The sequence below is a fragment of the Physeter macrocephalus genome, chromosome 9, assembly GCF_002837175.3.
Source record: "Physeter macrocephalus isolate SW-GA chromosome 9, ASM283717v5, whole genome shotgun sequence".
Lineage (NCBI taxonomy): Eukaryota > Metazoa > Chordata > Mammalia > Artiodactyla > Physeteridae > Physeter > Physeter macrocephalus.
This window is the reverse complement of record NC_041222.1, coordinates 90,971,270-91,042,880: the sequence shown is the minus strand read 5'-3', so window position 1 is coordinate 91,042,880 and position 71,611 is coordinate 90,971,270. Positions and strand designations below refer to the sequence as shown.

General features: G+C 44.5%; 2 protein-coding genes and 1 long non-coding RNA gene across 3 annotated transcripts in view; 1 reads left to right on the top strand and 2 right to left on the bottom strand.

Moving 5' to 3' along the window:
- The window catches only part of LZTS1 (leucine zipper tumor suppressor 1), a 45,923-nt gene extending 37,837 nt beyond the window's left edge, over positions 1-8,086 (top strand). The window contains exons 2-4 of the mRNA XM_024130747.2: positions 3,474-3,941; positions 5,185-5,976; positions 7,433-8,086. Of these exons, the coding sequence (XP_023986515.1) occupies positions 3,597-3,941; positions 5,185-5,976; positions 7,433-8,086 (1,791 nt within the window). The 5' untranslated portion in view covers positions 3,474-3,596. The remainder of the gene's footprint in view (positions 1-3,473; positions 3,942-5,184; positions 5,977-7,432) is intronic.
- Positions 8,087-25,162: 17,076 nt separating this feature from the next.
- Positions 25,163-33,063, bottom strand: LOC114486905 (uncharacterized). The gene is made up of 3 exons (XR_003681325.2): positions 31,662-33,063; positions 28,396-28,512; positions 25,163-26,159 (listed from the first exon to the last, which is right to left on the bottom strand). It is a non-coding gene; the product is annotated as an uncharacterized lncRNA (long non-coding RNA).
- Positions 33,064-35,183: 2,120 nt separating this feature from the next.
- Positions 35,184-59,011, bottom strand: ATP6V1B2 (ATPase H+ transporting V1 subunit B2). The gene is made up of 14 exons (XM_007102922.3): positions 58,854-59,011; positions 52,229-52,284; positions 47,808-47,906; positions 46,705-46,798; positions 46,497-46,574; positions 45,897-46,036; positions 45,460-45,561; positions 44,989-45,086; positions 44,208-44,331; positions 42,472-42,622; positions 40,951-41,033; positions 39,573-39,677; positions 38,586-38,715; positions 35,184-36,636 (listed from the first exon to the last, which is right to left on the bottom strand). The coding sequence occupies exons 1-14, from the start codon at positions 58,987-58,989 to the stop codon at positions 36,497-36,499; spliced, it is 1,536 nt and encodes a 511-aa protein (XP_007102984.1). The 5' UTR covers positions 58,990-59,011; the 3' UTR covers positions 35,184-36,496.
- Positions 59,012-71,611: the final 12,600 nt, after the last annotated feature.

Sequence of the window (71,611 nt, the reverse complement as noted above, 5' to 3'; positions counted from 1 at the left end):
AATAGTGCTGCTATGAACATAGGGGTGCATGTATCTTTTGGAATTATAGTTTTATCTGGATATATTCCCAAGAGTGGGATTGCTGGATCATATGGCAACTCTATTTTTAGATTTTTGAGGAACCTCCATACTGTTCTCCCTAGTGGCTGCACCAGTTTACATTCCCACCAACAGTGCAAGAGGGTTCCCTTTTCTCCACACCCTCTCCAGCATTTGTTATTTGTAGACTTTTTAATCATGACCATTCTGACTGGTGTGAGGCGGTACCTCATTGTAGTTTTGATTTGAATTTCTCTGATAATTAGCAATGGTGATCATCTTTTCGTGTGCCTATTGGCCATCTGTAGGTCTTCTTTGGAGAAATGTCTATTTAGGTCTTCTGCCCATTTTTCAGCTGGGTTGTTTGTTTGTTATTGAGCTGCATGAGCTGCAAACAGATTCATTTTACATGTCTTCCCAGTGTTATAGTTCTGTTCCAACTGTTATGTGCTTCTAGATGGCACCCTAGTCCTGTCCTTGTGTTGATCACACACACCTCTGGACAGCACCTACCATGTGCCAAGCGTTGCACTTGACCTCTGTGAGTTTGCTTCTTCCTCATACTGATCCTGTGAAATAATGACTATTTCCATTTTGTAAGCAGAGAAACCTCAGAGAGGTTAATTTTCAACTCCAGATCTGTCTGATGCCATAGCCAGTGGCCTTATCTCTACAACACTGTCCATGTAGATGCTCACAAATGTGTAACTGGACGGACAAAAAGTAAGTCACCAGTTGCCCAGTTGGTAGAATGTGCAGAGTGCAGGAGAGTCCTTTGGCCAAAAATAGATTCCCTACATATGGACAGCAATAGAATATTTGCCTCATAGGACCTGGAGGCCTCAGCTAAGCAAGAGATGGATGACCTGGGGCATGAGAAGCACACTTTGTCTCTGTCAGCTGTTAAATTAGCAGAGTAACTTCACACTCCTAAATTGTGCTCTCAGGGAATGAGATGCAGGAAAGTTGCCTTTGGAAGGAAGAGAACTAGTTCTGGAAAGTGAGATATGCACATTGAAGACAACACAGGGATGACGAATGCTGGAGAGAACAATTATAGTTGTATAAGTCATAGATACCAATGAAAATACCTCCCATTTATGGAGCACCAACTATGTACTAGGCTTTCAATAAATGTACCAGACCTGTTAGCTTCTGATGGGATCCAATAAACTGCTCATAATGACCCCACGAGGCATCACCGTGGTTCCCTGATTCTAAGAGGCCATCGGTTTAATAAAAGCTTTTCACAGGAAAAAACACATTACGCTTACACAATGCTGTTTTGTTGTGTTGTACTTTTAGGATTGGAATATAGAATGTATTTATTCATAACATAACCACTTTATTCTTCAAGATGACAATGCACGTTTGAATCTGAGCCTTCACCTTCAGAGTCTGAAGAGTCTTCTGGCTCCCTCAGCTGTGCCCATACACCCTCATCACCCACCTGGGCTGTCTCTCGCCCCTTTCGGATTGACAGGGTAATTTAGGGCATAATAAAGAATGCAGGGTTCCGTCTGCATTTCCTATTTTATTAAACTTGTAGTCCCCCCGTTTAGTTGGATCATCTGTCTTTTGACTGACTGAGAAATACCCCTTCCCAATGCATGACGACCACACAGCCTTTCCCAGCTCTGAAAATCACGTGACCTACGCTTAGCGATTTGCCTGTGTCTGCGAGAGTGCCCACGTTGCCTTCCAGTGCATTCCTCTGTCTGGTGACTGGCAAGGTCGTTGTTACTGTTTTCAGCATTGACTATAAGATGCAGTCCTATTACTTTAAAAGAATTTTTTAAGTGTCTGTGGAACTGAAGGTTAAAGATGTGAAAGTGTTTACCTCCTGAGTCATAGCTGGCAGGGAGCATAACTGGAAATGCAAGGCAAGTCTATCACGTACTTTTCATCGTCAAGGATACAATTATTTCTCCCCTCTTTTGCTCCTGAACGCTCTCCAGTCAGTCCTTCCTTCCCGCCACTCCACCAAAACTGCTCTTGTCAAGGTCACTGGTGCCTCCACGTGGCCAAATCCATTGACCGATTCTCAGTCACCATCTTACTTCAGCAGCACTTGACACCATCCTCCCCATCCTTGCCTTTCCTGGCCTCCGTGAAAGGAGGCCTCATTCCCCCTCACCTTCTTGGCCTCCGTGAACCAGTCCTCACGTTTCTCTTGTCTTCCTGCCTTTGCTTTTTCATCTAGTCTCAAACCTGGCTTCTCTGCACAAACACCTTCTACATGGAAATCTGCAGCTTCCCCCGCTCCACAGCCGTCCTATTCCCTACTCCACATCACCCCTTGGATGTCTAATCGGCTTTGCAAACTTAATGTCTTAAACCAAACTCTTATTTTCCACCCCGACTTCATCCCAGACTGGCTCCTTTTGTGGTCTTTTGCATCTCAGTAAATGGCAACTTACTTTTTCTAGCTGCTTAGACAAAATTTTTGGAGCCATCCTAGACTCCACTCTTTCACTCCCTGCAGCCAATCTTTCAACTAATCCTATCAGCTCAACCTTAAAATTACGTCTAAAATTGAATCCATAACTACCGCCCTTGGCCCAGCCATGTGAGTCCCTCATCTGCCCTAACTGGCCCACCGCTTTCCACCCAGTCCCTTCAATGGCCTCTTCTCCACTCAGCAGCCAGGGTGACCCTCCACAGCCTAAGTCAGATCGGGTTGTCAGCTGCTTAAAGCCATCTGGGGGCTCCTCATCTCATCAGACTAAAAGCCAAAGCCCTTGTGGCCATCCAGGTTCCCTGTTGCCTGACACCTGCCAGCTCGCTGACGTCTACATCCCCTGCGCCCCCCTTGCTAACCACCCTCCAGCCAGACTGGTCTCCTTGCTGATCTCACAAATGCCCAGCATACTCCGCACAGGAACTCGGGGCTCTGCCCTTGGGGCTGCCCCTGAGCTGCTTCCTTCTCCCCACCAGACCTCCATGTGCCTTGCTCCCTCGTTTTCTTGAGGTGTCTCCAAATGCTACTCAACAGAGAGGCCTCCCCCGTAGTCTCTGCATAAAATAACCACCTCCCAGAATGCCATCCCATTCACTCCACTTTATTTTCCCTGTAGCACCTAGATCACTTGAGGTCGGACACATTGATCTGTTTGTGGCCAGTCCACACTATGCTACACACAAGCCCCATGAGTGCAGGGCCTGGGACTGTTCTAGTCACCCCTGCATCCCAGTGCTGAGAACAGGGCCATCCCGATGTGGACTCCCAACGGGTGTTTGCTGAAGTAGAGGACAAAGGAAGAATGAGAGGGGAGCCCGATAACAGAGACAGGGCTGAGCTTCTGTTAGGAGAAACATGCATTTCTCTGTTGCCCGGATCTCACGGTCAGATTGCCTCCTCTGTAAGTCACCGGCGGGGACTGTGCAGTGACCGGCCCCGTCCCAGGCTGATTCCCGCTTGTGTCTCCTTCCAGCTCTCAGCTCTCCCGGGCTCTGTGAGGCTTCTGCTATGACCGCAGCCTCTTCGCGGAGCCAGGACTGCCACAGCCACGCCAGGTCCCCCGCTCTGCCCTGCCTGTCCCCGGCCCCGCGTCACCATGGGCAGCGTCAGCAGCCTCATCTCCGGCCGTGGCTTCCACAGCAAGCACTGCCGGGCCTCCCAGTACAAGCTGCGCAAGTCCTCCCACCTCAAGAAGCTCAATCGGTATTCAGACGGGCTGCTGAGATTTGGCTTCTCCCAGGACTCGGGTCGTGGCAAGTCCAGCTCCAAAATGGGCAAGAGTGAAGACTTCTTCTATATCAAGGTCAGCCAGAAGGCCCGGGGCTCCCACCGCCCCGATTACACTGCACTGTCCAGTGGGGACCTAGGGGGCCAGGCTGGAGTGGACTTCGGCCCGTCCACCCCACCTAAGCTCATGCCCTTCTCCAACCAGCTAGAAATGGTAAGCGGGGTCTCCGGTGTGGGTGGCTGGCTTGGAAAGGCGGGAGAGAGGCCCGGGGCCGGGAGGGGTGGCGGTGGAGGTCTAAACGCATACATCTCCAAGAGGCTGAGCGATGCAGAGAGGGCAGGCGTGCTCAGCCACAGCAGAGAGCAAGATTGGACAGAGGAATGGGCACGTTGGTCAGTCCTCTGATGCAGAAGTCCCGGGTGAGCTTTCGGTAGAGAGCAAAGGGGAAATGAAAGGCTTCCTGAGCTCTGCCGGGCTGTAACTCAGGATTGCCAAGGTAGGGCAGACGGCAACGTTTTCAAGCGCGTGGGAAGGAGAGGGGGCTCGCTTACCGTTTGGAAGAACAGGTGGAGAGGGCACTTGGAGAGAGCTGGCAGCTTCTCTCCTTAGAGGATTCATGGGGGTGGGCTTTTCCCTCCTTTTCTGCTCTGGTTGGGCAGCAGCTCCTGTTCAAGCTGGCCCCAAAGCATCTTTGACTGGTTAAGGCCTGTGAGTTTGTTCTCATCGTCGGTCTAGCAGGGATGAGGGCAAAGAGTCCCACGTACTCAGAAGTCCGGCCCTCATGCTGGCTCCAGCTCTCACGGGTCCCGCCGGTGGACACTGAAAACATCGTTCCTATTCAGTGCCCTGGCCTCACCTGGGAAGATGAATCTGTGGTGTTGATGTGCTAGGAAATGGCCCCGTATGTTTGCACAGAGCTTTAAGCTTTTCAAAGTAAAGAGCCTGTGAACTGTGAAGTCCTCTAATAATGAAAATGACGCCTTTAGGGAGAGGATTATTATTTCAAGCGATTCCCCCAACCTCCGGGGCAGGCCACGGTCAGTGTTCCAGCTCCTGGCTGACTGCAAGGGGCAGTGGAGGTGAAGCAGGGATGGACTTCTTCAAGGACACACGTCCAGTGTCCTTACCTGCACCACACAGAGCCCCAGAGCCCTGGCACAGGGGTGTCAGCCAGTGAATCTCAGAGTCGTTTGGTACCTTGGGGTGGAAGTTGGGTCAAGATGGTGACAGGTTTGTAGTTCACAATACAGAGTGCCTCAGGATCCTTAAGGACGCCCCCAGGCACAGAGGAATTTCTCCTCCTTGGGAGAGATTCCCCACCTTTGGCTCCTTCAGAGCAACAGGTGAGGTCACCTATGGCTCCCGACCAGGAAGGTCCCACGTGGCCGGCACGCATACCCGGCTGGGGGTGCCTCCGGGGAAGACACGGGCTCCATGTGCCTGTTTTCCTCCCCAGGACTTGGAGAAGGGTGCTGTGAGACCCACGGCCTTCAAGCCGGTGCTGCCACGGTCGGGCGCCATCCTCCACTCGTCCCCCGAGAGCGCCAGCCACCAGCTGCACCCCGCGCCTCCAGACAAGCCCAAGGAACAGGAGCTGAAGCCCGGCCTGTGCTCCGGGGCGCTGTCTGACTCCGGCCGGAACTCCATGTCCAGCCTGCCGACTCACAGCACCGCCAGCAGCCGCCAGCTGGACCCGCTGGTCACGCCGGTGGGGCCCGCCAGCCGCCTGGGGGGCTCGGCCCACAACATCACTCAGGGCATCACCCTCCAGGACAGCAACATGATGAGCCTGAAGGCCCTGTCTTTCTCCGACGGGGGCAGCAAGCTGGCCCACCCGAGCAAGGCGGACAAGGGCTCCATCCGCTCCCCCATCTCCACGGACCAGCGCACCATCCAGGAGCTGGGGCAGAAACTGCTGGAGAGGGAGGGTGGGCTCCAGAAGCTGCACCGCAGCTTTGAGGAGAAGGAGCTGGCTGCCAGCCAGGCCTACGAGGAGCGATCGCGGCGCTGCAAGGACGAGCCAGAGGGGCTGGAGCCCCAGGGCCAGCTGAAGCCCGCGGCACAGAAGAGCCAGCGCGCCCAGCAGGTGCTGCACCTGCAGGTGCTGCACCTCCAGCAGGAGAAGCGGCAGCTACGGCAGGAGCTCGAGAGCCTCATGAAGGAGCAGGACGTGCTGGAGAGCAAGCTCAGGGCCTATGAGAAGGAGAAGACCAGCTTCGTCCCCGCGCTGGAGGAGACACAGTGGGAGGTGAGGATGCGGGCGGGGGCGGGGGGGGGCGGGCGGGAGTTCGGTGCCAGCGCCCCCCACCCCCCACCCCGCAGGCTTCTCCAGGTCTCCTCCAGGCTCTAGGCAATGGGGGGGAACACAATTGCCCGGAAAAGCTGGGCTGAAGGACCGGTTTCGTGACCCAAATAAGGGGCTCCATGGTAAACCAAGTTGGGGGTACCCTTAGTCCGGGCTTCCTCCTGTCCCCACCCCGGTGCCTCGTGGCCAGCATTGAACTTACTAATCGAGTGGTCGGCTGAGAAGCTGGAGTGAGAGAGCCGAGTCCCAGCTGGGCTGTCTGAGGGCCAGCTCACTGCACCTGCTCACAGAGGCTCAGGAGGACCGCAGACCATCCTGGATTCCTGCTGGCCCCAGAGCCACGAGAGAGCTGAGTTATCATGTGCGACCTTTGAGGGAAGGGACTCCCCCCGCTGGTAGCAGTGGCCGCATCTGTGCAGGTCTCAGGGACAGAATTCCTCACAGAAGCGCGAGTGGGGCTTCTATTCGGTGGGCTGAGATGGAAACGTAGAACAGGAAGAAAGGGGCTCACATACGCATGCACCCACTCAGGCACACCTGGAAGTGAAGCGCCTGGGCCTGGCCTCGCTGGAGAACAGCCTAACCCCTCATCCTGCTCTCTTTTCTCACCTGAGAGGTGGTGCAGGGGACCGGGAGGGGGTGTGCACGGCATTCACCCCAAAGACTCCTGCCCTGGGAAGGGGCTGAGGGCTCCTTGGGTCTGGTTAGACCAGCATCACCCCCCCAACCCCAGGTCGAAGTGACACACCCTCGGCCACACAGCCATCTGTTTGCACTGAGCTGCCTGTACTCATCCTGGAAATTAGAGCAACAGGTGTTATCGGGGGTAGAGGGAAAGGATCCTATCGGTGGAAGTGACGGATGGAGGCACCAGACAGGTGGGAAGGGAGGGTCACTTTCTGTTTGCCGGGTTTCCCGAAGAGGACAGGACCTTAGCCATGGAACCACTCCCTCTCCTCTTTCTCATCAGTGTTGGCACAGCAGACCCTTCCCGAGCCATGGTTTCTCAGCCAGGACTTGGGACACTTCAGGGCATGTCAGAGGCATAAGCCAGTGCCGGCATCACAACGCATCCATCCTTGTTTGTCTAATCCGGAACCAAGCTGGACATTGCTGTGACCTCATTCCCAGGTTATCCAGTCAGGCTGTATAGTAAAACAATAAATTAAATAAAATAAATTAGACATTCACAATAACACAGAAATATATTGCAAACATATTTATAATAATAATTCATAGAGTGGTTATTAATGCCAGGCCCTAGGTTCTTTCATTTCATCTTTACAACAACCCTAAGGAATAGGTACAATTACTAATCCTCAGTTTACAAGTAAGGACAGCACACCCAGGTGCCGCCTCTCACCCCTTGGCTCTGTCTCTTGTCCCCGCCCCGTGGCAGGTGTGCCAGAAGTCTGGCGAGATCTCTCTCCTGAAGCAGCAGCTGAAGGAGTCCCAGACGGAGATCAACGCTAAGGCCGGCGAGATCCTCAACCTGAAGGCACAGCTGAAGGATACGCGGGGCATGCTGGAGGGCCTGGAGCTGAAGACGCAGGACCTGGAGAGCGCGCTGCGCACCAAGGGCCTGGAGCTGGAGGTCTGCGAGAACGAGCTGCAGCGCAAGAAGAACGAGGCGGAGCTCCTGCGGGAGAAGGTGAACCTGCTGGAGCAGGAGCTGCTGCAGCTTCAGGCCCAGGCCGTCCTGCCGCGGGGCCGGGACGCGGCTGCCCTGGGGCCTGCCTCCGCCGAGGACGTGCCCGCCCTGCAGCGGGAGCTGGAACGGCTGCGGGCCGAGCTCAGGGAGGAGCGGCAGGGCCACGACCAGATGTCCTCGGGCTTCCAGCATGAGCGGCTGGTGTGGAAGGAGGAGAAGGAGAAGGTGATCCAGTACCAGAAGCAGCTGCAGCAGAGCTACCTGGCCATGTACCAGCGGAACCAGCGCCTGGAAAAGACGCTGCAGCAGCTGGCCCGCGGGGATGGTGCAGGGGAGCCCTTTGAGATTGACCTCGAAGGGGCTGACATCCCTTATGAGGACATTATCGCCACCGAGATCTGAGGGGCCTCCTGGGAGGGAGCCGGGGACCTGGCATTGGGAGGCAGGGGTGCTGAGCCCGTCAGTGGGGGCTCCCCTCCCCATCTCCCCTGCTCAGGCCTCTGAGAGAAGCACAGACCTCAAGGGGAGGGGAGGGGAAGGGAGGGGAGGGGAGGGGAGGGGCTGCTACACGGCCTCTCCCCGCCTTTCCCACGTTCCAGTGTTTAGCATCCCTGCAGCCTGCCAGACCTCTAGCTTTGCCAAGAGATGAGTCCCCGGATCTCCATCATTTGGTTAAGGGCTCCCTAAACCTTGGCCTTCAAAATACTTAGAGATACCCTCTCCCAGCGAGGGTGGTGACTACCATGAAGGCCAGTGGTCTCCCCAGGATGGAAGCTCCCTTCCACCTCTCTTCCCACAACTTCTTTTCTCGCTCCCCCTCCCCGAACCACCCCCCTGCCCCCCTGGCCCCCAGCACATTGGATGCCTTGGGAATAGAACACAAGCACTGGTGACCAGAAGCTTTGGAATCTGACCTGGTCATAACCTGAGCTATCTTCCTCCTACCACGGAGGGGTAGGGGTTGGAGTGAGGTGTGGAGAACATGACTTAGAAACATCAGAGCTTCCCGACCCTGGCAGGCCACAGAAAGGAGGGGAGAGCTGGGCCAGCCCAGGATTATCTAGACTCAGCAAGACCCAGAGCGGGTCAGAGAGAGAAGCTAGGTAGTAATGGCCAGATCCTGTTGGCCCTGCTGACCAGAAATGAGCAGCCTCTGGATGGCTGGTGGCCTTTGACCTCTGTGGCCACTCTTCTTACAGCCGTAGACCCGAGGCCCTGGGGTGGATGCTGGGAGGGAAAGGTTGAGGACGTCCCTGTCCCTCACACAGGGAGGGTGTGACTTCAAGCTGTTCCCGGGGGAGCCTCCAGATCTTTCATCATGGGACCAGAGGTAGGGATTCCCCCACTTGCTTCAAGCTGGCCAGCAGCTCCCTGAGCTGCTTTTCTTTCCCAAGAACCAAGCCTTTGCTTGGATCCAGAATAACCTGTGTCCCCTGAGATGGCGCAGGGCCGTCTGGGCTGGGCATTCCCCGCTTCACCTGCAGCTCCATCCCACTCAATGCCATTCCCCTTCACACCTCCAGGGCTAAGTGCAGACAGAGCAGAGTCTGTACAGGTCAGGGAGGGGCCCCAGAGTGGCAACACAGCCTCCGAACAGCCGCGGGGGGTACCAGCTGGCCCTCTCCACCTGCAGCCCCCCACCTGAGCCCAGTGGTCAAGGACCCAGGCCCTGCAGGAGGCTGGGCTTCTCTTCTGAAGATGTGCAGAGGAAAGGTGGTTCCTCAGTTGCTTGGTTCAGGGAATTTTATTTTCTTCTTCTTTTTCCTTTCTTGTCTTTTCGGAAGCGAGCCCGATCTCGCAGGCAGCCAGGCTGTTGCACGTTCTATTTTTGCCTCTAGCCGCAGCTGCTGTTCTTGGGACAGCCAGCCGTTGCTGTATTCCTGGGCCTCACTCCAGCGTGCTGAGAGGGGTTCACTGAGGTAGGAGGGACCAGAACGTCTGGGTAGTCGGCAGTCCCAGACCTGTGCCCCCAGTTCTGTCCCCGACTCCTGGCCCTTCCGGCCCCGGGGTGGGAGTGGGAAGCTGCTTCTCCTCCTGCGCCCCCACCCCCATCCTTCCAGGGCCACCATTCCTTCCCTGAGTCTGGGCTGAGGGCAGGGCCACCTTCCCTGCTGCCGGCTCTGCCTTCCAATCCCTGCGTTAAGCTGTGCCTGTCCGGCCTTCAGGTAACAGAGGAGGTTTTCTGGAATTTCAAGCCGTTACTCTTAGTCTTAGGCTAGATTTAAACCTGGAATCGACAGGCCAAGAGCCCTCTCCCTGCCTGGGGACCAGTGCCCTCCACTGGGCACATGCAAACCCCCAAGTCAAAGATGTCCCTCCCCCTGTGCCACGGCCCTTGGTCCCTCCATCTCCACCGGCCTGTGCCTTGTTTGAGTCCTTCTTCAAGGGCAGTGAGACTGCCCCACGGGATAGAGAAAGGGGCTGCTGCCCCTCCCCAGGCTGGAGGACCCCTCCCTCCACAAAGAGCAGCCAAAAGCCCGTCGCTGTGCCCTCAAGACCACGCTGTGAAGAGGTGGGTGCTAAGCCCGGGGAAGGGGGGCCAAGGGGCTCCACTGCGGTGTGACCGTGGCCTGCAGCCCGCATCCCCGCCCCAGGCCAACTCGCGGAGCCCTCCCTGGGCTGCCACCAGCCCAAGACCCCAGGATGGTCCACGGTGGCAGCAGTTGCACCAGAGTGCGAGTGTTGCGTAATATCGCGACCTCACTGCGGTGTGGTTTCCCTTCCCTTCCCTGTGCAAAAACGTCCCCGCTATTTCTGGACCTTGCCCCACCTAGCCTCCCTGGAAGGAGGCTCTGAGGGCTGAGCCGGGACTGGGAAAGCCAACCCTGTGGCCTGGCCCGGGGCCAGTGGGAGCTCACCACCCCTCTCTCTGAGCATGGCTGCTGACACACCTGCTCGCAGGGCCAGAGCCGCAGGGTCACCCCTGTTGCTCCCCACAGGGTGATGAAATGCTCCGCTGTCTGCAGCAAGACAGCGACACCGGCACCACCTCACCAAGAGGGGACTCTGCCTCTGGGCCTCGGAGTGACCAGACTCTCAATGCGGCGCCCACCCTGGGTTTCTCCTCTGGCCTCTGTATTCGGGTAACTCCTGCTGAGCACGCCCCACCCCCAGGGGCACTGAGCTCCGTGCGGACTGGGAGGGGGATGCCTCTCCCCTCAGAAGCACCTGCTGAGCCTCTGCCCCTGCTCTCGTCCCGGCCCAGGCTGGGCCATCTCTTGGGAGAGAGGGATCCCAGGGAGAAGGCAGGCTGGGCTGTTGGAACGGCAGCTGCTGTGGCAGGAGGCCGTGCACCTGTGCGCTTGGATGCGCTGCCCTCCTCACCTCTTCTGTGGAACCCCGGCCCGGGCTGGCTGTGGATGGACTGGCATTTGGAAGAATAGGTATAGAGTTATTTTTCACTTGGTCGGGTCTTGTTTGGTTTGCTCTGCTTTTCACAGCTTTGAGTTATTTTATTTTTGATGCCCCCTTTTGGCCATGTAAACTATTTCTGGTAATTTTATGTTTTTATTTATGAATAAAGAATGCCATTTCTCATGCCCTCCCCAACTGCCCTCCTTCCCCTGGCTGTGGTGCGGCAGCTCCCCGGGGCCTTTGCACTTGGAATAAGAAAGGTGATGTCCCTTCCCATCAGTGAAGGAGCGGGGTGGAGGGGGGTCAGGGGGACAGCCTTGATGGGGGCTGTGTTGGCTGGTAGGAAAGCAGGGGCCTTGGTGTCAGATAGACCTCCAGCTTGTCCCTACCCCTCACCAACCCTGTGACCTTATCTGCGACCAGACCCTGGGCAGACCCTGGGGAGGGGGGGAAAGAAGACCAAGGGCCGTGGTCCCCTGCAAAGGCCGAGAGTTCTCCAACAAAGGCCCCCTAACCCCAGCCCCAAACTCAGGCCCCCCCTGCCTCTCTCGTCCAGCTGTTCACCTTACCAGCCAACTCCTTGGCCTATTGCGTATGGCCTCTTTGGCAGGAGACCAGGCTGGCTATTGTTACCACCACCCCAGGGCCTCCCAGCTGGGAAGGTGCAGTCACCACAGTGGCCATCTGTCCAGGCTTCTCGGTGCCAGCCTGCCTTGTTCACCCCGACAAGCACTCCCTACTGCTCTGGGCCCAGATCCGAGGCTCAGAGGGCTTTTCTACTCAGGTGGCAGGAGACAGAAGGGATGTGTAAAGAGGGAGTTAAAAACATGGGGTAGGGCTTCCCTGGTGGCGCAGTGGTTGAGAGTCCGCCTGCCGATGCAGGGGATGCGGGTTCGTGCCCCGGTCCGGGAAGATCCCCCATGCCGCGGAGTGGCTGGGCCCGTGCCCCACGGCCGCTGGGCCTGCACGTCCGGAGCCTGTGCTCCGCAACGGGAGAGGCCACAGCAGTGAGAGGCCCGCGTACCGCAAAAACAAACAAACAAACAAACAAAAAAACACGGGGTAGCCTGTGGAGCACACAAAGAGTACATGACACAGTGCCTCTGGGTGGGAAATATCAGGGTCTCCAGGAAGGTGGTGTGCAGGCGGGGGCCTTGGCAGCAAGGGTGGGACATAAAAGGGGTGGGGAGGAGAGGAAAGACAAGAAGTGTATTCCAGAGCAGGCGTTCACACAGCCTTGGTCTCCCCGCCTGTCTGTGCAGGTGACAGGGCAGCACAGGAGGCCAGCGACATGGGGGATCAGGGTACGGTGAGCCGTCAAAGCCAAGGAAGGTCAGGCAGCTAGCTGACCAAGGCTGGACAGGAGCACACATCTGTCTTAATTCCAAGGCCTTAGCATGGGGGCAAAGGGGTCATGTCAGGCCCGGGGTGACACTTCCCCTTCTCCTGGCCCTGGCCCGAGGCTGGCAGGCCGCTTCATTGGTGACGCTCACTGGAATATGCCTCCCACGGATCACGCGGCGCAGCCCCCTCCCCTTTAGACCAGGCAGGCCCTGGGACTCACCCGAACCAATCAAAGTCAGCAGAAGTGATGCTCTGCCAGTTCTCGCCGAAGCTTAGAGGGCAGCCTAAGCTTGGCAGCTTCCCCTTTTATACTCTTGGGGGCCCCGAGCTGCCATGTAAGAAGCCCCGCCAGTCTGCTGGGGTGACCCCATGGCGCTGGAGGGGTCCTGTGTTCCCACCGAGGCTCCAGCTGAGTGACCAGGATCCAGCCAACTTCCGTGGAGCAGAGATTTGCTTCCCCCGGTTTGGCCCTTCCAGAATCTTGACCAGACCACATTAAATGGCAGTGTTTTTAAGCCACCTAATAAACCCAGGGTGATTTATTACGTGACATAGGAAAAGGTAACCCAAACGCCCTCTGGCAATCCCCTTACTTGCCACACCAACAAACCTCTCTCCGTCCGTAGGGCTTGGGGTAACAGAAAAGCGGGGTGCCTGGAAAGGGATGGGGTCATGGGAAGACTGCTCCAGCTGCAGGAAGGGCAGGAAAGTGGGGGGCAAAGGCTTTCCCCACCCCACTTGCTCTGGAGCGCTGTCAAGGCTGCAAGCCTTCCTTGGGTACCGCCAGCCCCCATAAACCTGATTATTTTAGAAAAAAAATAGAACAAAAGAGAAACTACATGTATATATATAGTTTCTCAGGGTTTCTTGCGGAGCCATAGACAAACTCTGTGCTGGGCCCATCAGGAGGGAGGCAAACCAGCGATGGTTCCCAAGCAGTCTCTGCAGCAGGTGTTCTGAGTTATGTGAGGAAGGTCATGCTGCCCCAAATTTCTCCCCAGCCCAGGCTTCTCAAGGCCTGAAATATCACCATTACATTTATTCATGTGTGTATGCACGCTCGTCCTACTCTATGACGAGCCCTGTTCTAGAGACCAGCAATTGTACAGAGGTGAACAAAACTGGTCGTTTCTTTCTCCTAATGGAGCTTACACTCTGGAACTAAACAAATAAATCAAGTGATTTTTGCATTCTGAGAAGTGATATGAAGGAAGTAAACAGGATTATATAGCTGGTAGGGCCTAGGCGGTGCTGTATCTAGAAGGGAGGGGGGAATTGGTTCAGGGAGCAAAGGTTGGAAAACCAAAATATCCCCTTATTTCTACATTTGGGGAGACTGTGCCATTGTCCTTTCCTAACTTGGACTCCTTTGCACCCCAAGTTCTCTCTCCTGGAAAACTTACATTCTCTGGGGGGACGGGGGGCGCTCTGAGCAGACTTTTTCTTGCCAGGTGGATCACGGCACTGCTTGCTGTAACCTCAGTATCTTTCATTATTGCCCCCAAACATCCCCTGCAGCCCTGAGCAGCTTTTTTGTTGCTGGTGGTCGTGGGATCTTTTTTTTTTTTTAATTTAATTTTTTTATACAGCAGGTTCTTTTTTTTTCTCACCTTGATCTTGGATTTTTTTTTGAATTTTATTTATTTTTTTAAACAGCAAGTTATTAGTTATCCATTTTATACATATTAGTGTATACATGTCAATCCCAATCTCCCAATTCATACCACCACCACACCCACGCCCCGCTGCTTTCCCCCCTTGGTGTCCATACGTTTGTTCTCTACATCTGTGTCTCAATTTCTGCCCTGCAAACTGGTTCATCTGTACCATTTTTCTAGGTTCCACATATATGCGTTAGTACACGATATTTGTTTTTCTCTCTCTGACTTACTTCACTCGGTATGACAGTCTCTAGATCCATCCACGTCTCTACAAATGACCCAATTTCGGGTACATGTGTCTTCTTGAATTATGGTTTTCTCTGGGTATATGCCCAGTAGTGGGATTGGTGGATCATATGGTAATTCTATTTTTAGTTTTTTAAGGAACTTCCATACTGTTCTCCATAGTGGCTGTATCAATTTACATTCCCACAAACAGTGCAAGAGGGTTCCTTTTCTCCACACCCTCTCCAGGATTTGTTGTTTGTAGATTTTCTGATGATGGCCATTCTGACTGGTGTGAGGTGATACCTCATTGTCGTTTTGATTTGCATTTCTTTAATAATTAGTGAGGCTGAGCAGCTTTTCATATGCCTCTTGGCCATCTGTACGTCTTCTTTGGAGAAATGTCTATTTAGGTCTTCTGCCCATTTTTTGATTGCGTGGCATGTGGGATCTTAGTTCTCTGGCCAGGGATCAAGCCCGTGCCCCCTGCAAACGGTGTCTTAACCACTGGATGTCCAGGGAATTCCCAGCCCTGAGCAGCCTTTAACCTCACCTTCCTCTCCCTCAAAAACAATTCTGCCCAGCAATTCCTATGAAAACCGTTGAGAAGTCTGAAGCATTAAACATTGTTCTTCCATGTGTAGAACCAAATTTTGCGAAATAGCACAATCCTTACATAGATGCTAAAGGTAAAATAGCATCTTTCCACATAACTTGGCAGAGAAATGTTCAGCTTTAATTAATTTATATATATGTTTGTTTCGGTGGGAGGGGTCTGCCTTGTTGGGTCCCCAAGCAGAAGTTTATCAGCCTACTGTATGATACAGACTGTTTTCCCATGATGTCCCATCAATCTGTCCTTGCACTGGGAGCCATCATTGACCCCACACTCCACCTTTCCATCATCCTATCCAATCAGATCCTAGATTCTCTAGATTCCACTCCTTAAAGCCTTCCCCCGGGACTTCCCTGGTGGTGCAGTGGTTAAGTATCCACCTGCCAATGCAGGGGACACAGGTTCTAGCCCTGGTCCGGGAAGATCCCACATGGCACGGAGCAACTAAGCCCATAAGCCACAACTACTGAGCCTGCGCTCTAGAGCCTATGAGCCCGCACACCTAGAGCCCGTGTTCCGCAGCAAGAGAAGCCACCACAATGAGAAGCCGCACACCACCACGAAGAGTAGCGCCTGCTTGCCACAACTAGAGAAAGCCTGCACGCAGCAAGGAAGACCCAACGCAGCCAAAAATTAATTAATTAATTGGGGGAAAAAAGCACCTTCTTTTCTTCCAGCATCTATTGGCCCAGCCAAGGTCATCCAGAGAATCACAGAATGCCCAAGACATCTTAGATATCTTGTAATTCCAACCATCTCACTTTTACAGATGTGCAAAAGAGAGACCAGAGAGGAGAGAGCACTTGCTCGAGGTCATGCAGCTGGGGAATGACAGAGCTAGTCACCTTGACAACTCTCAGATCCCCGCTGGTGTCTTTGCTCCCACTCTGGTCCATTAAATCCATTGACACACAACATTCAGGTTCACCCCCCAAGTGCTGCTCCCTCCATGCTCCTCCCTTACCCAAAACCTTCAGGGGCTCCCCTCTAACCTCAGAATAAAGTTCAGTTCCCTTAGCCGGCTCCAAGTCCCTACATTTTATGTTTATAACACCTATCTCAGCAAACCAGACTCTAACCACAGGTCAAAGCACGGTCCCTGAAACAGCACAACTACCATCAACACAATCTCAATAAACAGGAAGACATTTCTCGTCAGTCACAATCTTTATGAAAAAAACAACAACCCTCTCTGCTGCCCAGTTCTGTGTTCTACTGTGAGGCCGGCCAAGGGAACCTCAATGGCAAGCATGGCAAGGGGTCAAGTGCAGCCTCAGCGCTAGCTGAGTTCACCTCCAGACTCTACTGCTGCTGAGCTGTGTGATGTTGGATCAGTGACTTAACCTCCCTGTGCTTCAGAGGGTGGTTTTGACAGTTCAATGAGATGATGCCGAGAAAAGTTAGATCGAGTGTTGCTATTATTTTTATTACTGCTATCATAATTTATTGTTACCATAATTATTATTATTTGTTAATATAATGTCACTGCTTCAAACTGTGATAAACTACAGTGGTGGCCCAGGCTCCAGCAGCCTTAGCAAAGCTCCCCGCCTTGGGGAACGGCTGACTTTATTCTGGTCAGCTGTCTCCCTACCACCCCCAGCTTTTTCTCCCCAGCTCTCAACTCCAGAAGGCTGGCTTGTCAAGGGAAGCTCCTGGGAGAAAGGGCACAGCTGGGGGAAGAAAGGAACAAAGAGGGATTTGCTAGGAGTTGGGGTAGAGAGGCTGGAGCAGGCCTGGGCCCGAGCAAGCCTGTGGCAATGACCAAACCCCCTGCCTGAAGGGAGCCAGTTAGAACCCAGTTCACCGTCTCTCCCAGCGCAGCCTCTCAGCTCTCACGGCCCCTCCCCTCTTTCCGCCCTGCACACACGCGTGTACGCACGCGTGCCCACATGCACACACACACACACACACACACACACACAGTCCCACCGCACTCTCCCTTCTGCTCTCCCCACCCGCTACTGCCTCAATTACGGCTAATTTAGAGGTAAGTAGGCTCACGACAGCTTTTGTAACCGGTGACAGGTGAGGCAAACTAAATTCCTTGCAACAAAAATAACAGGACTATTTGCCTGCCAGCACCCATCACCCGGTGGCACCCTCCTGGGCCTGCGGGCCGAGAGCGAGGCAGCACGTAGCCCGAGGGTTCGAGGCCCAGGGTTCCCTTGGCTTGATTGGTTCTTCTAGGCTGGAAGGTGGGCACAGCAGAGCAGGCCACGGGGTGGGGACTAGGGGGTGCGGTCCACCCCTAGAAGGGAAGTTATCAGTTCCTGGGCTGCGGCTGGATGACTTCTCAAATCCGCACTATGTTTACCCTTCACAGCAACCGTGCATTTTATGTATGAAGAAGCTGCGGCTCGGAGAGGCCAGGACCCCCCAGTGTGAGGCCTGACTGTGGCCACTACCCAGCCTCTCGCTCTGACACGAGGCTGCCTCTGCCTTCCACCCTTACGACAAGCCCCCAGGTCGCTGACAAGCCATAAAAGGCTGTGTTCTGAACTCCTCTTCCCCACCTTCCCACAGGCTGAGAGGCCCCTCTTCCCCCCAAGAAGCCCCTTCCCTCACAGAGTGCTGAAATTCCACTGTTAGCAATGCCCGTCCTTGGGCTGAGCTTTCAGAAGTATAGATATCCCGGGACAGGTGACCTCGGAGGAAGTGACTTGGTTTCTGGAGTATTTCCCAAGCTGGAGAAGAGTGAGGTCACGTGAGATTGCGGGGCTCCAGGGTAGGGGGAGCTGGGCATGGGTGCAGCGAGGGAGCCAGCTCCTCAAGGGTCACCTCGCCTTTGTCCCCCACTCCCTTCTGAGTGCCTCAGGCTCTTGGGGAGCCAGCTGACCCCCAGGCCCTGCAAACGTCCGGCTGAGCAGCCTGGAGCTCAGCCTGCTCTGATCCCCACTTTGGTCACCACCAGATTGGAGGAGAGGGCCGCCCACCCAGAGGTCAGCCTGGAAGGAGCCTCGGGACCATCCATCCAAGACTTTGATGTAGATACAGGGAGCCCCAGGGAGCCAGGCCCATCCGAGGAAATAAGGAACGGGACGGATCTGAGCACTTTTGCCTGCAGTCCAGCCCCGCCAGCCTCCTGCACCAGCTTCCCTGGCCTGGCCCCTGTGCAAGCAAATGCTTTCCAGGGAAATTCTGGCTCTGGCTCCCGGCTGGCTGGGCCTCCAAGACTATACTTAGAAAGCAGGAGGGGCCCCAGCGATGCCAACAGGCCAGCTCCAAGCGAGAGCTGGCATCACAGAAGGACACAGCGACGGGAAAACCTAAGTAAAATCCCCCCAGCCCAAAGCCTGTTTTTCCCAATCTGGTTCCCACCTCCCTCCTCCTGCTTCTTGAGCCCGAGAAAAGCAAACCGTTCTCAGGCTCAATTTCATACTGCCATCTTTCAAATATCTTAGTTTCATAGGGTATTGCTACCTACAGATTCCCAAAGGGCATAACTCTATCAGAAAAGGAAAAAGCCTATTAAGCTAATTAACTTTTCTTACACACACACACACACACACACACACACACACACACAGAAGGGAAACCAGCAAAAAAAAGACAGTGCTCCTTTCCTCTAGTTTCTAGTGTTTTTAAAGTTGATGTTGAACACTCGGGCCCGAGAGGTGTATGTAGGTGTGGGTGGGAAGGGGGTGGAGGGGCTTCTCAACGGGGAAAGGCACTGCGCGCCTCCCATCTCACCCCCACCTCTCATCAGGGCACAGGTCAACCTCCAGAAAGCGCCTCTGACACAGGAGAGGTTCCCCAGGAGGCCGACTCTAAGACAGAGATGAGCAGGCCTCTCCCGTCCGCAGGGAAGGGAGCCAGCAGGGCTGCGTGCGGGGAGACTTCACCGTGAGGCTCCGCTGATTCTCACACGGGGTGGGGCAGGAGGGCTGGGCCTTTACACCTGTCCCCACTCCTGGGACGAGGTGTGGCTGTGGACCAGGAGGCAAAACTCAGAGAGGGACTCAGCTGAGAGTTGCAGCCACTACACCCCGGACAGGTGGGGGGATGAGTCTCTTCCTGGAGGAGGGGGGGCCCGGGTCACCCACCGTGCGCCCACCTGATCGCCAGGCTCTCTACTCTCTCTCTTCTCCCCTCCTCCTCACTGCCTCCCCATCACTGTCTGCCCTCATCTCGGAACCCAGCACCACCAGCCAAAGCCTCATGGACGGGGGCCTCCATCCTCCCTCTTTCCACCGCAGCCTCCAAGCCCGCATGGATGGCACCAAGATCAAGCCAAGAGTCCTGTGCGAAGCTCGGGTGCAGGTTACATCCACAGCTCCCCTCTTCGAGCCTCCAAAACACAACTCTGTAGATGCTCACTGACGCCCACTGCCGAGAGCCATATTTGTTTATGAATTGGGGCCATCACAGAGAAGAGAAGGAACATTGGTTGAATGTACCTAATGTGTCTGATGATGGGTACGTCTAAGGACTCCTAGGATGTCCCCAGCAAATCTCCAGGGATGGGACATTAGGCAGTGGAGGAGCTGGGGCCGGCAAGGGAAGGGAGGCTTGGTGCGGGCTGTGCTGCGTTGTTCTCGGGGTTGCCCGAGACCACCAGTTTAGCTCTAGGTGACCTCTGGGCAGGGGCCCCCAAAGCTGGCTGGCACCTCCTCAGCCATAGCGGGTGCTCCGGATGGGGGTCAGACTTCCCACGGGGCTCTGTTGCCAGTTCCCCCAAGTGACCTTGAGCGAACCCCTTCGCCTCCGAGGGTCTTGGTCCCCGCCTCCACTTGGCTACGGTGATCTGGAGGGTACTTAGCGAAGGCTCTCATCCTCAGACTGTCTGGTGAGGCCATCCCAGGCAGTAAATGACAGAGGAAGTGGCCATTTCCAGGCTATCGTGCTGTACACAGAGGAGAGGGAAAAGGCTGGAGACAAATGGCCAGACAACGGGGAGGCCGGCCTGCGGAGTGCGGAGGCTGCCCATTCAGCAGCCTAATGAGGAAGCGGAGATCATTAAGGCTGCTGCAGCGTCCTGGCCAGGAGGCTGGGGCGGGATCCCCTGCTTTGTGTCCCCATAGGGCAGGCACAGTGACTGGCCCCCCTCTGTCTCTCTAGGCGGCGAGAGGCCAATGACACCAGACCCTGTGGAGAAAGCACACTGATCACGTGGCTTCAGGTCCACATTCCCCAGGACCCATGGCAACCCTGTGCTGTGAGATACACCATCCCCAGGACATAGGCGCCCTCAGCGAGGGTCACCCACGCAGCGAGTGACTGCTGGAGCAACGCTTTCCCTTGGTTCCCATTTGGCTGTCTTTCCCCCCTTACTGCTCCAGTCTGCACCTCCTGAGGCTGGAGGGACAGACAAGGAGAACTGTTACCTCTACAGCCTCCCGCCCTGCCCCGCCAAGAAGCTAGCAGCATCTGCAGGCCTGAGTGAGGGGCAGGGTGGCTGAAAAGCTGACGGCCAGTGTCTCTGGAAGGGGAGGACCAGGGGGAGGGCAGTTCCCTCGTGACTGGGGGGCCTGGGTTGTGGGTGAGGATACAACCCCACCCGTTAGGTCACCCACTGCTGGGAGTCAGGTGGAGTCTTACAGGACGCAGTGCTAACCAAAAACTGGGTTCGCCTCTTGCTGGGTGTCAAGCCCAAAGACAGCTGAGGCAAAGAGCAGGAGAAGGAAGCATTTATTACTTGCAGCAAGTAAGGAGAGCACCGGGGATCTTTCCCAAAGCAGTGTCTCTCTGAACAGCAAAACTGGGGAAGTTTTAAGCTAAGGGTACATGCATATTCATGAAGGGGCTTGGGCAGAGGAGAACTCGGCATAGACTGGGGGCAAAGGTCAACAGAGTCCTAGCTTTAGTTCATTGAATTCGGAGGGTCAGCATCTTCATTCCATCCTCCGCTTGGATGGGGGCCTTAGTTCCTGCAGAACTCAAAGGTATGTATCAGACTGTTATATATGAGGAGAAACTAGGACTTTGTTTTATCACTGGACTATTGTTTCTTGACTACTTTTCCTTTGTTCCTGCATTCCCTCACTTCCCTTAAGATCATTAAATACTGAGACCCATTCAAGGGCAAGCACTGTGGCCAGGCTTAGGTCACAAAATGGCTTGGACCCAAAATGCCTTCTCTTCTGTCAAGAGAGCCATGCCTGGTTCTCTTTCTTCAGGGACCCCCTACCCTATCTGCTGACAACAGCGTTTGCAGCGTGCGAAGAACCTCACACCCAAGGCCGGCATGGCTGTTAACAGCCCCATTTCACAGAGGCTAAGCAGGACGGTGGCTTTTTAGCCCAGAGGTCAGGGTCAGGCCTGGAAGGAGTGGAACACGTCTCCCTCCGTGGTTTCCTGCAGACCGTGAGCTCCTTTAGGGCGATAATCCCTTTCAAGCCCCTATCCCACTACCCAGCAGGAGAGAAGCCAAAGCCAGTGGCACTTACTGAGCAGAGAGGAGGAGGAGCTAGGCAGTGGGATGCACCCCGCTCCCAGGGCTGGCCGAGGAGAGACACACCTGAGTAATGACAAGGCAGCCTGTGCAAACAGCACGGGGGCCCCGGGAGGGAGAGAAGGTGGATTTGGGTAAAGGAGGGGTGATTCTGCTTCTTGTCCAGTCTTCTTTCCATTTCCTCGTGTGCTTTCAGGACCCTGGTCACAACCTGAATTACTTTGGGGTTTAATGACGGGGTGGGGGGACTGGGGCTGGTCGCCCCCTGCCCCAGCACACTGCTCAGGTGTTACAGCGAGGTCCTCGTGACACTTTGCAAAGAAGCATGGCCTGTGAACAGCAGTTTTCCAGGCCTGTTTCTTCTTTAGTTACATAGGGATATTACCACCTATTTTTCAGGGGTCTACTAGTGTCCTAGGGCTGCCTAACAAGTACCACAAACAGGGTGGCTTAGGGCAGAAATCTATCATCTCAGAGTTCTGGAAGCTAGAAGCCCCAAATCAAGGTGTTGGCAAGACTGTGCTCCCTCGGAAGGCTCTAGGGAACCTGCTCTTTGCCTCTCCCAGCTTCTGCCAGCTCCAGGTGTCCGCTGACTTGTGGCAGCATCGCTCCCTTCTCTGCCTGTGTCTTCCCCTGTCCACCTTCTCTCCTGTGTCTCCGTGTCTTCACCCGGCATCCCTCTGTGTCTCTCCTCTTCTTGTAAGGACACCAGTCACCTTGGATGAGAGGCCTGTCTCATCTTAACTAATTACATCTGCTGTGGTACTATTTCCAAATAAGTTCACGTTCCCAGGTACTGGGGGTTAGGATGGCAACATTTTGGGGGGCGTGATTCACCCCCCTAAGGAGGGATGTTGGGGTCCTGAGATGAAAGGGCAGTTGAGACAGAGCGGGAGCTAAACGCCAGAGACCCTCCCACTGGAACAGACCCCACCAGAAGGAGAGCTGCTGGACAGAGGGTCCCCGGGAGGGTCTAGTGAGTGGGCTGTAACTCCTCCTTGCGATGTTTAAACCCGCCCTCGTGTTAACAAGGGGTTGGAAAACAAATACCATATGCTAACACATATATATGGAATCTAAGGAAAAGAAAAAAAAAAAAGGTCATGAAGAACCTAGGGGTAAGACGGGAATAAAGACACAGACGTAGAGAATGGACTTGAGGACACGGGGAAGGGGAAGGGGAAGCTGTGACGAAGTGAGAGAGTGGCATGGACATATATACACTACCAAATGTAAAATAGATAGCTAGTGGGAAGCAGCCGCATGCACAGGGAGATCAGCTCGGTGCTTTGTGACCACCTAGAGGGGTGGGACAGGGAGGGTGGGAGGGAGGGAGACACAAAAAGCAATTATACTCCAATAAAGATGTTAAAAAATATGCAAAGATGTCTTGCTACACACTGTAGGGTTAACCAAACAACACACTATAAACTCAATTGATGAAGAAAAACAAAAAAAAAGAAGGGGCTGGACCCGGGTGTGGAACTCACTCAAAGCAACTTGATTTTCCCCAGAATAGAGCCAGGTCCCAAGAGGAGGGCACTGGGGCCCCAACCCCCTTTGAAGTGCAAATGCGACCCCTCTGCAGCCTTCCCGGAATAATCAGGGCCTGGCATCTGCCGCCGAGGCTCTGCCCCCGCCCCCCCCCCCACCCCCCGCCCGAAGTGCACACCCAGCGGCTCCTGCTCTCTCGGTGCCCCCCTGGCTGCGGTCAGGTGGCCGGAAGGATCAGGCCCCAGGCAGTTGCAGTAACCACCACTTAATGGGAAAGGGAATTCAGAAATCCGAGTGCTGCCCGGGCTGGGCGGCAGCTGTGGCCCTATTTCCCCATTTGCTTACATACCTGCTGTCCCCGCTGGGCTCTGTGATGGGGGAGGGGTGGAAGGGCACGAGTGGCCCTTTGTTTCAAGGCAGCTGACTTTCAGGCAGCCCTGGGGGTTTCTGGGCTCGGTCACAAGACAGGGACAGGGCCTTTGGTGGTTTCCATGAGACTCAGCGAGGGAGGTTGGTGATAAGGAGGTTCAGAGCTTCCATGTGGCAGAAGGGGTCACAGCTGGCTGCTCCAGTGACCCCCGTGTGGCTCCACCTCAAACCCCGGGGCCACAGTCTGCACCCAACACCATGGAGGCGGGGGTGTTCTGCTCCAAAAGGCAGGGCTTGGGAATCAGAGCAAATGGCGTGACTGCTGCTGGCCTGGCCTCCTTGAGGCTTTGGTCTAGTTACGAAATGCAAGCCTCGGTTTTCTCATCTGTAAAATAGAAATCACAATGCCTCCTGGATCGAGCATTAGGGGCGGGCATGAGAATGTGTATGTAAAGCTCAGATCAATAATACTTAACAGGCTCTTTCCCCTCCCCTGAGGACCCAAGGGGCCTCAGGAAAGTTTCAGTCCCAGCACTGCCCTGTGGAAGGCAGGTAAGTGAGGAACAGTAGACCCTACAACCTCAGGGCCACCCTTGGTGCTGAGACCAAATGAGAAATTATTGCTCCCTTCCTTCTTCCGCCTTCCATCCTATTTATCTGCCCCTTTTTGGCCCTGGTCACTTTACCACTTCCCAAGGTCCCCTGCCTCAGTCAGGTCCCCAGTTCGGATCTGTCTTGGTTGAAGGTGACAGGACACTGTCCTTGAACAGTTCTCAGCCCGAAGGTAGACAGGCATCAGCTGAAATGCAAGGCCCTCCGACATTTGACATCACCGTTGACCAAGCCATGAGCAGTGGTGGCTGGCCTGGGGTCTAAGGACCCAGACAGAGCCAGGAAGTGGGGCTTCCTCTCATGGGCATGCCCAGCTGTTACCTGGGAATGATGCCAAGACATCTTCCTGTAGGGCACCTCTCTTGGACGGGACAGGGCTGTGCCACCGAAGCCTGCAGGGTAAAGGCTTCGTGCAGCTGATACCTGCTCCTTGCCTTCCTGGGCCCGCCAGGGATGTTAGTCCTCCTGACCCACAGCAGGGGAAGCCCCTGCAGGCTCTGAAGAGGAAGTGCTGGAATTGGGTCTTGTATTCATTGCCTAAGGCTGCCATAACAAAGTACCACAAGCTGTGTGTCTTAACAGAAATGTATAGCCTCACAGTTCTGGAGGTCCGAAAATCAGGTCCAAAATCAAGGTATTTGCAGGGTTGGTTCTCTCTGAGGGCTGCGTGGGAGCATCTGTTTCCGCATCTCTCTTGGATCCTGGTGGTTTGATGGCCATCTCTGCCGTTCCTTGGCTTGTAGCTGCATCACTCCCATCATCACATGACATTCTCTCTGTGTCACTGTCTTCACAAGACATGCTTTTTGTAAGAACCAGTCATGTTGGATTTGGGCCTGCCTCCCCCACCCCCATCCCATTCCAGTATGACCTCATCTACCTGATTACATCTGCAATGACCCTATTTCTAAATAAGGTCATGTTCTGATGTTCTGGGGGTCAGGACTTCAACATGTGAATTTTTGAGGGGACATCATTCATCCCATAATAGGACTTGAGGGTAGAATAGGATTGTGACCAGATAAGGATAATCTCCCTGATATGGTAAAAGCCCAGACCAAAGAGCCTGGAGGTATCTTATTTGGAAGAAGGTCTGGGAGGTGGGAAGGAGGCTGCTCCTAGAACAGTCACTGCTGCCTGGGGAGGGACGGGAGGCCAGCCTGTGTTTGGGCTTTGTTATGTGGTAACTGGGAACTCCTGGGAGTTTGGCTGTGAGTGACTTACTGCGGTTTGCTAACGCAGGTGGGTTACCACGTGGCTGTGGCTCCACCTCGGGGGAAATGGCCTCAGGTAAAGCCTGGGCCCAGGGCTTTTGATCCACGTGACCAAGAAAACTGCTCTTAATCTCCATTCGCCCAATTCATCTGTCCAACAGGGTGACTTGTTGTGCCTGCATCATAGTGCTGTTTTGATAATTAAATCAAATGATTCATGTAAATGTTTAGATCTCTGCCTGGCACATAGTAAGCACATCAATTCCAGCCATTGCTATCCAGTCCCAGGGGAAGGGATGCATCCCTGAAAGAACACAGAAGGGAGCTCTGTGTGTAGAACCATTGGGACTATGGTGAGACCCAGGGGTGGAAGGAGGGCAGGGAGGGGAAAGGAGGTGCCTGGGATGATTCCCACTAAGGGAGGGGGACATGAATGCCAAGGAGGGCCCCTCATCGCCATCAGGGACAGATGGGCTGAAGAGCACACCCTGCGCCTAAGAGCTCCCTCTTTTCCTGTAGCCCCCTGCCACCTTGTGGTGAATACTGGAAATGCAGCAAGAATCAAGAAGGCTTTTTTTTTTTTTTTTTTTTTCCAGTTTGCTTTTATTTCTGTAACAGTGTTAAAAGCACCGGCCACTGCCTCACACACACAGACACCTCTGCTATTTAGCTAGGCTATTTCCCCAACTAGCTCTCTGAGTGACCGACTTGGACCTCAAACTGAAGAGGAATTCAAGTCATGGTTCTTGATGGGTTTGCTGCTGGGGAGCCTCTTCTCCCCACTTGGGGCCAGGCCAGCCCCAGAACAGGCCTCAGAAAAGAGTCAGTGCTTTCTGTGCCCTCGAAAGTTCTCTAGAGTAGAAGTTTCGGTAGCCTGCCTGATATGAACTTTCCTCACCTCATGCCCTCCCACTAGTACAAGAAACCCTGGCTGAAGGGGCAATCCCAAGGCTGCAGCGTGGGTGACAACCGTCAGCTTGAGAACACGAGTGTGTAGATTGGGGGGAGGGAGACAGGAGGGGAGGAGAGAGCAAGAGAAGAGAGGACAGCTTGAGAAGGACATACCTGACCCTTTCTAGAAATCTATGCCCCAATTAGTCCTGGGGATGCTATAGTTGTCAGCCAGCCATCTTCAGAATTAAATTCCAGGCTCTTTTTTGCAACAATGCGGACAGACCGTAAGGGCATTATGCTAAGTGAAATAAGAGAAAGACAAATACTGCATGATCTCACTTATCTATGGAATCGGAAAAGAAACAACAACAACTGAACTTGAACAAATAAGAGGCAGGGGGTGGGGGGAGGGAGAACTGGGGGAAGGTGATCAAAAGGTCCAAACTTCCACTTATCAGCTAAGTCCTGGGGGTGTAATGTGCAACATGATGATTGGTTAACAATACTGTATTTGAAAGTTCCTAATAAAAAGAAAAAAAGTTGCTAAATGAATAGATGTCCAAAGCTCTCATCATAAGGGAAAAAAAGTTGTAACCCTGTGAGGTGATGGATCTTGTTGTGGCAATCATTTTGCAAAAGATGCATAAATCATCACTTTGTACATCTTAAACTTATACAATGTTATATGTCAATTCCATCTCAATAAAACTGGTCATGGGCACGCGGGGCTGGGGGTGGAATGCAAGCCCTCCCCTCCTCTTTTTGGGCACTGACTTCAGGAATACTTCAGCTCTAGGAGGGCACACTCTCTAGACATGGCCAAGCCATGAGCAGTGGTGGCTGGGCCTGGGGGGCGTCTAAGGACGCCTCTCTGCACTCAGCTGCTGCCTGGGGGTGATGCCAAGGATGCCTTCCTGAGCTTCTCCTTGGGGAAGGGCACCTCTCCTGGAGGGGACAGGGCTGTGTCTCTGAGACTCTTCAGCCTGCAGGGTAACAGCTTCCTGGAGCTGATCCCTGCTCATTGCCTTCTTGGAGGCACAGGAGCCTGCCTTGCCCTGAGGCTGCAAGGGTTCCCTAGTCACTGCCACCCTGTCCTCTGAGACCTGCTCCTTGGTGGATACCAGGTAGCAGAAATGAGAGGTGCTCTCAGTGGGCGAAAAGGATGGGACCTCTCAGCTGCCCGGAGACTGGCCTCTCACCAGCTCTCTGGAGGCCTCTCTTCTGATCCAGTTGGGAGCAGTGATGGTGGGTGAGGAGAGAAGGCAGTACAGGGTCAGTAGAGTTTGCTATTGTGTTTTGCTCTTCTGAAAAAGACGTCAGGCCTGAGCCCATCCTCCCTCAGATTTGCTTATGAATATATTCCCGGTAGCCCTATGGTGCCATTCCAAGACTCTGCGTGACCCATCTTTATGGCCAGAGGTCTCATTTCTCTAACAAAACTTAAGGTCCTGGTCATGACCTTCTCATCCTGAAAAAACACTGTCTTTGAAGAAGAAGCTGTGAGTCAGAGCCAGGTCAATCATACTAACTCTGTGACCTCAAGCAAGTTATTTAATATCTAGCTCCAGTACTGACATTAACAAAATGGGAAGTATCTCACCGGATACATAAGAGACACAACACAATGTAGCTTCCCCTGGACACTTAAGGCATCTTAAGATCACAAAGTCTTCTAAGAAACATGAAGCCTTAATATTTCCCTGATCCTGAGTTTTTAAATGGTTCTCAATTTGATTTCTACCACCACCCTACAGTATAAGGATGAGATCCCTGCTCAGATTGTTTTACAGATGAGGAAACTTAAGTTGAAATGACTTAGTCATTGAGGTGCAGGCATTGAATTTTTCCATAACTGTGATCAGTTCGTCATCAGTAAAATAAGGTTTTTTTGTTTGTTTGTTTTAAATAAAAGATATACTGTTACAAACACACAAATGGAGGTCCAGAGATTAAAACATTTTCTCCTACAATCAGAAAGAGGCAAAGTCAGGATTCAAACCTAGACAGTCTGCAAGGTATTTTGTAGTGTTTTCACTTAATCTTTAACAGCTTAGAGTAGGTATTGCCTCCCTTTATATGATAAAAAGATTCAGAGTTGGTAAATAACTTAACTAAATTCACATAGTTTATAGTATAGGGCATAGACTTCATGGGATTTCTCCAAAGCCCATGATTTTCCACATAGGCTGCCACAGTCCGAAGGCTTCTATCCACAGCAGAGGTACAGAATGACAGAAGGACATTCAACTAGATTTCAGGAGCCCCCGAGTTCCAACCCCAGTTCTGCCATCAAATCCAGGTCAATTACTTGACCGCCATGATTCTTGGGTAAAAGGTAATAATGTTATCCCACCCTGTCTTGGGATGGTTGTAAATAATATAATATGGTGGGTTGAGGTGAGGTTGGGGGACAGGGCTGAGAACAGCAATATGTTAGAATCTTCCAAGAGACTCTGAGGAAAACCCTGTTCTATATTCCTTCTCTTCAGTGGCAGCAGCAGAGAACCAAGTGCTCCCCCAAAAGCTCTACTCACCTGAATTTGTGGTGACATCATTTCCTATATCTAAGTTCTTAGCTTTCAATGTAAGAGGAAGACCAGGGAACAGAGCTGACCAGGCAGGCTGGAGAAAAATGTCCTGTGCTCCCAGACCTGGAAAAACAAGAGTTCCTTCATTCCAAGCTTCTGCCAGGTCTGTGGGGAAAAGAGCAATGGCTTCCTAAGGTACTTGTTCTCTCCTGTTCTAGAAAGAAATCATCTCCTATAGAAAAATTGATCAGGAGTAGAGCCATGGGTTTAGCTCTGGTCTTCCCTTCAGTAAAATGCTTCACTCACTGTGTGAAAGTTCTGTTGCTGGCTTAGAATCCTAGAGTGGCATCCTCTAGAGTTTGGTTTGATAATTTATGAAGGGCAGGAAAAAGCCCATCATTACCTGAGCAAGACAGGAAGGAAGAAGTTCTACAGATTCCCAGGAGGGATACTGGGCACAAGCATGGCACACAGCTGAGGTCAAATCTGAGACCCTGGGATTAGAAATCATGTGGGTTCCCTCTTTTCTCACCCAGCTGGGGAAGCTGAAATAAAGAAACCTATCTTTGCAAAGTATAGGCCCTGGATTACCAAAAGAAACAAATGGTGAAAAGGGTTAGGAATTTTGTGGTAACTTGGTTTACTTTATACATTTTTATGCATTAAGATTATCAAGGCTTATTTCCCCTATGGTATTAGGAGTTAAGACGGTGGCTTCCCCAGGGAGGGTGTGATGGTAACTTCTGAGGTGCTGAAATGTCCTGTCTGCTGAGATGGGTCTGTTTACATAGGTGTGTTCACTTTGTGAAAATTCATCAAGCTATACAGACATTAATGATTTGTGTAATTTTATTTTTATTTTTTGGCCGCACTGAGAGGTCCTGGAAGTGAGAGCATGGAGTCCTAACCACTGGACTGCCAGGCCCTTCCCTGATTTTGTGTAATTTTCTATGTTAATAGAACATTTTTCTTAAAATTAAGGTTTTGGTTTTGATCTTGTTTTCTGAACAAGAAGGAACACCCAGTGCTAGAGAAGGCACAATGAAATGAACGCTCATACACTGATAGTGGGACCATAAATTATCGTAAATATATATATATATATTTTTTGCGGTACGCGGGCCTCTCACTGCTGTGGCCTCTCCCGTTGTGGAGCACAGGCTCCGGACGTGCAGGCTCAGTGGCCATGGCTCACGGGCCCAGCCGCTCCACGGCATGCGGGATCCTCCCGGACCGGGGCACAAACCCGTGTCCCCCGCATCGGCAGGCGGACTCTCAACCACTGCGCCACCAGGGGAGCCCGTAAATATTTTTTTAAAGCAGCTTGCCGATGTAAGTCAAGAGCTTTAGTAAGTGTTCATATTCTTTGTCCTGTACTGGTGGCAATCTCTTAGTATCTCAGAAAGAGAAACCTATTGATATACCAAAAAATTCATCGCAGCATGTAAGTGAAGAGTTGAAAATATCCTAAATGTTAACAATGGAGGAAATACGGTATATTATTTATGATAAATTATTAGACTGCCTGCATGCTTAGTAAGTGTAGCTTCCCACACAATTAAGTAAAAAGGCAGGATGCAAAATTTATGTATTTTTAGTTTCAACTGTATTAAAGTGCTTGGTCTCACAGTAAATAAAGTTCTAATTTTTAAAAAGGAATTAAGAATATCTTTAAGTGCACAGTAAATAAGAGTTCTAGAAGTAACTTGCTTCCCAAGCAAACTAAATTCTTTGGCATTAAAAAACCCACCCTCACACGCTGCTGATGGGAATGTAAAATGATGCAGCTGCTTTGGCAGTTTGGCAGTTGCTCAAAAGGTTAAACAGAGACTTGCCATATGGCCTGGCAGTTCCACTCCTAGGTATAGACCCAAGAGAAATGGAAACGTATGTCCACATAAAAACTTGTACATGCATGTCCAAAGCAGTAATATTGGTAACAGTCCCAAAGAGGAAGCAACCCAAATGTCCATCAACCAACGAATGGGTAAATAAAATATGGTATATCCATACTGATGGAATACTGTTTGGTGATTAAAAAGAAATGAAGTGCTGATACATGCTTTGACGTGGATAAACCTTGAAAACATTAGGCTAAGTGAAAGAAGCAGTCACAGAGGACCATATATTGTATGATTCCATTTATATGAAATGTCCAGAACAGGCAAAACCACAGGGAAAGAGGTTAGTGGTTGCCTAGGACGAATAGGGTTGGGGGAAATGGAGAGCAACCTCTCATGGGTACAGGACTTGTTTCTTGGGGGGGAGGGGGAATATCAAAATGTTATAAAATTGTGGTGATGGTTACACAACTCCATAACTATGCTAAAAAACATTGAAAGGCACACTTTAAACGGATGAATTGTTATGGTATGTGAACGATACCTCAATAAAGCTGCTATTAAAAAAAAATCCACACAGTAGTAACCACTCTCCTGCATGACCTACAATGTTCCAGGGCATATTCAGTGCTTCAGGTCATGATTTTTCAAAGATTCTCCTGGAAACCAAGGCATGCACTGAAGCTGTGATTATATATGTATTTTTTTCTTTCTTTTTTTTTTTTTTTTTTTTGCCTCGCCCCATGGCTTGCAGGATCTCAGTTCCCCGACCAGGGATTGAACCCAAGCCACGGCACTGAATGCCTAGAATCTTAACAACTAGGCCACCAGAGAACTCCCGTGATCACATTTCTTCATGCCAGCCTTTACTGGCTTAAAACATCTTTCACAGTCATGTTCTTGCATCTTTCAGAATCCTTGGTACAATGCAGAGAACTGTCTGGTATTTTCACAGGTTGTTGAAGCACTTAGGGGTACACTTCCTGGGCTGAGTCTCCCTCTGGATGGCCCAGAAATGAGCACACAGACTTTTCAGCCTCTACCCTGACCCTGCCTTCGAGTGGGGGCCGCGATGCTTCTACCTTGACTCACGCTTCAGCCTGGTCTCCTTGCCCCCCTCCCTTAGGGTTCACCCTCCTCATCCCGGTTCCTGAGAGCTCATGATGGGAAAGGGAAGGGAGCACAGGAGGAAGCATGATGGAGAATGGTTTCCTCAACCCTCCCTGAGGCTTCGACCAAAGCAGCTGAAGACAGAAGTAGTCTGCCGACGAGAAGAAAAGGGCTTTTAAGAAGTACTGCTCGGGGACCATAATTCCCTTTACAGTGATTTGAGAAATCTATGAGCTGTATTGTTTTAACTCTGCCAGCCCTCTGATTAAACCACAGGGCTCACTGTTTTTTACGTATTTAGAGTTTATAGCTTAAACACACCTCTTCTTGATATGAGTCTCGCAATCTCGTATACACGGTCTGTGGGAGAAAGAAGCCATAATTACCACGGGCTTTGGCTTAAAAAGATGGGTGGGCAAAGCCACAGTTGGCAAAGCCATGATTGTTAAGGGATTCTATATAACAAAATGTTAATAGTTTCCACTGAGTGGTAGGATTATGGGATTCTTATTTCTTTGTTCTTATCTGTACTTGAGTCTTATCTGCACAATGAGTATTGTATTTATTAAGTAAACCGTTAATGAAACTTCCATAGTGCTTGGATTACACCTGATTGCTGCTGAGTGGCAGATCCCGGGGAAAAGTACAACAGACGCAGAGCACAGAATGTCTTAGCTCTGAGCATACTGACATTTCCAGTAACCTAAGCTTGAATCACAGTCCTGGCCTCAATGAGAGTTGGTCCTGAACACCACAGACAATGTTTCCATGACTTCAGTTCCAGCTTCCTGCTTGGGAGAGAACTTGATTTCCACGGGCTAAGCCTCTATGTTTTGGAGACCTTCTTCTATGGACAGCATAAAGCCAAGAACTGAAGTACAAAGATCCCTGTTCTAGAAGGTTAGATCTGGGTCCTAATCCTATTCAGTTACTGAAGGGGTGAATGATCCCATCAAGTGAGGGATAGTTGAGGGAACTAGAAATATTTAGACTGAAGAAGATTTAGGAGTGGCAACTATCTTCAAAGTGGTGGTGGGTTAACACATGGAAGAGCCCTGGGGGAAAGGCCAAGGATGCCACTATGTGATGTTACAGGGAGACAAGTTTTACCTTGATTTAGAAAGAACACTTCTACCATCAGAGAGGTCCACCCCTGGAGTGGACTCCCTCCCGAGACAGTTCCAGATTCACCAGAGGCTGGACCTCACCATTTCAGAGGCTTAAAAGGGCCTTTAGTTATCAGGAGAGTTGGACCAGATAATCTCTATGATCCTTCTAACTCAGATCTCCTGATTCTACATCCAGGCCTCTCTGTACCCATTTTGGTTTCTTTTGGTTTATTATCACATCAGGTTCCCTTATAGCCCCCAGGCTAACGTGTAGCTCCAAAACAACACCATTTGATTCAGTGAACCTTGACCGCCCTTCTGCTGCAGCTAAAAAGTGTCTCCATTTCGGGAGCTCAATGTTTAGCCAGTGCCCGGCTGTTCAGGAGCTGCTGCCCTCTTGTGGAAATGAAGAATACAACCGCCTCGAAAGTAATCTAGGAGCTTTTTGAGGCCACTGTCTCATCTTGCTTCCCCATTAGAGCTTAGCTTTTGCATGTGAGCCCCGAAGTTCCTGAGCCTAGCCCATCAAGGCCTTTTGTTTACATTCACAGTACCATTATGTCCCATAAAATACTGGAACTTTAGCCACAACACGAAGCCCTGGTTTCCAGAGTGGCCAGAATTTGTGGATGCCTGTTTCGGTTATGGAGTGACCCCTGGCTGTTACCAGAGTGCTCTGGAAAGATCTCTAAACTAGGTTTAAAGACCCAGGTTCTAGCTCATGTGAGCTTACATGACACTGAACAAGTCACAAATTTATTAAATGTATAAAATACTCTGGAGTTTGGAGACGAAATCCTTTGGAGAAAAGTGGTCTGTTATATGTGTACTACTTACTGCTGCTAATCACGGCAAATGGCCTTGTGTTCTACTCAAGGCTGGGTACCCTTAGCTCCACCAGGGGCACTGGCCAAGCCCAGGCCTCGTTCATCACAGGTGGAGGCTGTTCTTTCCTCTACAAGGAACTGCAGTAGACTGATCACGGAGGGGGGATCAACAATTCCCAGGTTGCCCAGCTGCCTGAAAACACTTACCAAGTTTTCTGGGCAGGTTTTGCTATTCTTGCTGAGGATACAAAGCTCCGTGACTGATTAGTTTCATTGTTTCTAAACACCAGTCACCTGCTCACTGTTGCCAGTGCAGGGCTTCATACGGAGGCAGGGGCAACTGAGGACACTGCATAGTTTCCTTGAGTACTAGGCAGGTATTCAACTCCAGACTGGAAAAAGTTTGGAATAAAACCACAGTTGGTAGCTGAGTAAGGAACATGATTTTCATTAAAACAAACAAAAAACCCCATTTCTTTGTACTTAAGTTTTCCATAAAAGATAACTGTCCTTCAAGAACTGCCTTGCTAAGTTTTTCTTGTCGTCTCTAAATGGTATTTTCAGTTCTGTCTGGGGAACTATTTTCTGTTGTTCCCTAATACTGGGCTGAGCTAACTTTCCATTACCAGTATAAGAGAAAATTTCAAAAGCAGACAATGCTTTCATTGACCCCAGACATTGTGCACCATCCACACTTGCTGAGAATAAAACATCTTAGTGAGGCATTTATTACATTAGTCTGAAAACATTTTTTCACTTACATGAAATCTTACGGACCGAAGTGACAGTCAACTGCAAGCAATAAGTGCTTAATGACTTATTTAGATAGGCTGAACTTTGAAGAGACTTTTCCCAAATGCTTTAAGCCAACTGAAATGAAAACTTCTTTTTAAAACATTTAATCATAGTGAGAGTCCATGTTAAAGCATAACTTTAGTCTTTCAATTAAGTTTTATCACTGGCACAGAAAGGTACACTAAGAAAATGTCTTCACTAAAAAATAACAAACTAACAAGAATGCTACTTAAGTAATCCTAAGTATTATTTAAGAGTAATAAGTCAAATCTCCCTTAATAAAGCTTTGGTATTAAGAGTAACCTACTATATGAGTGCCTACACCATGGACCAGGCACTGTTCTGATGTTTGACATACAAAATCTCTAGTCCTTATAATAACCCTAAAAGGAACACAAATCTGTTAAATGACTAAGCAAGACCATACAGTTAGTGGCAGCACCAGAATCAGAACACAGGTCTACCTACTCTTGCTATGACTGAGCCTCTTCCTCTACATCTCCTAAATGTCACCCTGAGTTGAAGAGGGGAAAGAAACGAGAGGCCACCATGATGCCACATCCCTCTGCTTTAACCAGTATGTTTTCTTTATAAACTGGACCACCTATTTCAGATTTTATTTGAAGCAAGTTTTGGCTTGCTTCAGTATGTATTTCATTTTCTATTTATTACCCTCTTTCATTCATGGCAGACAGGCTCTAGAGGTCCTGAGAATGTCTGAAACAAAGAATGCTATAAAACATCTTAGTAACTCTAGAAAATGCTAAGTGGACCGTGAATCAAAACTTCAAGCTTCAGAAAACTTACAGCCACTAATGATCTACAAAACAAACAAACCCCACACCTTAGTAACTCTCAACCTTGGATCAAACTACAATATGTCGGAAGAGGTATTACTGAAAAGAGCTTGAAAGGGCAGCCTAAAAGGCAGAGGGTACAAAACATGGGCCATATCCCTGTAAAGGGGACATGGTTCATAATATTGTGAATCAAGGGGCTGGTTCACAATACTGGTTATGATGTTCAAAACCGTGAATCAAAGAGAGGTGCGTTATTACATATTTGCTTGTTGCTATTGCTTTTCTGATTAGAAGATACAGAGTCACTTTAGGTAACTTCCATTTAATTTAATATTTATTTTCATTTTATATCCAGGTCACATTTTCTACATTAAAATATAATCATGCTGACTCCCCCCAACCCCTACACCCTCAGAGAAAAAAAGTGAAGAACTTTACACAACTTGAAAGATGGAATGCACAGAGAACTTGCTATTGCACCCAAGTAACAAAGAACACAGAGAGACCAAACAGTAGACATGTCAGAAGTGCATAGAAGACAGCTCAGGGCTCGCAGCAGGAAGGAGGAGGAATGAAAAGACTAAAGCTTTTAAATGCTATCACTTGTGCCACAAGATTACCCTGAAAAGGCAGATAGGTCAGAAAGCAGGACCAAACAGGGGATTTTCCAAAGGTGGCTATCTAACAGAGTTTAAAATATCCATATATTATATAGATTAAAAAAATTCCATACACAGAAGAGCTTTCTCTTCCCCACCTTGCCTTTAGCGTCTGGTAAACACTTTAGAAACTTAAAACCACTTTTAGCATGTCCAAATGTAGAACCGATACAGGTTTTCCTTTCTTAAAAAATTGTATCTCAACTCTTTCCAACCAACAATTCTATTAATTATTTTAATTATGATTCCTCTACATGGAAACCCAGTAAGGATCATCAAGACAGGGCATCTCACTACTATCAGATCAATGCCAGTTGGGCAAAACCTGCATGATTCTGTGTTACTCAGAGGGAGGGAGAACAGGAAGAAACAGAAGTTGAAACTTATCCGTACCAAGGAGGAAAAGGAAACTCCTTTTCTAATCTATTCATTAAACAGGAAACAGCAGGTGGACAGTAAAAACCATCTGCTTAGAGCAGCAGTAAAACCAGAGGCACACCAAAATCTAAAAACAAGCGCTCAGGAAAGCGTCTTGGCTCTGAGAGGAAGCATCTTTCAGACCCATCTTGTCTCTAGTTTGGAGATCAAAGCATTATAACTTCAGATAGTGATACTCTTGAGGAGGTGGACAGGGAAGGTCTCAGAGACCCAAATAATGAGGACACTAGGCAGCTAACTACACCACTATGTACAAATACACACGTCAGTAAGAAAACTTCACCGCCAACCCTCAGCTACTTTAAACAAAGCATTGAAGTTCCAGTTTTCTGAACAGGGGATATTTTAAAGGCTGTTAGCAGTTTAAAACATTGCAACACTGGCACAATATGTTACCTATTCTTTGTTTTTAATTACAGGGTAACACAGTAAACTCCAACACAAAGGTGGGGATGGGGGAGTGCAAAAGGAATAAAGAAAACAGAACCAGTATTTCACAAGAGCATCGAGCCAGCGATGAAGTAGCAGCTAATGCTTTGCAGAGTCTCGAGGGTAGAATTCGCTCAAGGTGCTCTGAGGGATTCTCTTCAGCATTTCTTTGGGGAAGATTCGGAGCAGTTGCCAGCCAATGTCCAAAGTCTCATAGACAGTGCGGTTTTCGTAAGGACCTTACAAAAAATTGAGATTAGACGAATAAAGACCAAGTACTTCCAACTTCTCAGCGTTATTCAAAATGTATTCTGTTATGGGACTAGCACTGTGACATGAAGTATGAAAAAGAGACACAAAGCAGTTAGGTCTCCCAGGGCTGGATGTGACTTCATGTGGAAATGAGGGTCTAGACAGTAAGTACCCCTGGGAACTAGAGAAAAGGGAGAAAGCCCGCAGGCGACACGTTCGGCGGCTGTGTGTGTGTGTGTGTGTGTGTGTGTGTGTGTGTTGTGTGTGTGTGTTTAACAACAGGTGGGATCTAAACACACTCCACTGAATAATGGAAACTAGACCCATAGTTTTGTCCAGAGAGTAGTGAGAAAAGCAGTTTCCCAGGAACACAGGCTGACCTGGAGGAGGCTAGTACAGATACTTAGAAGGTCTTCAATGCCAATTAAGCACCTGAATAGGTCTGTGTGAAAGTTTTCAAACTTGCTATTGCTATTATTATTCTTAATAGCAGAATCATTCTTATCCTGCAAAAAAATCTCATTTTTTAACTAAGGAGTTAGAGTGGCTAGAGTTCTGCATCTCTTCTCTACCAGAACAATTTTTATCTTTTTAAGATATTAAGGTTCTCCGTAATTTTTTTTTTTTAAGAAAACCCAACAATCATATGTTCTGGGGATTTTAATGTTACTTAAAAAATGTATCACATAAATAGAAAAGTGCACAAATCCTAAGTGTGTAGCTGATGCATTATTCCAAAATAAACACATCGTTTGTAAGTATCACTGAGATCAAAAATAGAGTTTACCAGCATTAGCAGGGGTGGCAGGGAAGAGACCAAACAAAACAGCTTGAAAGCCCTACACATGCTATATAATAAAAACCATTATAGACTTTGTAACAGAAGGACAATCAATAAAATTAATACTAAATTTACCCCGGCAATGGCATATAGAGAGTCAAGGAGGCTGGTGAAGATGCTGGCGCTAACGGCCAAGGATGATGGGACAAAGGTCTGGACTAGGTCTTGGGACACACAGAGTGGTCAGAGATCAGCAGCTTCAACATCACCCAGGAACTTGTCAAAATACAGGTTCTCTGGCCCCACCCAGATCTACCGAATCAGAATCTGCATTTCAACAAGATCCCTGGTAGATTCAAAAGCATATTCAATTTTGAGAAACACTGGCCTAAGTTTTTTTAATAGGAATGAAAAGAGAACAGGATAAGATGTTTTAAAGGAGCACAATGCAAATTAGCAAATATTCGATGACTGGAGAATAAATGAAGAGGGTTAAGAATGCCCAATTCCTGAGCTTGGGCTAACTAGGGTAATGGTCATGCCAGAGGTAGACAGAAATTGAAAAGGGAATTGCTAGGCAGGTGGTCAGTTGGGAAAATACTTTGGTTCTCACCACGCTGAGCCAGAGAGGATGGTGGCATGAAACAAAGGCTTCCTAGCTGGAGATGCGGGACTAGAGCTTCAGAAAGAGGGTAAAGGCTCATACATAGGAAGTTAGTCATCAGCACAGGGGAAAAAAAGCACAGAAAGAACAGGTAATTAAGCCTTAGGGAACACTAACAATTAAGGAGCAGGAAGATGAGAAATCAGGAGGATGAAAATAGATGGACTGGAAAAGTCCAAAACCCCCAAAGCCAGAGGAGAGCATTGCAGAGAGGTTAAGAGGGAGGAGAAGTAGCAATGGAGGTAGGAGAGCAGAAGGCCGGGTGTAAGGAAGAGAAAAAATAAGACAGGACCTAAATAAATGGATAGAGAAATGGAAGGTAGAGGGGAAGGAACCAGAGGGCTAAGAACAAAGACATGGCAGGCGGCTGGAAGACCTCTTCTCTAATCAGAAGGAAAATTGTATGGAGACCAATGTAAATTCTCTCAGACTAGAAGTCCTCAAAACCACAAATGATGCTGTTTCTATTCATAGGAAAATAGTAATCCTACCCTGAGCAATGAAGTTCCTCTCAAACTTCTGCAGAAATTCCAAGTAAAGCAGATCATCTGAGGTAAGGGCTTCTTCTCCAACTACGGCTTTCATGGCCTGCACATCCTTACCAATAGCATAGCATGCATACTAAAGAGAAAAAAAGGTTTACATGAACAGAGATAAGTTTTATCAATGGTAACGGTACTCTGGGCTATATAAGTGTACTGCTGTAGCTATCTTCACAGTATTTCACATTATTTCCAAACATAATTCACATAAAGTTCATATGCAAGTACTGGAAAGACTTTATTATACAGTAGTCTCACTAAGAAAGGAGTCTTCAGGCATGCAACACATAGACATGACTAACACTCTACAAAAAATACACTCTCAATATATCAATGAGCTTACCTTTTGTAGAGCATTTAAAAATCACAACTTACACAATAGGAGAAATCGATCTCTAAATTCTATTAAAAAAATATCTGTGTTATCAGTAGGTTTATTTATCATTTCTACTTTAAGGTCAAATGTATTTTTCCTTAATTATGCTTGGTATACAATCGCAGGACTATAGAAACCAAGGATTGCATAGAATATACACAGCTGTATCCCTTAGCGTTCTGGTGATTGCTTAATGTGTTAAACAAAAAATTAGTTAGAACAGCCTTTCACAAATACTCTATAATTAAGGTTATTAATAAAAACTTAATCATCTTATGCCTTTTTTATTTAAAAACTACCTCATACAGCATTAGAGGTGGGTTTCAAGCATGTGATTTTTAATCTTTGTCATGAGCAGTTATCCTTATGAAAAAGACTGTTTGGCTCTAATGAATGTTTCTGTATTCCACTATTCTATATTATATATTCTATATTAAAATTCTACTTTGATGGGGGGAGAAGAAAAGTGATATGGAAGAAAGATAAGAGGTATAAGACAGCAGAATGAACTGAGAAAGTATTCATTTCTTTAAACACCATCGTGGAGAAAACATACGTACCAGCTGGTTAGATACATCGGCATGATCCTTTCTGGTCATACCTTCTCCAATAGCAGACTTCATTAACCGCGACAACGAGGGCAGCACATTAATAGGTGGGTAAATCTTGGGTAAAGGGGGAAGGGGGAAAATATTATATTTAAGTACAAAATTCAAGCTTTACTGGTAGTAAAGGAGGATTTTGAAACTCATTTTTATTGCTTAAATTGCATAAAACTGCTACATTTGTTTCCGAGATGATTCCTAATATCTTTTCCTGATAAGAAAAGGAAGAAACATTTTACAGGTTAAGATTTCTTTTGAGAATCAAATCCAAAAAGTAAAATCTACAAAATAGTACAAGATTATATTAAAAAACTGAATTTTCAACACCTGCCTACAATATCAAATCCAAATGGTCTTCTGAACTCTGACTCATAAAATCACACATAAAAAGATTAACAATAATTTCACCTAAAAGCTGGTATCAGAAGCTGGCATCTATTAAAGAACCAATAAAAAATTGTGTTTGATTATTCAGTCATAAAAAAGAATGAAATCTTGCTGTTTGCAACATCACTGATGGACCTTTAGGGCACTGTGTTAAGTGAAATAACTCAGACAGAAAAAGATAAATACCATATAATCTCACATATATGGGACCTTAAAAAACAAACAAAAAAATGTCAAGCTCACAGATAGAGAACAGACTGGTGGCTGCCTGAGGCAGGGGATGAGGAGTGAGCAAAATGGGTGAGGGAGGTTAAAAGGTACAAACTTCCAGTTATAAAATGAGTTAAGTCATGGGGATGGAACTTGCAGCATGGTGACTATGTAAGTTAATAATACTGTATCACATATTTAAAGGTAGCTAGAAGAGCGGCTCTTCAAAATTCTCATCACGAGAAAAAAATTTTTGTAACTATGTGAGGTGGTGGATGTTAAGTGGACTTATTGGAGTGATCATTCTGCAACATACACAAATATCAAATCATGACACTGTACACCTGCTACTAATGTAATGTTACGTCAATTATACCTCAATTTAAAAAATTTTAACACTAAAAGACAAAGAAAAAACTCTGAAAAATCTGTTCTTGTATTAATAACAGAAGTGGTAGATTATACCGTTATGGAACAGAAGACCCAAAAAAGTTCTTTGAACAACTCACTCCATTTTAAGGCATAACAAAGAAAGTGGAAATTTAATTCTTAATTCTGGCACTCTTTTCCACACCAGGATTTTAGTATTACAGAAATGACAATTTTATAGCCATATTAAAAACAATTCAATTTGACATTTTCTAAATAAATAATTCCTAAGAGCAAAGTCAGAGTCACTAAAGAATAACTGAAGAATAGATCCGTAGGCTTATAGCATCGTTCAACTGTCAAATACCTGTCTGTTGTGTAGCTGTCTGTCCACATAGATCTGCCCCTCTGTAATATATCCAGTCAAGTCAGGGATGGGGTGAGTGATATCTACCAGAGAAAGACACCTGATGTTAGTTAAAGTGTCCATCTCATGTAAACAAAACCACAGGAAGTCAATCTGCACTACTTAAAACAGTGCTATATAAAATAGTTTTCTGTGATGATGGAAAAGTTCTTTATCTGTGCTGTCCAATATGGCAGCCACTGGTCAAATGTGGCTATTGAACATGCGAAATGCGGCTAATGTGACTGAAAAACTTTATTTCAAACTTTATCTGATTTTAATAAACTTTAGAATTTAAACAGCCAAATGTGGCTAGAGGTTACCATATTGGCCAGTCTAACTTATCTGGTTGCAGCACAGTCAGACATGTGCTGACACAAGTTAAATTAGCTATATTCAAAAAAAGTACTATTTCTCCTAGTTGTGCTCTCTCTCCCCCAAATATAAATAAAGTTCCATTTTAAACACAAAGTTCATTTGCAGAGATTTGCCAGTTTGATGTATACTGAGAGAACATTCTTAGTCCATAAGCTATCCCAGAGGGATACACACCATTTCAACATGGAAAATACGGAGAGGCTAAACAAGTTAAGCAACACTACACAGGCAGCACCAAGCAGGTCCTACAGAGCAAGACACCTCTAAGTCTGTTAAATTACAGAGAGTAACTTTGTAGCTACTTCCTTGGAACAAATCACTTTCACATCAGAGGTAGTATTCAGACTGTCTGGGTTCTAAAGCCGCCACTTCCTAACTGTGACACTTTACCTCCCCTGTGCCTCACACGAGAGCATCTAAAAAGTCACTAGGAAGATCAAATGAGTCAAAACTTACACAACACTTAGAACAGTGCTCAGATATAATGAGTTATTACTGTTTCTGAAAATATTTTGGAAAAGTGTTTTTAAAAGACTGAGATAAAGACACAAAGACACTAACATAAGGGGAATGCTGAAAGTCTCACCTGGGGGCTCCTGGGCATACATCCAGGCAGGCACTGCACTATGCACTTACACACACATGATAAAACCAAGTAATTTTTAGCAAGTCTTTGATGATCGTTCTATCTCTAGAGTCTCGTGGCACTTACTATTTGTGCTCCATATCTGGCACTTAAGCTACCTTAAATTATTGATGCACATCCATTTAAAAAATATCCAACTAGAATGAGCAGCTTACATTAAGTAGAGCCCATAAATTTTTTAAAAATTCGTTTCATCTAGACCAGTGTCCTACAAACAGTAGACACTAAATACTAGCTAATAAATAAAAATTACAAGAAAATTTTTCTACAAAAGAATACTAATTATGGGTAGTTTTGAAATGAAAAATTTTATTAGAAACAAATCACTAGGTAAGGTAAACTTCTGGAGGATAAACCCTCAAAAGAATTTCAACTCAAAAAGATAGATGGTCTTCTCTCTTAAAATCAAAGTCCTTATAACGATTAGGGATGCTATAATCCAAAGACCCAAAACTTACCATCGTTAGGCATGGTGAGAATAGGAATTTGAGTAATAGAGCCATTTCTACCTTCCACTCTACCAGCGCGTTCATATATTGTGGCTAAATCTGTATACATGTAACCTGGGAAACCTCTTCGACCAGGAACCTCTTCCCTGGCTGCTGAAACCTGACAGTGAGTCAAGGAGAACAGTATCATATACCAGAAAATGAAAATTAAAGCTTGGTTAGAACACATTTGTTTGAACATGCCAAATTACAAAGTTGGAAACATCATCTTGTTCGTTTTAAATATCACCTCTAGAAATGATTTAGAAAAATCTAGCAACATAAATTCAGATTATTCTGCAACAAAAATGTTGACAGTTGGGGACCAGAAGTTTTCTGCTAAAATCATACTGCCATAACACAAATCTTCAAATAGCTTGCTAGAAGAAAATCTGCTTGCAATTTTATAAATCAAATGTAGTACATTTTTAAACTAAGAGAAGATTCTCAGTTCACAAGATTTACTTCATGTTATGGATCTTGCCAGATTTACATAATCTAATCCTGAAAAGATCAAAAGGGAAGGAAATACATATATCAGAAATCATCTGATGCACTTTACATACATTATTTAATTTAATCCTCACAACAACCCTATGAAGAAGTTAATGTTATTAACCCCAACTTACAACTGGAATCAAGGGCCAGATAATTTCCCTGGATCACCGCACAAGAATAGTCATAAATGGTCTTTCTCTTAGAAACATGCGCACTAGAATATATGCATACATTTTAATCTACAGCCAACAAGAACTGTAAATCATCAAGCCCAAATTCTAACTGCTACTTTGGTTCCTCCAAGAGTATGCTCCAGCAGTGCTACTCAAAGTGTGGCCTGCAGACCAGCTTTTATCAATGTGTAAGGAGATAATGTAGAAAGCAAGATAAACATATAGAAAACTTTAGTGGCAATCTGATAGAATAATTGTCTGTTGAATCTAATACTACTAATAAAAGGGTTTGTAAATTGTTTTTTTTTTAAATTTTCACTTTTCTAATACTTATTTTTACTGCCTTTTAGAAAAATATTTGTGATGGATGGGAGAAAAGAAGTCCTTCAATGAAAAAGCACTGTAGCCAAGTGAGATATGATGATGGATCTTAGGGAATCTTAAGCTAGATATTTATATAGTCTGTCTCTTCAGAAGTCTTCTTCCCTTTTTTGCATACTTAAAAGAGCAAGTAACTCAAAATTTCAGTAACTTGCATTAGAACAAACACCCCATACTTCTGGATGGTAACTGCTAGAATCTTACATTGTTTCTAAATAATTACTGAGTTTTCTGAAGGAAAAAAAAAGTTCTGAAGAGGGTTCTGCCAGAGTACAGTCTTTACTTATGTAAACAAATAAACATTTACACCATTAAAAATGAAATTCTTGAAAAGGGCTAAAAACTGACAGTCTGGACAGAGACAGAACTACCTGGGAGAGTAACTGATTAAATAGCTTCCATCATTTACTCTAAGAATCCAGTCTTAATCAATGGAGACAGTGAGAGTATGATAAACAGGCTAATAATTTAAATCTCGTCCTCTAATCATTTCAATTAGGTTGACGAAATATTTTCTTTTCTGATTAATTAAGGTATTCTACTAATATATGAGCAAATGCATTTTAAAAAACATGATTTTTTTAAAAATGAAAACTTGCAGAGGGACAAGATAACCCTGACAAGATAATCCATTTTAATTAAGAAAAAAATTACCTCTCGAAGTGCTTCAGCATAAGAACTCATGTCTGTTAGGATAACCAATACATGTTTCTCACACTGATAGGCCAGGAACTCGGCCGTGGTTAGAGCCAAGCGAGGAGTGATAATTCGCTCAATACTGAAATGACACATTAAGTCCTACGTCACTCAAACAAAAAAGGCCAAAAACAAAACAAAATGATTCCAGAAATAATAGTACAGTCTCCCTTTTAAAGTTTCACATAAATTGAGGAAGGTTAAGCAATTATTACTTTAAAAGTCCTTAAGTAAGGCAGAGTTCTTTTATGTATTTACATAATAAATAAGAATTACTTAGTGCTACACAGCTAAATAGATTTATTTTATAAATGCCCTGTAATTTTTCAGAACTATATAGTTCTCAAAACTGAGCAAGAAAGGAAGAGAGAGAGAAGGAGAAAGGGAGGAAAGAAGTAGGGGCCAGATTTTGCAGGTAAGAGGACAAGGTAATTTATTGAGTATGGACTGTGTGCTAGGTAACTTATACTATTATCTCATTTAATATGCACAACAACCCTGTGAGACAAGTATTACTTATCACATTTTATGAAAGAAGACACTGAGCTTCAGAGCCTAAGTGACTTACCCAAAACCAAATAACTTGCAAGAAGCAGAGCTGGAATTTAAATACGGTTATCTCATACCTAGGCCTGTGTAGCTTTCACTGTAATGTTCTACCTCCTTAGTGTAAGGTGACATTTTTGACCAGAAACCTGCATGAACAGGGGAAAAATAGCTCTATTTTTTGTTTACTTACGTTGGGTCGTTAGCCAAGTTCAAAAAGAGGCAGACGTTGTCCATGGAGCCATTTTCTTCAAAGTCAGATTTGAAGAACCGGGCAGTTTCCATGTTTACCTAAATGGCAATGACTTCATCAGTGCTGGGAGAAGAAAAATTCTCAATATTTCTTTCTTCCCCCCGCCCCCAAAATATATTTCTGATGAAGGCCAAGCTATAGATCTGCACTGCTGCTGCTTTTAAAGGTTCAAGTACCCCCAAAACGTTCACAAAAGCCTACAGAGTAAACAGCTTGCTTTGGGCACAAAGGGAATTATTCTTACATTCCACAGTCAAATGCTAAATACTAATCCATGGTTTGCCCAAAATGCCAAGTTGCAACTTCTCCGCCTAGAGATAAACTGAATAATATATGTGCAGTTTTCTACATTGTTCTAATAACACAAGCAATTTTACATTTCATACTAAAACAGAAAAAGGTAATACTTACACCCATAGCAGCAAATACAATCGCAAAATTTTCCTCACTGTAGTCCACTACATCTTTGGATTTTTTTACCAAACCAGCCTGGCGACAGATTTGAGCTGCAATCTGATGAGGAGTACAAAAGAACTAAGTTAAAATCTAAAATAATACTTCTACAACAAAATAACTTTTACCCTAAACTTTGGGGAACTGTAATCATAAATGAAACTGGGTTGTCTTAAAGGGCTTTACTCAAAAAAACTATTTTTTAATTTTTGCAGATTCCTAAGAGTAAGCAAGAAGTCAGATATGTGTGGATAAAGAGTCAATGTAATTGGATTATATAAACAGTAACATTGGGTATTTACCTTGAAAATCCTGTATTTGGTTTCGCACTAAGAGTGAAGCACTCGGAAATTCTTTCTTCTTGAATTTCATACCAAACAGATTCTAGTTCTCACCTCATTGTGCGGTAAGCCAGCAGCAGAGAAGATAGGAATTTTCTGCCCCCTAGCAATACTGTTCATGCCATCTATGGCCGAAATGCCGGTCTGAATCATCTCCTCTGGATAGATCCGACACTGAGGATTGATTGGCTGGCCTAATGCATTTCGAAAAGGGAAAATTTTAATATGTCTCTACATTAAGACTACAACCATATAAAGTATATAAAGCATTTCTTTCTACTCTTAAAAAATCAGTTATTTTTGAAATCTGAAACTTTAAATATTTTTTTCCAATAATCTTTTGTAGATTCACAAACTATATGGTAGTAAAGTGAAACGTAAGGTATAGCAAATAAGAGAGAAATCCTAATTTCAGAGCCATTATGGCTTTTACATTTCAGATATATCCTGGTGATATTTTACAATAAATAAAATATAAAATTTTAAGATAACCTCTAGGAAAAATAAATTCATTAAATAACAAAAAATAATTAAAGATGGAGTATGTTCGTTATCTACTTAAAGTATCATAAAAATCACCCTTTATCTGACAAAGGTATAAAATAGATAGATGCTATTTTCCCCAAAACACAGAAATCCATTTTCTGTCCCTACCCATGATATCAAGGAAGTCTTCAGCCAGTACAACAGGACCTCTGTCGATGGGTTTTCCTGATCCATTGAATACCCGACCTGTTAAACAGTACAAGACAGTACAGAGTGGACAATGACTCAAATATTCATAATCTTTAAAAAGACTTCATGGAAATACATTAAAAAGGAAACAGATCTCTGCTCAGAATGAATAATAATATCCGTTTACCAAGCATATCCTCAGACACTGGCGTTCGGAGAATATCCCCAGTAAACTCACAGGATGTCTTCTTGGCATCTATACCTGAAGTCCCTTCAAATACCTATCAAGAACGAAAAGTAAACAGAAGGGTAAAAGAAATTTAGATCATAAGCGCTTAAGATTTATTTGTCAGCCCTTATAAAGTAAAATACATCAATGTATATACTACTTTTAGTATCATGAATAAAGAAGTGTTCATGGTGGACAATGAACCAAATTGTCAACCTCTTAACCAGGGTCATGCCTGCGGGCCAAATCCATCAAGCAAGCTAAGAATGTTTTTTACATTTTTAAAGGGTTGTTTAAAAAAAAAAAAAAAAAAAGGAAAAAAAAGCATAAGAACATGCATCAGAGACCTTAGGCAAAACCCTCACAAAGCCTAAAAAATTTTTACTTCCTATAATCAGTAACATTAAAAACTAGGCATTATCACAGACAATTTAAAGAAGTAGACTCAGATCTTGTTTTGGTTTCAGCCCATAAGCTCTGAATTCTACTTTTCATCTCCCTCCTTCTATGTGACTGTTTCATTTTATCCATTAAAAAAAATTTTTTTAAAAGCCATTTTACCAGTGGAGCTATTGGGCTAGAATGGATATTGGTGGCTGGCATTTAGCAAGAAAACATGAAAAAATACTTTTCTTCCCTCACAGCCAGTAAACAGTCGGGTCCCTGGCTTAAGATTTTTCACCTTCGTGATGGTGCAAAAGCAATACACATTCGGTAGAAACCGTACTTCAAAATAATCACATGAGATATTTAACATTTTATTATAAAATAGGCTTTGTGTTATATGGTTTTGTGCAACTGTACGCTAATATAAGCGTTCTGAGCACCTTTAATGTAAGCTAAGCTAAGCTATGATGTTCGGTAGGTTCTGTGTACTAAATCCATTTTCAACTTACAATATTTTCAGCTTATGATGGGTTTATCAAGATGTCACCCCACCTATAAGTTGATGAAGATCTGTATACTTATGTGATAATTACTAGAAAGAACTATTGGTGTTTCTTATGTTTGTTGTGATCAGAAAAACGTTCAACTGGCCAGGTTTGGAAAGTGATGCTTACCTGAACCACTGCTTTGGAACCACTAACTTCTAAAACTTGCCCACTCCTCTTCGTGCCATCAGGTAGTGTTAAGTGCACAATCTCAGCATATCTGGGAAACTAAATAGGAAAAAAATAAAGGCTCAATAACCAACATTTTAAAAGCTCCTCAAAATACTCTATATGCTCTATGTCTTTCACAGCATGTATGCACATGCAGACCCCATACCTCCCCAAAGCACACAGGTATACATCCAGAGTTTAGAATATCCTCAGGTAGTTTAAGTCCTTAAAACACTTATCACTGGCACATATACTGGCAAACACAACATAAGGTACAGAGGGAAGGATCTGAAATCTATGAAACGACAGCAATTAAATTCTTTCCTTCTGTGTATATGTTTTTAAGCTTTCAGACTACAGAAAGTTAAAAAACTATGTTCCCACTACTCAGAAATGATGTTTGCTTCTGGGCTGTGTAATCACCTTGTGCTTTGGGAGGACAGGAATAAAATGCAACTAAACAATAAAATAATTACTATTATAATAAATAATGCTAATATTCCCTCCTCAATCTAATTCTCCTAACCAGAAATGTATTCCTCTAATCCATTTTTAATATTTTAAATTGCATGTTTCCAAAAATATACTGTAGTGTTTCACTTACCTAAATGGTAACATACTAAATATATCATCCTGCAACTCGTTTTTTTTTCCCACTTGACCGTATGTTTCGGATCTGTCATAGTAGTATTTACCTTATTTTATTAACATAATCTTTTGAAAAATGCATCACTATTGTGTGTGATGTGAAGGAAAACATCTGCCAATGCATCTGTGAGTCAGCACTGACTGCAGGACACTTGATTCTGGAGATGCTAATATGAATAAATGGGCATCTAGAATCAATGTTAGAACAGATATAGTTAAAATAAAATCAAGTGACACTACATTTTATTCAGCTGTTCTTCTACCACTGGTGTTCAAGGCTGTTCCAAGTTCATACTACTACAAACATGTTGCAATGAACATTCTCACATGTGGGCCCAAGTTTCCCTAAGGTATCTGGTTACCTAGTGGTGGGCTATAGGCTGCGTCCATTTTTATGTGAAATTACTCTGCAAAGGAACCTTTTACTTTACAAACTCCCTAGTAGTATAGAAAAGTATCTTTTCCCTACATCTTTGCCAATCTTATATTATTAAACTTTAATTTTTACCATTTTGATAAAATAAAAAATAGTAGCTTTCAATTTGCATTTTCCTGATTCTAATATTGAGCATCTTTTCATGTTTACTGACAATTCAGACTTCATTTCCTATAACAGCCTTATTAATATCTTTTCCTCGTTTTTCAACTACATCTGCTTTTTCTTATTTACTTTCAGATAAGTTTCATAGATTCTGGATATTAATCCTTTTGCGAATATCTGCTCCCAGTCTTTCTTGTCTTTTAATTTTGTTTATGGTATCCTATCATACAGAATTTTTGCAATAAAATGACTTGTTTTCCTTTATGATTTGTGTCTTTTGTGTAGGAAAACCTTCCAATCTGAAGTCATAAAAATGGTTTTCTATATTGTCTTCCGATAGGTTTTTCATGTTTTGGTCTTTAATCCATCTGGATTTATTTTTGGTATGTAATTTTATTTTTCTCAATTTTATTTTTTCATACAGGAAGCCAAATACCCCAACAATATTTACTGAGTAGCACAAATTAATTTGTGCTACAAGTAGCACGACTTGTAATGTAGCCTTTATCATTTACCAAGTCAAATTCTCAGGTGTGAGGAGAGTTGGTTTTAAGAATTTTAACTTTGCTCCACTGAAATATCTGCTTATTCCCTCACCAAATCTTTATTCTTACTCTATTTCTAACTGATTTTGTTACCTGGAGAGAATCAACATCTTTTCTATTCTGAGTCTTTTCATTCATGAAAGTGGAATCTCCACTTATTTGAAGTCTTCTTTTATGTCTTTCAACAATGTTTCACAGTTTTTTGTAAAAAGTTCCTAATTATTCTAGTAGTTACTTCTGGCATACAAAACACTACTGATTTCTATAGACATCCTCTGCATCCAGCAAGACTGTTTTATACCATTGTTTCTAATAGTTTGTCCACTGAATGACTTGTTTTCTGTTTAGTTAATCATACTACCAAGAAATGCTAACAGCTGTGACTTTTCCTTTTTAATCCCTTTATCCCAATTTCTTTTTCCCACAGCATTGGTTAGGGTCCAAGCACAAAGACAGAACAAAGATGGATAGCGGTGGTGACAACAGGTGTCCTCACCTTGTTCCTGATTTAAATGGGAATGTTTCTAGAGTCTCTCCTTAAGTACAGTTTGCTGTAAGTTATGGCAGATATCCTTTAAGAGGTTTTAAAAGTTTGTTCTATACCTTATTTCTAAGACCACCTTCCTCTTTTGTTTTGTTTCTTTAGAAAAAAGTAATTTTATCAGGTACATTTTCGGTATTTACTGAGAAGAGCGTAAGCTTTTTCTAGCTTAATCTATGAATGACCTGAATTATACTGACATTTGCTAATATCAAATCATCTTTGTATTACTGGGATAAATTCTACTTTGTCATAATTCTGTTGATTTTTTAAAGTATATTTTTGCTGATATCCAATACATGAGAACATTTTTATTAAGAATTTTGGAATCTGTGCTTGTGAATGAGATTAGCTACATTGTTTCTTTTCTGATACTATCCTTTGTCTGGTTTGGGAATCAAAGATGTGCTACCTTCAGAAAATGAGTTGGACAGCAGTCTCCATCATCATCTATTCTGATACATTTTGTATAAAATTATCTATTCCTTGATCCTATCTGTATGCTTTAAGTTAAAAACAGGAGCTAAAAACTAAAAACAAACAAAAAACACTCTAAATCTGGTGGTATAAAGCCATTCTTACAACTACATAAACTTTTTTCCTCAGCTGGAGTTATACCCCAAACAAACATTCAATAAAACTTTTTCAGCTTTCTGAAAATTACTTCCTAAAAAAAAAAAAAAAAAAAAAAAAAAAAAATTACTTCCTCCAAGATGTTTTCTAAGTCCTTCCCTTTATTGACTCTCATACATCCTGCACTCACCCTTCATAGCACTTACCAATTAGACATTTATGTATCTGTATTGTGTATTTTTGGTGCTGAGTTCAGCGCTTAATATAGTTGAAGCATGAATATTTTTAACTGTTTTTGAAAATATATTTACTAATATAAAAGCTTCATATTTTAAAAATATGAGTCAAAAATTTTATCCAATAAAAAGTATATAAAAAAGAAGAAATAAAGGACAAAGAAGCAAATAATGCTTTCAATATTTCCTCAAAAAATAAAAGTGTATGCTTCATCCTTTCACAAAATATTAACAGGCACCTGCCTAAACCTTGTACAACTTGTATACTGAGGCTTTGAATCGAACTGCAGACTAGTATGAAACTGTGGCCAGGAGTAAGCTATATGCTTAATCTTGCAATTAATTTGTACAGGTACCTTGTCATGCACAAAAATATCTTAGTGATAAAGCTGAAGAGACAGTGCACTTTGCGCTTTCTTTTAAGAAATGTTTTTCAATTTATTTTCTGCTTCCAGAGGGGCCACATGCCAAACATACTTCTGTCATTACTTCTCTCAACAAACTAATAACTGTGTACCTTTCCCCCTGATCCACTCCCAACAACAACCAATGCAGAATTACTGTTCTACAGAACATATTATATAAATTATCTCCTCTGAAGATATTTTAATCACTGAACTCAGGCAGGAGGCTTCACCCAGGGTGAAGTCTATTCAATTATAGACTATATTCTATGCCTCTTTTTCTAAGATAATTCTCATGTACAGGTGTGGCTAAAAAAAACCCATGTAACTAAAGAGCCTTTCAACAAACTGAATAAGTAAAAACTATTCTCTGCTTATGTTTTTAGTCACTGTTGAGATAATCTGTTGTTTATTCATTACTTGAATACCAGTGTCAGGCCCTCAAAAACAAAAGTAACATTGTTTACTCACTCAAAGACCTTAAAATTTAGTAGAGAAGACAAAAATGTAACAAGTAGTTATAACACACAGTAGTCTATGACAAGAGCCACAAGATACCGCATATCTAAATAATATCCTACAAGTCATAAAACACACAAATATTACTATTGTTTTCCTAATAAACCTGTGAGGTATGATTAACCAACAAATAAAATTTTAAATTTTACAGACAAGGGACTCAAAGCCACAAACAGAATCCACAACAGATCCAGTACTAGAATCCCATCTTCTGACTTCTGATCTAAAATTCTTGTCTCCATATAGCACTGACATTCCGACCAAGGAATGGCTTAAAAAAATCCTAACAAAAGACTTAAAGTGTACTAAACAGTACTTAATACTATGCTTTTAACTTCATAAATGGTTAGACAATAATGATAGCGGTATTACCTTAACATGATCTAAGATCACTAGTGGACCATTAACTCCTGATACTGTCTTGTATGCTGGAAAGAAACACAAAAAAGTCAGTTCTTGTCAAACAGGACAACAGTCTAAATGATCTCTCTGGTATTACCAAAAAAACCCCCTCTCTCTATCATATCTATTATATGGAGCACTCAAAAAGTATGAAAATTTTCATTGACTTTATAAAATATGCCTGCATCTGTACAACTTCTCATAATCCCCTTCATCAAACCAAAAACATTTTTAATTCTTACTCTAAGTCACATTGTTTCAAGGACCCAGGATACAAAAACAAAGGTAAAGAGGGAGAGTTCCCACAAGAGCTCACAATTTTATATGGAGAAGGGGGAGGTAAGTGCTCTACCAGAGGTGTGCTGAGGGTCTGTGGGAGCACAGGAAAGACCCTGCAATGGTTCTTACTTAGAAGAGAAAAAACTTTACAGAAAAGGTAGCACTTAGCAAAGTAGATAGAGAAGAAGAAGGGAATCTGTAACTTTAAGCAGAAGTGACAAAACTCACAAAAGGAATCTGACAAAATGTAGTCTGTTAAGATAAAATGTCATGATTAAATAGTATCATAAAAACTACAAAAAAAAAAAGTTTATGAAGGCGGACGGAATGAAAGGCCAGAGATCATATAAGCATCCTTTAAAGAAAAAAAAAAGTCACACGTTACTGTCATTGTAGAAGCTTATATTTTCTACTGCAAATTATGCCCTAGCAACAAACTACCCAGATCTCTCATTTTAGAAAGGAGGTAGCTATCATTGAACTGTATCACACCTACATACATGACGAGTATAATGAATGGTAATCAGGTATATATCAGAACACTCAGGAAAGCAATTCTACCAATGTCAGAATTAACTAAATTTCGTAATCAGAAAAGTTGAAAACACAAATGAAGTAAGTGTTTACAAGACCTAAAATAATGTATAAGGAGCTGTCAGCCGGGGCTTCCCTGGTGGCGCAGTGGTTGAGAGTCTGCCTGCCAATGCAGGGGACACGGGTTTGAGCCCTCGTCTGGGAAGATCCCACAGGCCGCGGAGCAACTAGTCCCGTGAGCCACAACTACTGAGCCTGCGCATCTGGAGCCTGTGCTCCGCAACAAGGGAGGCCACGATTGTGAGAGGCCCGTGCACCGTGATGAAGAGTGGCCCCCGCTTGCCACAACTGAAGAAAGCCCTCGCACAGAAACAAAGACCCAACACGGCAAAAATAAATAAATTAATTAATAAACTCCTACCCCCAACATCTTAAAAAAGAAGCTGCCAACCAACTGGGAATTTTTCACTTGCTTGATTTCTTATGATGTCTTAGACAGAAATTTCTGGCATGAATGTAGACTCCCAAGAATGAGGAAACCAGTTAATAACCAGTCTGTCCATTCAAGGGGCTTCAGAATTTAAAAACATAATTTCTTTAGCCAGGAAGCAAGTGCCCTGGTAGAAACACTGAGACAGGGCAGGCAAGCACTGTCAGGAACCCTAGTCTTTCATACTGAGGACCTTTAAATCTTCACACCAAATATTTGCTTGAATACATTTGTAATTGTAATGATCAACAGAGGCCCCTAATTACTTTTTTTTTTCAACCTTAGATAAAAAGCAAGTCACAAATTTTAAATGTTAAGCTACTTGAATGGATGGCAATGTAAACAAATTAATCATGCCTCCAAGATTATTAGAAATATCCAGTTGTCATATATTCTGCTACTTTTATGTTAATCCTCCCCATTGTTTTAAAATAATCTAATATTCTTAAAAATAAGTCCTACCCCTAAAACAATTTCTTCATTGTTCTCATTTTATTTTATTTTTATTTTTGGCCTCACCACACGGTTTTGCAAGATCTTAGCTCCCCGACTGGGGATTAAACCCACTCCATGGCAGTGAAAGTGCCGAGTCCTAACCACTGGACCACCAGGGAAGTCCCTCACTGTTCTCATTTTAAAAGAATCCAAATATTGTTTTTCAATTACTTTCTAAAATTGCTATGTGGATATGCAAAATGAACTACATTAGAAACATGTTTTCTTGGCAGCCAGGTTTTAAAACTATAGAAACATAGACCTTTTCAAAACCTAAACAGCTGGGAATGGGAGTAGGGAGTGGGCCGGTGGAGGTGTGGGAATTCAGTTTTGAGATTTACAGGCAACTGTTTTGAATAAAATGTAACAGTAAAATGCTTCAGGTTCTGAAATTCTCTTTGTTTTCCGGGCAAGATTTGCATCTCCTTTGAACTTTTAACCTCTACAACAATGATCCTTTAGAATCTCATGTTTAAATTCAAGCTCATTCAAATTATGAAGTTTTGCCAGTCACAAGGCAAAGAGCATGACCAAGAAAAAAGAAATGCTAGTCATTGCTTTTCCTGGAAACAGTGAATCAAGTTGATTTCAACTAAGACAAGATTCTACTTCATCAAAAGCAGTCTCTAAATTTGCAACAATGTATGTAGGCTTTAAAAAAGCTAGTAACCATTGGAATTAATTAAAAACAAAACTACCAATACACATTTAAAAAGTACTTGTCAGGAATTCTTTTTTAATCTCCATAACAGGTTTATGAGCTAACAAATATTATTCCAAGTTTTACAAGAGAAGAATGATTCTCAGAAATTAAGTAACTAGCCTAAGGATCTGAACTTACACAGTCGGCCTCCAGGCACTTTTTCTTTGACTCTGTGCTACAGCTCAAATTCTAAAACTGAACCGGTCATTTTCTGTGGTCTGAGGCACTCTTGTATCATTACTGAAAAACAATCTTTCTCCAGTGGAGTGTAGCCACTAGAACAGTTAAAGCAGGAAAGGAAGAAACTAATGGAGATGCTTCAGCAGTTTTCTGTCACTGGAAAGCATGAGGAGACAACTTCAGACACAAACAAGAGGTTAAGCAACATGCTTAGTTTAAATTAAAATGGTATGCAAACTAAACTAATAAATGTCATAATCCAAACTAAATAAAAAATATTACCAAATGAAACTGCTTCACACTTTACAGAGCATCTTCAGATAGGTTACCTTTTCAGTTTCACAAAACACTGGGAGGTAGGCAAGGCTGATAGACCTACTCCACACTTAAACTACATTTATGAGAAATCTGTTACTAAATGGAAGAGCCAAGATTAAAATTATTTTTGTTTGTGGCCCACCCCCACCAATTCTAAGCTTATACTCTATGACCCTTAGTCTCCAGTATAACTTAAAAATATGGAGATAACACAGTTCCTAGCACTTGGACTACAAACAGGGAGTAGAAAACAGTTTATATACAAACTATAGCTCCTTTCCACAACAGTAAAACTACTGGGGGGGAACAAGCAGAGAAAATAATATCAAATACCACCTTTTATCTCTCAACAATATTTACCCAGCTTTTCTCACCATTAGTATTAACAGCCCAAAGCAGAGACAACAATTTAGATTAAAGCTGCCAAAGACATAAAGCTGCTCTTCAAAAAGTCAATACCCATTCACAAATTACATAAATATTTCTTCTATGTTTAGAAACAATAATGACCACTCTTCTCTTGAAAATTCCAAATGAAGAAGAACTTGGGTCTGCAGGGGATGATCAGAACTTCTGAAAACACAGCAGACACATGTTTACATCTCTGATCCTGAATATTTATAAAGACAATAAATATTTATAGAGTAACATTTTAAACCCAAAATCTACAAAGATTTTAAGCAGCACATATTTTGTTAGATGACATCCTCTTCCTCCTATAGGATATGAGATTGTTCAACAGAACTAACACTACTTAATGATTGTGAAACTCTCAAAGAGAAAATTCGACAGTCATTGAACAAAAGATCTAGTCCTTCAGCCTCCACCTTATTAGCAAAACGAAACCAGAACAATCATCTTCTATTGTGCAAGGAAAGTAAAGACCCACACTTTGTAGTGGGCAAGGAGGGAGAGGTTCTGGAAAAAGGCAGGCGGACCATTCCTTTACTGGACTTTTCACTGAGGCTAACTCTGCTTTACGACATAAGAAACGTGAGATTAGTTGATCTAGGATCTCAAGAACACAGGAGATTATCTAATCCAAAATGTTTAACAACCAAAAGCTCTTTGTATATTATTGAACCTTGCTCAAAGTTTAAAAGGAAATCAAATATTCTTTCCTTGTGACTGTAGAAATTCAACTAATGTGAATTATTTCAAGCCTGCATATCTCATTTTCCATCTCTTGTTAACAGCCCCATAATCCTGAAATTTTTTAAAACCAGGATCCAATTTGTATGGTGGAACTGCCAATATTCCATTCCTTTGTTCAAAAAGCACACATTAAATAACTATAACTTTTTACCTAGGATGGTAACATCAATCTTTAATCAGAAAAATTAAGAAGTTAATATTTATTCAGAAGCAATTAGAAGTGTCAACTAGAATCAAGAATGTGGCAATATAAGAAAAAGATGACATTCAAATGCAGTTAGCTGTTGGCCTAAGTATGATATCATTTGTGCTTTTTAGAATAACCCAGACACAGAAGTGAAACTCAAACTTAGTACCCCAACTCCCTACTCTGGTTCCATCCACATTAAGGATCCATATACTAAACTATTAGAACAAGGGGTTTAAATGCAAGTTATACAATTACAGAACACAATGCTTCTATGTGCCAACACTGCGCTACGCACTGAGGATACAAAAAGGATTCCTGAACCCTAAAGTTTCCGTTTTAAGCATTATGTCGCAACAATCTTGTCAGGAGGAACCTCATCTGGAGAAGTTCTTCAGTCACTGGCTAAGCACACACAGAATGTTGAGAAATCATACTCATCTCCCTTAAGGGTTTACAACCTCAATCACGGAGTACTCTTTAAACTATGTTATTATTTCAATTGATACTCTGAGTTGAGACTGAGTGAATAATTATATGGAAAAATGACTACTGCCCCTTATAATCTTTTCCTAGAAGCACCACTAACGTCTATCTGTTCTACCCAAAGAACAGCAAAGCATACAAATGCAATTCATAAAAGAGTATTTGTAACTGTTAGGCACAAATTTACTGTCATAAGAATGCAACACCTGTCAATTTCTTGAAACATTCAGCTCATGTAAACTCCCAACAGGTATCCTCTAATGCAAATAATTCCCATTATAGAAAGCACATCGGGGGGAATAAATCAGGAGTTTGGGATTAAAATATATACACTACTATATATAAAACAGATAACCAACGGGGAACTACTGTATAGCACAGGGAACTCTACTCAATATCTTGTAATAACCTCTAATGGGTAAGAATCTAAAAAAGAATATATATACATATATAATATATATAACTGAATCACTTTGCTATACACCTGAAACTAACACAACGTTATAAATCAACTATATTTCAATTAAAAAAAAAATCTCTGCAAACCATAGAATCAAGTCTTTTCTTTCTTCCTTACACTGCAGTGCTGCCACATGACCTGACCCAGTGACTGACGAGGATGGGATTAGTCAGGCAGAAGAGCGCCCAGACTGAAACCCTTCATCTGAAATTCTTTTTAACCAATGAGCCACCCACAGAGAGGTACTGTGGCAACTAACCGGTGCAAACAGTCTCACCACGCTGGAAAACATCAGGTGCTTTCCTAAGTTTTAAAGAGTCTACTTCCAGTGCTCATCCCCGGTTCCTAACTAAGGAAACTGTGAAGAGGTCTGATGCTACACAATTTTACTGTTTAGCAATCAAGAACCATTTCTTTCAGAACTGCTGAACAGTCCACTTAAGCCTGGTTCATTAAGGTCTTTTTACAATCACAACACTTAAAACATGTTTATGCACATGCTTTGCATATATGCTACATAATATGGGCAAAGCTGCTTGTCTTCCCCAAGATAGCCTTGCACTCAAGTTAATGGCAGAAAAAAGGTCCAGCAAGAATTAAGAAACCTGGAATTTTCCTGCTCTGCCAGTAATTAGGGGTCTAAAGCCTGGCAAGCCCTGTCCCTTTCAGAACCTTAGGCTTCTCACTGTAAAATGAGAGGGTTAGACTAGATGACCCGCAGGGTACTTTTCAGCTCTAGCTTTCTCTGATATCTAGGTGTCCTCCTGCGGAGCAGCTTCTCCACTGAACAACATCTCCCCCTCTGGCTGTGGGCCTGACCTCCATCCGCGAAAGGCCTGAGCACGTCAGCGATGAAACTACACCGTCACCCTCGGCAGGAGCTCAGGACCTGCCCTGAGGTCCACACCCGAGGCAGGGGGAAGGGGAGGGGCGGTTCCCTCGACCCCTGCAGATCCAAATGAGGTCAGCAGAAAATTAGTGTAAGAGTGGCAAGAAGTGGCCTTCGCTTAGAGACAGGAAGCAAGCGCCTGAGCATGCTCCAGCCTCGGGAAACTGGAGAGGGTGGGGCAATAGCCAGGAGACCACCAACCCAGGACAAAGTTCCCGTTGGCGCTCTTCCCCTTAGCCCACCCCTGGCACGGAAATTAAGGGACACTCAAGTCGCCTTCTAGAGAGAGACGTCTGAGTAGGGGGACGCGAGAGGGAAAAACAATCCCCCCATCCCACCCCTCTGGCTAAGCAGGTGAGTGGAACCAAGGGGCTGGGCTACGAGCAAAGACAGGATTCGTCTTGCTCTCTGATACTCACTGAGACGAGGCTGGGAGAGGTAGTTCCGGCTAACTGCCAGCGCCTGTTCTCGAGACCCCACCACGGGCCCACTGGTGGGTACGGGAAGCTCAGGCGCGGCCCCGTTCACGATGCCCCGCATCGCCCGCAGCGCCATCTTGTCTCCTCCGTCCCGACTGGCCCCGCAGCGGTGCCGCGCAGGCGCAGATATAGCTGGGGCAGCCCGCGGTCTGCTCTGCGCATGCGCGCTGAGGAGTCCCCGCCCACTGAGCTGCACCCGGCCCGCGGCCTTGTGACTTGGGCTCCGCGTGGGCGGGACTAAACCCGCGCCCCCCGCGAGAGGAGCTGACCAGCGTGCTGGGAGGAGGACGCCGGGCCAGGGAGAGGGATCCAGAGAAAGGCAAGAGTTAAGGGAGGAGGAGAAGAAAGGGGGGAGAGGGAAGAAAGGCAACTTCGTGCAAGAAAACGTCAACGGCATTTCATGACACTGAATGAAGAGAACTCAAGTTCTAAAAAAACACTTTGAAAAACAGAATCTAAAACCTCTTCTAGTGGATATTAACATGGGGAACCGTGTGCCATCATTTCTCTCACTTTATCATCTTCCTTTCCAATACATTCACTCATGTGTCCATTCACAAACCATATATTGGACTGTTTTAGGGTGGTGGTAGTGGTGTGAAAGACGAAGTGGGATGTATATGAAAACTATTTAAGGGATAGAACCGATGCAAGAACGATTAGCTGGCTGTGGAAGGTGTCAATCCAGGCTTGGGTCCTGAGTGATTGGTTGATTGTGTTGTTGTTTACCGGGTAGAACACAGAGAAGGAAGTGAGGAATTTTGCTGGTGGTAGAAGAGGAAAAGAGAAAAGCTAATTGGGGATCTGTTAAGTTTCCTGTGGAATATTCAGAATGAGATTTCTATTCGACTAAATAGGTAACTATCCCAGGAGAAGCTATCTGGGCTAAGTCAAGATCAAAATTTATAACTTATCACCATGTTAGTAATATGAAAATAGAAGAGATAAGCCAGAGAGTGTGTGATGTATTGTGGAAGATACTAAAGGCCAACTTTTAAGAGATCACTAAGGTGAGGGGATGTACCAAGAAAGAGTATCTTGTAATCAAATCAAACTTGGAGTGATATTAGAGTTGGAGAGAACGCAGAGCACATGTTCTAGAAGCAAAAAGAAGAGGAAATCTTAAGGAGGGATTACTGTACTGTTAATGCCAAAAACTGACGAGAAAGGAAGTAATAGGAGTTCTACAAGTATCCATTTTATTTGGCCATTAGAAGACCATTGTGATATAATGGGGAGATATATGCTTAATGGAAAACAATAGGCTTTTTTACATAGGTGAAAATTGTAGGGGTTGAACTGTATATGATGGTGTCATATTACAAATGAAGTGATCATTACTTAGTTATTTAAACTCTACTTTAGGGGCATCTCATCTCCATGCCGTTTGGTGTGTATACCCATAGCCCTTTTGAACAAAACCACTGAAGCAAGTACTCCTTAATTTTGAGTGAGATTTAGCATCATTTAGTATGTCTTATAATTTTTAAAAAAAGGTGAAATAATATGAGGTACCATTTTGTTTTAATTCATGGGATTGACTATAATTTTTAACTAATGTCCAAAGTTGTCAAGAGTAGGGACACATAGTTTTTCGAGGCAGGAACCTGCTGTGTCCTCCTTTGCCTGGTAAAGCAATAAAGCTACCCTTTTGTACTTCACCCCCCCCCAAAAAAAGTGGTCAAGAGTATAAGAAAACAAGAATTTTCAAATTTTATTGCTAAAAGCATAACTGGTGTCTAGAAGAGCAATTTGATGGTATCAGATTCAAATATTTTATTCCTAGGAACTTGCTTTATCCTCAGGAAAATTACATATATACATATATGTGTATATCTGACAAATATGTTCAATTATGTATGATACATTAGATATCACATTATATATTATTATATATAATATATATGATCTATATTAATCTGTATTTATACATGTATATATACAGAGATATTTATTGAAACATTTTTGAAATAGCAAAACTGTAGAAATAATCTAAATTAAATGCCTATTCATAAGTTATGGCCTGTCTAGTCAAATGTATTCCTCAACCTTTGAAGAATTAGCTTAGCCTTAAGTGATGTAATTTTTAAAATCCTCCAAGATAAGTTTTCTAAAGGAATTGTAATTTTAAAAACAATTTAAAAGCAATTGCAAAATAGCATGTAGAATAGATTAATTTGTATACATTTTAAGTATATATATGTATATATGTATGCATATGAATATGAGAGTGAATTCTACTTTTAACTTAATAATCTTTCTATGTAGTTTTAATCCTTTAATATGTGTTTGCACTGATTTTTTTTCAAATACCATGTATGATAGCTTTCTTTTTTATAAAAATTTCAGATCTGGTCTTCTCATGCTAATTTTTCCAATAGTAGGTAAGTTTCAGATATGAATACCAGACTGTTAGCTATCACTACACCTTTTATCCTTTTATTTTAGGAGTAGTTCAAGATTTTTACTTTTTAAAAAGTTTTCTTTAACTTTTTACTCTGTGAGCAGGAATCAGTTATGGTCTGTAGTGCATAAACAAAGTATTAGTCCCAACATTTATTTAATAAATATTGGAGCAACTTATTATGTGTACTGGGTACTCTTGTGAGTCCTAGATATACACCAATACCTAAACAAAGTCCTTGTCCTCATGGCGCTTATAAGAGTGGAAAAGTCAGAAAACAAATGGTTTATTAATAAAGTGCCTGGTAGTGACAAATGGGATGAAAAATTATAAAACGGAGTGAACGGTAAAAGAATGATCAGGGTGGAGAGAAGATTTTAGATAGTGTGGTCCGGGAATGCACCTTTCAGCCATCTGAGATCTAAATGAAGAGAGAAAGAAAGTCGTGGAAGCTCCAGGAGACATGTGATTCAGGTAGAGAGAAAAGTGGAAAAGTCCTGAGGCAAAAGGAAAGCAGGGCTAGAATGGATTCAGCTTAGCAGAGAACCATAGGAGCGAGGACTGGGCCAGGTCAGATAGAGCCTTGGAAGCTGCGGATAGGGGTTTGAATTTTATTCTTAGTGTGATTAGAGAGTTTTACGAAGGGATGATGTGATCTGGTTAGGCTTTAAAAAGACATCTTGTTCTGCTAAGCAAAAAGTGAATTGGGGCAGAAGGCAAAGGAGAGATTGAGACCAGTTAGAAAGCGTTGTAATTGTCTGGGGTGAGCATTGATGACTCGAACTAGAGTGATGGCTCTCCTCCAGCACACCTCCACAGCACGCTGGCCTTAACTCCATCACGGATCTCATCACTGTAATGAGAGCAACGGTAAGTGTCCATTTATATTTTTTTCTCATGCTGTTCGTCTCTGTAAACTCAGATACAGACCAAGGGGATCAGCTATGGGATGTAGAGAAGAGGGTAATTAGGAGAAACATTTAGAAGAAAAAAATGATAGAGATAACACTGCTGTAACAGGAATCATTAACTGGGGACCCATGGAAATCTATGAGACCTTGTGCAAAATGTATGCATATGGGTATCTTTCATGGAGATGACCCGTAGGTTTTTGTCAGATTCTCACAGGAGCCTGAAACTTAAAGAGAACAAAATAGCTGAGCATCATTGAGTAATTGGAAAAGTGGTATTTCCATTTATAGAATCATATTTCTATACGGTACTGTCAGATATCTGCTATTTCTTGGCACCATCTCCAACTTTTTAGACAATTACTGTTATTTTTATTTTATAATGTCTTAGGGTCCTATGATGGTATCTGTGTAGAGTTGAGGTGATTCAAAAATATTAATCAAGTGAAACTGAATATGAGAATTTCTCAGTTATTTAGAGGATTAATATTTATACACTGTTCCTTAAGGTTTTTAAAAAAGTATTTCCTTAATATATAAGAAAGACAAAGGGTAAAACAAATATTCTACACATAGAAAAATATAGGTAGGAAATTATGGAACAATCTTAGTTCCCCTAATAATGAAGAAATTCAAACTGGAACAGCGTGAGGTTCTACTGTATTTGTTAAATTAGCAAAACTAACCCAGTGATTCTTTTTTAAAGTATTGGCAGGATTAGGGACTAAGGGATGCACCAACACGTTTCTCCTGGCTTTGTAAACTGGCCAGTCCTTCTGGAGAGCAACCTGGTATGGGTTGGCGATCACAACACTGTTCATAGTGTTTGATCCAATAATTTGTTTGAGCAATCTCAATAATGGAATTATTAACCAAAGGAATATGTTTATAGCTTGTTATGGCAATATGGTTATTCATCATAGTGAAAATGAAGTAGCAACCTAAATATCTAGCAATAATGAACTAGACAACGATTCTATATTTAATGGCTACTGGCATGCATATGATGTATAAGCTAGTGGAATTTAAGTGTATGGAAGTATTTATATAAAATAATAGTGAGTGAAAAGAGCTAAAACAGATATAGACCAATTGCAACACTTTTGTCCACTGCTAATAATCAGAAGACATAGTGCAGTGATATAAATAATTGATATTGCGGGGCTTTGTGGTGGGGGGGTGCCTAATTTTTTGTTCTAGAATGTTAAATGTCCAGTCTCATACACTCACACAGAGAGCGTCACCTGGGGGAGGGGGTAGAATACAGTATTATGTTTAAGAGGCTCTGGAGCCAGACAACTTAGTTGGGAGTCCTGGTTTTCTTAGTTGTATGATCTGGAACAAAAATTTATTTGTTTATTGTCTCTAGGTCGCATTTGCAAACTGAGGATCATAATACTACCTTCTTCATAAGCTTGTTATAAGCATTAAAAGAGATTGCTGCAAAGTGTCTGGCAAATAGCAAGGGCTAAATATGTTTTAACTAGCATTGTTATTGTATACTTTGATCAATCATGTACATATTAATTACTATGTGTCAGGCTCTTTTCTAAGAGCTTTATAAATGGCATAGCTACCTAACTAGTTTGTATTAAGCAGGGACTATATCTTTTTTTTTTTTTTTTTTTTTTTTGGCTGTGTTGCGTCTTCGTTGCCGTGCTTGGGCTTTCTCTAGTTGCGGCGAGAGGGGGCTACTCCTCATTGCGGTGCACGGGCTTCTCATTGCAGTGGCTTCTTTGGTTGTGGAGCACGCGCTCTAGGTGCGTGGGCTTCAGTAGTTGCGGTGCGGGGGCTCAGTGGTTGCGGCGTGCAGGCTCCAGAGCGCAGGCTCAGTAGTTGTGGCACATGGGCTTAGTTGCTCTGTGGCATGTGGGATCTTCCTGGACCAGGGCTCGAACCTGTGTCCCCTGCATTGGCAGGCAGATTCCTAACCACTACTCTAACAGGGAAGTAGCAGGGACTATATCTTGTAATTATCTTGTGTCTTCTGTCTATAGTACCTAGCAAGGTAACTTGCACATAATACATAATGAATATCTAGTAGATGAATGCAAATGGGGTTCTCCTTTCCTAAGGATGAACAGTTCTCCACTAATTTTAGACTTCTATATGGAGGGTTTTTCCTAAGGAACACTCACCCTATCAGATTTTATACTGGTTACTGTCCTCTTATTATTTGTTGAAATCCTATCCTTATGTTATCCCAAAGAATGCAAGACCAGCTGGCCTCAGCAGCAGGGAATGTGGTTGGACCATGAGACTCAGAATCACCAGCCCCAGTCTCAGTGTTGACTGTCCACTTAAGCACAGTGTGACCCTGAGCCAATCCCCAATTCCTTTTGTCTCTGAGTCTCCATATGTCATTTGGGAAGATTTCTTGCCATAGTTCTCAAGAATTTAAAAGAAGGCTTCCAGAAATCAACAGTGCAAACAGAAATGCAAACGCTCTTTTCCACAAATGATTAAGAGGAAGAAAATTATAGAAGGGCAGGGGAAGAAAAGCTCATGCCAGTGACCTAATTTTCCCCATATAATGTGTGTCTTTCTTCATTTGCTGGAAAATCCTCATCAAGGGGAAAACATTATGGAGACAAACCACAGCAAATCAAATCACTAGGTCTGTACATTTCCATGTAACAAGGCATAAACCAGTGTAAGATCATCAACATAAAAATTTCAGCATGAGATGGGAGAGGAAGCTAATTAATTCATATATATATATATATATATATATTTCTTTCTGTGTTGGGTATTTTCTAATTCTGACCATCGGGTGCAGAGTGAGCTTTATAGGCTGGAAACTATGCTTTGACCTCCTGAAAACTGAGATCTCTTGTTCTATTTCATGTTACTTTCATTGTCACTCGGGTCGCTAATGTGTTGTGGAAAGAAAGGGGACAGCAGAGGGCCCCCTATGATCAGAACATGACTGCTTAAGTGTGAACAGTGCAATGTTTAAGCATATAAACCCAAGAAGAGGCCAATGGCTGGAAGTTCCCTTACCAGGTACTGGCTGTATCATTCTCTGGTAGTGGGAAAAAGTGTCTTGAAACTCCGGGTGCCCTTTGTCAAAGACTTTCTTTTGTTGCCAGATCAAGATAGCCCTTTATCATACCAAATGTTCCAGACAAAATGAATCAGCTGGATAAATGCTGACACATTTATTTGTTGAAGTATTACTCAGACTTTAGGACAGACAGAAAAATATCTTAAACATGGAAAAAATTTTCACAATACAGTATTGAGTAGAAATTCTATAGGAAATGTCATACACAATATAATCTCTATTATCTATAGGTATACATATACCCTTAGAGAAATTATTGGACAAAAACATATATAGATGTTACCAGTATCTACCTCTGAGTTATGGGATGTTTTGCATTCTTTATATTTGTCATTTTATTGGTATGATCCTACATTACACTTTTTAATCAGAAATAAAATTAGAAATATTAAGGTACTTCTGTTTAAAATGTTACAGTTTTCTTTTTAACAGGCAGCAATTTCAACTAGTGGTAAAATAAGCGTGTGGTCAGGCAAATGAAAAGTTCTATATTGCAGAGACCTGGAAGGAATTTGCAGCAAAGAAAGTAGTGAAGGATGACACAGAGTCAACATTCGATGAGAACTCATTGTTTTACCTCTAAGACTAGTTTATGATTGTTAGACTTGGAATAGACCTTGGGAATCAACTAGACCTAACTCTCCAATTTACAAATGAGGGAACTGAAGCTCTGGGAAGTAAAGTGATTTCCCAAGTTCCAGAAGCAAGGTAGTAGCAGGACTAGGAAGATAATCTCACCTACCTAGACTTTAGACCATGCTTTTTTTTTGCTCCATGGCCTCCTTAGCTGCCCAGTTCTAGCTCTGTCACCTGTGTACACATTAGGATAAGTCTGGAAGATTCCCTCTGATGCAGGCTAGTTACAGATGGTCTGTTCTATCCCCATGTAGGGGAACTTTGGAAGACCAAATTATTTCTAAGGCAGGTGGGGGCTTCTGATGATCTGAAATGAGAATCCAAGACCCAAGCTCTGACCTGGTATCTGTCTGAAGCCCCCTCAATAGTTGCAAAGATGACCTGGGGACAAGTTGGACTTGGAACATCTGGGATTCTCAGGAAAAATTCTAAGGATTTATTCTAATTTGGATGATTTCCACTTTACCTTAAGGTGTCATGGCAATGTGCCTGTACTGTCTCAACATCAGTCAGACCATTGCCAGAAAAGGGCCTTATTTCCTTGCTTACTTAGGATGTACTCATTGGGAAGGTGCAGTGAAAGCTTGAATGACATTTTTTATCAAGAAATACATATTGGGACTTCCCCGGTGGCGCAGTGGTTAAGAATCCGCCTGCCAACTCAGGGGACATGGGTTCAAGCCCTGGCCTGGGAAGATTCCACATGCCACGGAGCAACTAAGCCTGTGCACCACGACTACTAAACCTGCACTCTAGAGCCCACGAGCCACAACTACTGAGCCCGCGCACCACGACTAATGAAGCCCTGGTGCCCTAGAGCCTGCGTGCTGCAACTCCTGAGCCCGCGTGCTGCAACTACTGAAGTCCACACGCCTAGCACCTGTGCTCCACAACAAGAGAAGCTACCGCAGTGAGAAGCCCGCGCAGCACAACGATGAGTAGCCCCCACTTGCCGCAACTAGAGAAAGCCTGTGCGCAGCAATGAAGACCCAACACAGCCGAAAATAAATTAAAAAAAAAAAAGAAATGCATATTGAATGAGCACTGATAATGCACTCAGCATCGTGCTAGGCACTGGAAAACCTCAGATGAACTCGAGGGCATGTTCTTGCTCTCAAGTAGTAAGTACATTGGGCCGAGCTCTGTGTCTTCAGGCAGACAATGTCTCTGGGCCTGTGTCACATCTTTAAAGCAAAGGTGACATTACTGTAAAGTATGTTGCTAGGGAGCTAAAGGCTAAATTGTAGAGACAAGATTAACACACATGATTTGACAGAGAGAATATGTAAAACAGCATGGATGACATGCTACCTTGTCTAACTGGTAAGAGAAAGGTCAGCTAGGATTTACTGAGGTCAGATTAGTCTCCACAGGAAGGCAGATCTTTTTGGTTAGACAGAATTTGGGGCCAGTTTGGATTAGAGGAGCAATATTGCATGTCCCATGTGTTTCCTGAGCAAGATGCATAAATTCTCATGGTTAGCAAGACGTAACAGCTCTGAAGCAGTTCATGGTGGACAGTACATTTTGAAGAGGAATTTATTTTAGGAAACTTAGTGTTTGGATATTTCCCCAACAATTAGAGGAATTCAGTCAGAGCAGAGTCAATGTGTTACTGTTTTTCTGATAAGTGCATAGGATCTAATATTATGCACTATGATGTTACAGGCATTCTTCTAAGTGCTTGTTGTTAATTTTCTCACTAAATCCTCACAGGAACTCTATAAATTAGCAAAGTTAGCAAAAACTCTATAAGTTGAGGCACAGAAAAATTAGGTAGTTTCTCCAAAGTCTCACAACTAGTAAATGTCAGAACCAGGACCCAAACCCTGCTAATTCAGGAGCTTCTTCTCTGCTTCCTGGTATTTATAGAAAACATGGCCTTTGTTCCTATGAGAATTTACCACTGGCCTTTCATATCCCACAAAGTTCATGGACATTTCCACAGGCTGTCTGATCAATGGTTTGTGGGATGGTAGATTTTCCAATTCTAATCTCTTAATTAAAGTTAATAAGAAGCCATGACTGAGGCTAAGATTCTAAGGGTTAGTGGTGGATTTTAAAACTCTCAGTCCTGCCTGTGGAATTCTGCTCACACAGTCAGGGATGGGTAGGTTTGGGAGCTGAATTTCTAATGGAAGTTTGAATTTCTTTATTCCCATTCTTAAGCAATGAGGCTCTGGGAAAGTACAAGTCTCCTTCCGGCGAGCTTCCAATACCTCAGCCAGTCTTAATGCATAGAGAGGCAAGAATGTTCATTATCATCATCAATAATGATAACAGATAGTTACAGAGCATCTCTACTGGGCAAGATGCCAGGTGCTGCGTGGAATACAAAGATGACTAAGGTAAAAACCTGTTCTTAAGTAGCTTACAGTCTAGAAGCAGATAACTCTAATTCAAGGAAAAATGTCACAAGTGTCATAAAATATTATATCTGCATCTGGCTCTTGGCCAGCCTTGTTCTTTTTGTTTGTTTTGTTTTGTTTTGTTTGGAGTTTTTCTTTTTTTTTTTAAAAACATTTTCTTTTCTTTTCTTTCTTTTCTCTTCCTTCCTTCCTTCCTTTCCTTCTTTCTTTCCCTCTCCCTCCCTCCCTCCCTTCCTTCCTTCCTTCTTTTGAAAAAATATTTATTTCTTTATTTGGCTGCATGGGGTCTTAGTTGCAGCAGGTGGGATCTTCATCGCGGCACGTGGGATCTTTAGTTCCGGCATGGGAGCTTTTCGTTGCGGCATGTGGGATCTAGTTCCCTGGCCAGGGATCAAACCTGGGCCCCCTGCACTGGGAGCGTGGAGTCTTAACCACTAGACCACCAGGGAAGTCCCTATGTTTATTTATTGAATGAAAGATTCTTTAAATTCTATAGTCCTTTACAAGTTTCAAAAATTGCACACAGATGATTATGATCCCATAATAATCCTTTTGTCCCCCCCGCATAGATGCAATGGGCACTAAAGGAGGTGGGGACGCTGACTGGTAAATGTAGCTGAGGCTGTGTGTCCTGAGCAGAGCAGGCTTGAGTCAAATTAGGCAGAGATGGTACCCTCTGATGATCAGGGGAAGATGGCCAGGCTAAAACTTGATCGTTAAGGGAGGATTTTGAAATGACATAATGAGAGGCAGTAAAGAATTAGAAAGGAGAGCCCTCACCAGGGAAGAAAAGATGAAGGAGTGTTGATAGTAGGTAGAGAGTTCCAGATAGCCAGGCATGTGGACATGAGGCTTAGGTCCATACTGAAGAATCAAAGAAAAAGACTGAGGTAGCAGGTGAGAAACCACAGCCAGAAGAGTCCCCTAAGGGCATCCTCCTACCAAGTTCTACATTGTAATGGGACAGCTGCAGGCTCCCCTTGGTGGCCGTAGCCAGAGGAAATCCAGACCGAGTTTGAAGGGATCTGGCTGTAGGGATAAGGAAGCTGGTTTCTCAGGGGCAGATTCTGTATCTTCTTTGGCTTTAAATGTTTCTGAGTCTGCTGCGTCCATAAGCAAGTCTATATTTCCTCAAGATCCCTGAGGGTAAAAGGATGCTGGTTTGCCGGTGGGGAGGTAAAAGGATGCTGGTACCCCGTCTTCAGTCTACTTACTTACTGCTGAGCTTGCCACCAGTTCTCTACAACATGGGTCCCCAGCCCCCGGGCCGTGGACGGATACTGGTCTGAGGCCTGTTAGGAACCGGGCCACAAAGCAGGAGTGGCGGGCGAGCGAGCGAAGCTTCATCTGCGGCTCCCCATCGCTCCCCATCACTGGCATTACGTCCTGAACCATCCCCTGCCACCCCACCCCGGTCTATGGAAAAATTGTCTTCCATGAAACCAGTCCCTGGTGCCAAAAAGGTTGGGGACTGCTGCTCTACAATATATACATTCAATGAGGTTCCAGCTCATTTTGAGTTTGGTTTTTAAAGCACCTTGTTTCCCTTTATCTGAAACAAGCTCTTTCCTCAGTGTACGAGACACAGCAATTCCCAGGTTTTTAGACACAGATCCCTCTTACAGGGCCCACAGTGCTATGTAGATGATAGCCATAAAGTAGAAATCCCCTGGCCTTCTTTCCAGAAGCCTGTGACAGGAACCAAACCTCACCAGCCTGAGGCTGGAATGCTGACATATTCTTGATATAAGAGGAAGTCTGAACTGATTGTTAAATATTTGTACAGCAAGAGAAAGAGGAAGCAAGGAGAAACAAAAGCACCCTCCGTGTCAGAGTCACAGGACCATCTACTCTGGCAGGCCACATCAGCCGCAGCCAAATGTAATTATTGTTAGGTTATACATGTTATTTGGTCTGCAGAAAAAAGCTGTCTGTCTGAGGATGCTGTGTTCCAGCCACTTTAACTGGAGTGATAACAGAACCACTGTCAACGAGCCTCTAAGTTCCATTTCAGTTCTAGACTGTTCTCAACAGGCTGCTCTGGCTAGAAATCATAAGTCCTGGGGGCTCAGAGTCTACCAGTCTAATTACACACAGACTAAGCTCTTACTTTTACTGGTGACTTTTATTTTAAAATTTTTCCACTATAATTTGGATAATAAATTAAAAATCTCCTCTAATTTTTGCCATTTAGCATAACCACTAATATAACTTAGGTGCATTTGTCTTATGTATATGGAATCTTTAGAGATATATAATGACAATGCACATAAAGTTTAAAACATTAATTGTAGTAAAATGTACATACCATAAAATTTATTACCCTACCATTTTTAAGTGACAGTTCAGTAGCATTAAGCATATACACGTTGTTGAGCAACCAACCAGTCTCTGGACGTTTGTCAGCTTGCAAAACAAAAACTCACTTCCTCCTCCTTCCAGACCCTGGAAACCACCTTTCTACTTTCTGATTCTATGAATTTGACTACTCTAGTTAGCTCAAATAAGTGAAATCAATATTTGTCTTCTTGTGACTGGCTTATTAAACTTAGCATAATGTCCTCAGGGTTTATGCATGTAGCATGTGTCAGAATCTCCTTCCTTTTTTAAGGCTGAATAATATTCTACTGTGTGCAAATATCACATTTTGTTTATCCATTCATCCACCAGTGAACATTTGGGTTGCTTCCACCTTTTGGCAACTGTGCACAATGCTGCTGTGAATTTACATGAAGTTTTATACCCTGCCTTTTACTTTCCATTGTAATATCTAGGTATAAACATATATAATTTTTTTCAGGTTGATATATAGCCTCCATAATAATCTTTTTTTTCTCTGTTTTAACAGCAACATGGTAGTCCTTCAAACCCATCTTCTTAAATCTCTTCTATAGTTGGACATTTGAGATGTTTCCAGTTTTTCCCTCACTGCTGATAAAAATTTTGTACATGTGATATTCCCCCCATATTTTACTTTATATTCTTAGATTCCTACGAAGTGAAATTACTAGGTTTAAAAGATATGGACATTTTATAACTTGAAAGACGAGAGATTGGGATTAACATATACGCATATATATGCATATATAAAACAGGTAAACAACAAGGACCTACTGTATAGCACAATGTTTTGTAATAACCTATAATGAAAAAGAATCTGAAAAATTATATATACATAAGTACATATATATATAGCTGAATCACTTTGTTCTTGAAACTAACACAACATTGTGAATTAACTATATGTTAATTTTAAAAAAAAAGAATTTCCAAAGGGAAGAAAAAAAAGAAAGACAAGAGATAGAAAGCCA

Coding starts and splice junctions, on each gene's coding strand:
- ATP6V1B2 (XM_007102922.3), bottom strand. CDS start 58,989: ATGGCGCTGCGGGCGATGCGGGGCATCGTGAACGGGGCCGCGCCTGAG. Junction 52,285..58,853: donor CCTCTCCCAGCCTCGTCTCA/GTGAGTATCAGA, acceptor GTTTCTTTCCAG/CATACAAGACAGTATCAGGA. Junction 44,332..44,988: donor AACTTGGCTAACGACCCAAC/GTAAGTAAACAA, acceptor GTGTCATTTCAG/TATTGAGCGAATTATCACTC.